General features: G+C 40.4%; 1 protein-coding gene and 1 pseudogene across 4 annotated transcripts; both read left to right on the top strand.

The window, feature by feature from the left end:
- Nucleotides 1-2,159: 2,159 nt before the first annotated feature.
- LOC147324591 (zinc finger MYM-type protein 1-like) lies at nucleotides 2,160-4,360 on the top strand (annotated as a pseudogene).
- Nucleotides 4,361-16,692: 12,332 nt separating this feature from the next.
- Nucleotides 16,693-60,667, top strand: grm3 (glutamate receptor, metabotropic 3). Of its 4 annotated transcripts, XM_086298501.1 has the most exons (15): nucleotides 16,704-16,829; nucleotides 19,141-19,231; nucleotides 20,317-20,387; nucleotides 26,397-26,456; nucleotides 35,590-36,141; nucleotides 37,223-37,366; nucleotides 44,673-44,942; nucleotides 45,433-46,036; nucleotides 54,045-54,287; nucleotides 54,392-54,581; nucleotides 54,861-55,170; nucleotides 55,282-55,475; nucleotides 55,615-55,747; nucleotides 57,424-57,601; nucleotides 58,562-60,667. In XM_086298501.1, the coding sequence occupies exons 5-15, from the start codon at nucleotides 35,830-35,832 to the stop codon at nucleotides 58,636-58,638; spliced, it is 2,655 nt and encodes an 884-aa protein (XP_086154627.1). In that variant the 5' UTR covers nucleotides 16,704-16,829; nucleotides 19,141-19,231; nucleotides 20,317-20,387; nucleotides 26,397-26,456; nucleotides 35,590-35,829; the 3' UTR covers nucleotides 58,639-60,667. The 4 variants fall into 4 exon arrangements, with proteins under 4 accessions (XP_086154626.1, XP_086154628.1, XP_086154627.1 ...); XM_086298500.1 differs by lacking the exon at nucleotides 19,141-19,231 and having other exon boundaries at nucleotides 16,693-16,829; XM_086298503.1 differs by lacking the exon at nucleotides 26,397-26,456.
- The last annotated feature ends 2,918 nt before the right edge of the window (nucleotides 60,668-63,585 follow it).

Raw genomic sequence — 63,585 nt, forward strand, 5'->3', positions numbered from 1 at the left:
CGCAGATCCACTGAGCGCTCAACACAGACAGCATCGTCAGAAGGAAGAGTGCAGGGCAAGCTAGCGCAGTTGAGAAGAGGGCTACTGGAACTAGAGGGCATAAGTGGGTAGGAAACAGAGCTGGGGGCTGTTGGAATGCTACTATGCAAGTAACCCTGGAGGATGAGGGATCTCTTGAATCTTTGATGCCCAGCATCCAGACTGACGACGAACAACTAAACAAAGTGCTCAATGCAGTAACCACCAAATTAGGCGAGAGGCTCCAAGGACAACATCGGAGATCTTTGTCCAGAAGACTGCAGTCCTACGAACATACGTATTTCATTTTGGTAAAAATCGAATTAAGATCAAGGTCAAACGGAATGTGAAAATGTGTCTAAATTTTATATTACCCACAATTTTTATATTGCTAGGAGTATATTTATCACAACAATATTAGAGATGGCACGATACCACTTTTTTATGTCCGATACCGATACCGATATCATAAATTTGGATATCTGCCGATACCGATATGAATCCGATATAGTGTTTTTTAATCAACACAACTGTTTTTTAAATATCTTGCTGCATTTTGTATAAGTTCATACTCAAGTTTAAAACAACAACTACACTAAAGCTATTCTGTTATACCTGTATGCAAAAAAAATATTTCATAGTTCAGCAATACTGATCAATCTAATAAACTTAAACCTGCACCATCCTCCCTATTCTGGTATTTTAAAGAGTACTTAGCAGAAATATTAAGCAACCTAACTAATAGGGTTCCAACTCCCAGCAACAACAAAAATAAATAAATAAAAAATAGGGAACCACCCCTCACGCGCCACCTCATGATGCTTAATCGACGTAATCAACCTTAATTTGATGCAGTGTGAAAAAAAATGCACAGAAATCAATTATTTTTCAAGAAATATTAAATAGATTCAACATCTTTCTTCAACAAAATTGCAGACTGCACAGATGGTACCAGTGGCGTCGTTAGGCCTATTTTAGGGGTGCTGAAGCCTCCCTAAAATATTCTTAAGCCCCCCTAAATAATTTGGCGGGGTTTTTTTTTTTTTTTTTTTTAACTTATTCGATTTTTGTTTTTTTACAGAACTTGCAGACAAATTCAATATAAAGATGCAGGAATATGAGTCTAAAGAAATAATAATATAAACCTGTCGCTATTCACACAAATATGATCATAACTCGGTTGGTCCCTTTCGCTTTACATTGTTAAGGTAGCGTCAGTGCTTCGTTATCCAATCCGTTCCAGTTGTTCACAGGGGACATCCACATGACTGAAAATCCAGTCCTCGTTTTCACTGCTACTTTACACTCCGCTCGTATACACCTGCGGACACACTAGCGTACATGTGGCAAACGGCAAGAAATCATGGATATACGCAAGTTTTTCAAGAAAGTAAGTCTTCATCACTGGCTGGTAGTAACAATTAGTTAGCTCCAGCTAACAGCGGAGTCCCATGTAAATAATGAACCAGGTGCTCCCCATTTTGATAAATAAAAACCTGGCTAGCGCACTAAGTTAAATTCTTAGCATAATGTTAATTTCTGTCACTCGTTTTAGCTCTGAAAAATCGAGCTGTGGTATGGTTATCATCAGTGGAAATAATAATAATCACTCCATCCCCATTAACCTGTAGGAGTCAGGGCAGAGGAGCACAGAGAGGCAGAGGGGAGAGACGTCTGCTGGAGAGGTGAGTCAAAGGATGGAGTCATTTGTGATGCAGACAGTCTGATTAGAATTTTATGGGACTCAATATGGATATGAAATATGAAACATTTCAGTCACGGTACAACATATAAGACCTGTTTAACTTGAGCTTTTATTTAGGAGAGTCAAGGTTAGAAAGTGGAGAGAGCAAAGAGAGATATATATATATATATAAGTCAAATTAGCCTGACTCACATATTTTTGAGAGTTCTATTTTAATATTACTTCAATTCAAGTAATTTAGTAATATTTTTCAGGGCTTTAAATTGCAACCATTTTAGTCACATGCGTGCTCAAAATATAATGTTTGTAACTTCAAAATATTTGGAAGCAACAGAAGTCATGATATTAGCAATTTAAATTACAATTCAGTATGTTTTAATGTATCTTGAAGGGTGAGGCAGAAGGGGAGGCTGAGGGAGAAAAAGGTCAACAGGCAAGTTCAAGTCAGAGAGAGCAAGGAGAGACAGAGGAGCTGCAGCAAATGGATCGAGAGGCAGAGGAAGATCAAGTTATTACAGAGAGAGGAGAGCAAACAGGCCAAGAGAGGGAAAATGATGAAGCAGCTGCAGCAACTCATTCTACTACAGGGTTTGATTTAGGTGACAAAGACACAAGGCCCAGACAGGTGAAGCTGAAGAGCTATCCAGCTGATACTTTTGGTACACAGAAGCGGGCATTTAACCACAGCTGGTTTGAAAAGCACAACTGGTTAGAATATTCAGTCAACCAGAATGCAGCTTTCTGCTTCCCATGTAGAGTGTTTGGCAAAAACATCAAACATGATAGTTTGGTCAGTAGCGGTTGCAAGAACTGGAAGAAAGCTTTAGTCATCTTTGGCAAGCATGAGATGGCACAAACACATAAGGACAGTGTTGTTACATGGAAAAGCTACCAGGGAACTAGCAAACAGGGAAACGTTGCACAGGTGATAGCAACTGCAAATGTGAGTGAGATAGTCGAAAGAAGAGAGTATCTCAGACGAATTGTTGCAGTCACCTCTATGTTAGGGAGACAGGGACTCCCTTTTCGTGGCCATGATGAAGGTGAAGACAGCCCAAACAGAGGGAATTTTCTTGCGTGCATGGAGCTTTTGAAGGAGTTTGATGCTTTTCTTCAAAAACATAATCCCCCATCAAATGCACAGTATATCTCACCAACATCCCAGAATGACATGATTGGAGGTGTACAAGCACATTTTAGAAGGCTTCATCCTGAGGCTATCTATGTGCATTGTTATGCTCATCAACTCAACCTGGTTTTGTGCAATACTTGCAAGGCTGTCCCAGAGGCTGTGGAGCTTTTCAGCTTGTTGGAGTGTGTGTATTCTTTCTTCAGCACCTCCCTAGTCAATCATCATAAGTTCATGGAGACTCAGGCAAAGCTTGGATTGACAAAAACTGAGCTTGTGCAACTTTCAAACACTCGCTGGGCATGTCAGTTGCGATCAATCAGTGCAGTTCTTGAGACATTGCCTGCCATTTTGGAGTGCCTATCTGCAATTGGATCCCCCATAGCTGTTGGTCTCAGAGCAAAGCTCTACAAGTTCTCAGCAGTCTATGCACTACTGATGTTTTAGTCGATTCTGTCTGTAACCGAAGGACTCCACAAATTCCTGCAGAAAGAGACTTTAGACCTGGCAGAAGCGTTTATCTGCAAACAAGCTGTGTGTGACACAATTAAGGGAAAACACTCAGATGCATTTGCTACAGAGCTGTATGAGAAAACCAAGGCCCTGTGTAACACCCACAGTATCCCTGAACCAGGTGCCAAGACAAGGCACAAACAGAGGAAAATGGAGGATTTTGTCCTGGAGGCAACTGTGGGTTCACGCACTGAATTGAACAACTCAGACACATTGAAAAGAGAGTTACTTTTCCCTTGTGTGGATCGGATGGTTGGCGAGCTTGATCAAAGATTTTGCAGTGTAGATGCAGGGCTGCTAAAAGGTGTCCAGGCATGCAGTCCTGAATCTGAGAACTTCTTGAGTGAACCACACTTGAATGAACTTGCAAAGCACTACAGACTTGACCTGAAAAAAGAGGAGGTTCTGGTGGCCAGAAACTTTCTTACCCGGAAAACAGAGGCTGGATGTCCACCCAAAAATATGTTGTCTGTGTACAACCTCCTTGATTCAGACATGTTTCCCTCTCTGAAGGCAACCATCCAAGTTGCCCTAACAGTGCCTGTCAGCAGCTGCTCGTGCGAACGGTCCTTTAGTGCACTGCGTCGGCTGCACTCCTGGCTGCGTCAAACAATGGCTCAGAAAAGACTTCACAGTCTTGCAGTCATGTCTATTGAAAAAGACACGATTCAGCATCTGAGTCACAACAGAGTGATTGACCGATTTGCCACTCTTAAAAACAGACGTCATTCTTTGATGCTTCCACCCACCAAGTAACTGGTGATTGCAGCCAGAAAAATGTACTTTTTTATTTTCAGTTTTTTTTCTTGTTATTGATGCGGCAAACACATTTCCTCTGTTTTTTTGTTGTACTGTATTATAAAGCAGACTGAAATAAAACAATAGATCTATTGGTGGCCTAGGATGTTTAATCTGTCCAAAAAAGTAGGAAAACAATTTCTCAGTCTTTGTTTTCTGTTTGTGAAATTTTGTGCTCATTCACTACGTTCGTTCATGTCGTGTACATCTCTTGGGGGTTAAGCCCCCCCTGTCCTTGAAACCTAGTGACGCCCCTGGATGGTACCTTCCCAAAGGAAAAAGTACTATAGCTTACTAGGGTATATATATTAGACTTAATAGTCACTATATACAGTAATGGACTTCTATTCATTTTACATCAGATTAAAACTTTGGGTGTCAGATAATTATTTATTAAAAGCTCGACATTTTAAATGAGAATAAGAAAGAAAAGTATGTCTTTGTGCCCCCTTTTCCCTGTTAATGCCCTATCGGCCCCCCTGGCTAAACTTTGCTAGATCCGCCCCTGCACAGTTACCAGCCGTCAGCTAGAAAAAGATCCTCGAGTAGAAAGTAATATTAAATACATTCTAACAACAGCTGATCAAGCTTAAACGTGCTGCTGTTGTTCAGCCGCTGGTTTCCTCTTTCTGGTGCAAAGTGGGCCAAAAACAAACTAGAGAAACGGACTCGCGACAGAAAAGCCGATCAGCTGATCGTTAAGCAGTTTCATGATTGAAGTAGCAGCAGGAGAGGCAGTCGCTCCATATATCGCTTGTTAAGCTTAACGCAGGAATGCTTTACAAACATTCAGAGATGGACTTACACACTTGCTTTACTTCTCTCGGGGATAACTTTGTCGGAGATGAAATGCCGGGTTGCTAGCGAAGCTCCACATGCTATCCAGACCACCGACAGGTCCCGCATGCCACAGCCGCTCTATCACGTGATGCATACTGCTCCGACGTGCTAACGTTCTGAGGTGAGTTACGGCGTGTTGCAAGTTTTGTGAGGTGCTTTCGTGATATTTAATGGATCGATTACATTTTTTATTTTTCTCTGATATCCGATCCAGTAATTTAGGTCAGTATCGGACCGATACCGATACGTAATATCGGATCGGTCCATCTCTAAACAATATACTAAGCCTTGGGGGACATGCACAATTAAGTTGGCTAAGCATTTGACCTTCATTGTTAGCACCCAAGATCAAAGTTGACCTGGAAATTTTTTTAAAGAAACTATAAAGAGTAATATATCATATGTAATGGCATAGAGAGAGCTGTACAACACACATTTTATTTTTTTTTACAGGAAGCCCTACAACATCCCAGTGATGTCATTAAAGACTTTCATCATTATATTGTAATAAAAACTGGCTGACTTCAGCATGCTGTAATAAAAAACACCCAAGTTTTTGTGTAGCCCTTCCCCTTCGAGGGGAGCTGCGCTCTCTGGGTGCTCTTATTAGTAGGTGTGCGTATTTACATTTACTCTTGTATATTTGTCTGCTGTTGTTGTATATCACTGAATGCATAGGATTTGTATTTTGTTTGTTTTTTTAGGATTGACACAAATGTTGGACAAAGCTTTTCACAAGATGCATAGGAAATCACAAATACTGTAGCGTTAAAGAAATCAAAGCACATGTAGAATTTATTTATTCATCAAAATGTTACCAAGATATACAAAGTATATCTTTTGGAATTAACATTTAGTGCATTGTGGTGGTACCTGTAAGGTTCTGTCAAGAGATGCGTTAAGTTTTCTCTGCATCATCATTGCCTCTCCTCAGCATCTTTGAATAGAACAGCACACCAAATTGGACACACATAATTACACATATACACACACTGGAACATATGGTCTCATATGGTCTGTAGCCTGGTTATGTTTCCGCTGATTAGGAAAGGGAGCTGAAATTAAAGGAAGATGAGAAGAAAGGTGGAGAGAAGAACTAAAGTCCAGAGAGAAAAATTAAACAGAGTGCTTAATTCTTTTTTTTTTATTATATTTTTTTAAGATTTGAAATGGTACCAAGGGAAAGTTTCATGCCAGACTAATTGTCTTCCTCTTTTGTTAGTCCAACTTGCTATTTTAATATGTGAACAACTAAGCGTGTGTATGAGTAAGTGTCTGCTTGTAAGAGTGTGTGCACATCCTTTGTGCACATGCAGAGAAAGCTGTAAATGGAGTTCTTGGGCATGTGTCCGTGTATGTGATTTTTGTGTGGCTAGGAGTATTATCCATAACACTGCAGGGCAATTTGAGTCCCTGAAGGGCACTCTGTGTTGTGAAAGAGCAGAAAAGCTCTGCCTTTGCCAAGCTCTCACCTGGACAGCTCTTCAAAGCACTCCTCTCAGAGCAGCCATCCTGGAGCGACTGGCATGGGCAGAAATAGCAGTGTGATGGAAGGAGATATGTGACCAGTTCCAACCAAGGCAACCACTTAAAAAAAAGTGTGTGTGTGTGTGGGGGGGGGGGGGGGGGGAATAATAGCAAAGCTAGAAATTCATTCAGTGTCACTATCTGCGCTGTACTTAAGATCACCTGAAATGAGAGCATGCTACATGATGTCTTAATCATTTCATTATAGCTCTAGTTGCAGCTTATTAAAAGTTTTCTCATTGACAGCCTGTGCTGCAATGTTGTGACACAGAAAATAGTGGAGAAGGAATGAGAGGAAGAATAAGGGAAGAACCAGGCAGAGGAAGTCTACTTCAGTTGAGAGGTTTGTAATTAGTGAAAGTGATAATTAACCAAATGGGAGATTAATGGACAAGGATAAAATGATTTCTGCGCTATTTAAAGCATGCATGCACAAGCGTATATCAAAATCGCATGCTACATAATACTCACTAGGAGATAAACTATAAATACATGTGGAAAAGACAGAACAACATGCCTTACCTCAGAGTAAACCAAAGATGAGAAGAAGTTTTGATATCGCAGAGCTGCCCTGGTTTAGATGACTCTTGATAGCCAGGGATGGATCACCTCATTAAAGAATCATCCTTTTTTTTTTTTATCAAATCTCAAAATTAAATATTAAAACATGTGATAATGAACTGGTCTGCCTGCCTTACTGCTGTCAGAAGACAAGACAGATAAGACACACTTCTATGAGTACAGGCATACAAGCACCATTAGTTGATTTAAAGGAGTAAGTCTGCCTCTTATTCATTATAGAGCACCTTTGCCACCTTCGGTTCCTGCCAAGTGCTAGTGAGTTTTATCAGCACTCACTGTGGGCATATCTCACTCTATTCTCTCTCAGCCTGACATCCTTAAGGAAGCAGCCTTTTATAATTTTGGATGCTAGAACCCTGTTATTATCCTAATGTTCATTCTGTGATTTTCAGCACTTACGTGTGTGAGTCTATAATTTTATAATTTGGTGGGGACGTACATCTGTTTAGACAGTCACATAATGGAGACTCGCCTTCCTTTTGGGAACAAATAATAAATCCTCATTATGTAAATCACCAAACAGAGGTGAGGCACAGGTTAGTCTCTAAGAAATAAATGTAAGTTCAGATAATACTCTCTTAAGTGATAATAAATAGAGTAAACACACAAGTGAATGTGTAGCTACGTTCTTATCTTCTACTTTGGGTACTGACAGAAAGAACAAGACTGGAAATACAAGTGGTTCCTCTCCTTTGGTCTCAAAGCACAGATACCTCAGATATGTCACCTACGGTTATGCATGTGCTGAAAGAATTAAATCATTGATGCAAGTTAAAGAGGTAGAGGGAGTTGCTTGGTCATCTTTAAGGATCTCAGAGCTGCTGCTCCTCCAGAACTAAAGGAGCCAGTTGAGGTGGTTTGGGCATTTTACTAGGACACCTATTAGATGAGGTGTTTCTGGCATGTCTTACTGAGAGCAGCCCAGGAGGCCAGATCCATTATACACTGGACACATGATGTGACAGTGGTGGACTGGGAATAACTTGGCATCTCCAGAAATAATGGGAGGAGGTGGCTGGGGAAACATAGACTTGGGCATCTCTGCAAAAGCTACTGCTCCTGCAGCCCAGACCCAGAAACACAGAAGATGATGGATAGATGGATGAGTCCTCTTAATTTTACGGTGTATCTAAGATTCAGATTTCTGCCTCAGATATATCAGTGCAAGTGCTTCTCTGCTGTTTTAACCTCTCCAACATCCAACCCATACAACTGTATGCTCTGAGAGGCACAATTACTTATCAACTCTCAGTTTGTGTTTATTCATTTTAAAAAGCATATATTTTTCTATCTTCAAACTCTATGTTTAGGACCACCAAAATGAAAATGTTGAATTTCAAGAATTGCTTATTTTTAGTGAGGAAAGCCAGAAAGTAAGACTCTCTGGATGATGCAAGCACCAAACTTCAATTACTAATTGTATGGTATCAGTAGCGTTGAAACTTCCAAAGGAAACCCCTAGTGTAATCCCCTCCGTGATTTTTTGTAACACACTAATGTAATGAATTGCTATAATAAATCCAGTAATCACATTAGATTTACTAATCTGTTATTACTTGCATTAGTCTGCAGAAATCTGCATGTGGGGTTGATATTTAAACAAATCATCAATCATGTTCTTTCACTAATTTTAAGCTCCTTATTGCATAATATTTAGATGCTGTACCACAGGGGTTTCTCAACTTTTGGGATAAGCAAAGCATTTTTCCTAGTCCTTCTTTCAGGGTGGCTGTAGTTCAGGAGATAGGTGGTCTATCAATTGGAAAGTCAGCAGTGCGATTTCTGACTATTCTGCATGTGGAAGTATTGGGCAAGTTACTGAATCCCGAGTTGCCATCGATGCAGCCACTGAAATTGTGAGTGTGCATATGAAAAAGCACTTGTATGAGTGTTTCTATGTGTGGGTGAATGGCTTGTACTAAAAAGTGCTTTGAGTGTTCATTTAGAGTAGAAAAGCCCTGTACAAGTACCTGTCCATTTACTATTCTTCTTCCTCTGTTCCTGTCAACTCACTTGGAGGGAGAAGAAAAATAGAATAGCAATCTGCATCTTTTGAGGAATAGAGATATTCTTTTTATATTTGTTGCATGAAAGGGAAAAAACTGTAGTGGAAAACTGCAAACTCCACTCACACCTACAACAAGTCCTAGCAAAGTAACTAAATTAAGTAGCAGATCGGGTTATTAATTAGTTTCAGCTACTTTGTTGTCAATTGAATTAATAACAGGTGCACTAGAGAAGCAACAATGAAACAAAGCAGGAATCATTTTTCACTCTATTTTTTCCTGATTGTTTTTTTCCCACTAGTTTTACATTTGGCAAGGGTCAGTGTCACTACTAGTAGCATGAGGCAATACCTGGACATTTCCGAGGTTGCACAGGTGGTCTAACTCCTACTGGCACATCAATACCTGCCGTTGCCAGAAGGTTTTTGTGTCTCCTAGCACAGCCTCAAAGCATGGAAGAGATTCCAGGAGACAGGCAGTTCATCTAGGACAGCTGGACAGGGCTATAGAAGTCCTTCACCTATTGATTGCTATGTCAGTCGAACTGAATTGAATTGATTCAAGCTGAATTTTGTTAATGCTTGAACACTAAGTAGAGGATGCATGTAGCCTAAAATTTTATACAGTTACCTGTGACAGTGCATCTTCAGCCATTATGTTGACTAGCCCAAAGGTAATCTAACAGGTAGTGTAACAAATTCTTTTCTGTAAGTAGTAAGCGATTAATAAAATTAATACAATTCTTTTTTGAGTAGCACTACCAAGCCTTATAGAAAATATTGTCCTACCTTAATTTTTTACACTGTTTTATGCTCCAAGTCACCTTTTTTATTAAGAAAACAGAGACATGAAGTTTTGTTCTTATCATGACAGACTTAAAGTATTTATAGAAGCTCTTATGCCACATTCATGCTACATACAGCTTACAAAAACAGTACAATAATTTTGTATTTAAGTATCTTAGCTACTGTCTGAGGCAAAGCTATGTATTTGTGTCCCACTTCAAATTTGCAGCTGGGATATAGTGTGAGAAAAATTAGAAAGAGTGCCAAGAAACAGAGGGTAAAATGTGTGGGAAAGTGGTAGAAGACAGGTGTAGCGGCATGATTTTTTTTTAAAGTGGAGCCTTGTGCGGGAAAAATAAAAGGAGAAAGACAAAATACTCACGCATGCAATCACACACATACAAATAAACACACCCCTCTTCAGAACAGACAGAAGGGCACACAAGTCCAGTGGTCCACATAAATTGCATAATATCTTATCTTTTAGTATACACTAAAAATGTCCCACAGACTTGAATACCACGTAAGGGTCAATGCAACCCAAGTCATTTTTTGTACCTAAAACTAACAAGAAGTGTCAGACAGAAATTACTTTATCTTTAAAGCATATATTATATTAGCAGTTTTGGACATAAGTGGCAAGTTTTATCTTCCATACAAAAAGAACAGCATATCAGAAAACACAGACTGTAATTCTAAATAAAAAAATCAGATTGTTTTTTAATCTGGAGGATTTACAACAAACTGTGAATCAGTCCTGCAGTCTTTCAATTTTAAAGACAAGATGGCCAGACTCTCCAAAAGATATACTAAAAAATACTGCAGACTGCAATATCCCGACCACAATATTAATAAAAAACTGCACCAGTTGAGGGCTGTCAGAGTTCAAAGTGTTTGCTCTACAAAATTAGGATTCAAAAATGAAGATCTAAAAAAATTCTGTAACACTGGCTTTAGCTTTAAAACTACGACTGTGCTAACACTTCTTTGATCACCAGTTAAGACAGTTAAAAAAAGGAAAAGTCCGTTTGTTTCCAACTGCATCCAAAATGCTGTTAAAATGTGCATGCACTACATGTTTGTTTATATGGGGGAAAGAAACGATCTAAATTGTAGTTGAATCATGAGTTAATTGAATTATAAGTAATTGAATAAGTAGGTAATTGAACATATCTGCATCCTGTGTCAGAGTCTTTGACTTACATTGATTTGGCCTCTTCTTCTATCATCTATGCACTCTTATTGTCAGAATGTTGCTGCAGATCGCCTCATATCATTAATCAATTATTCACCAGTAGCCTGTTAATGTTTAATGAGTGAGGCTGCTGCGGTCAATTACTAATGAATTGTGGTCATGGTGAGAAAGCTCAGAGGATAGGCCAGATCAGATACTATACAGACTGTGTGTGTGTTTGTATACATATACCTGAAAACACTCATTGCTTGCATTGGTATTTGTATATGTAAATTACATTTTTGTAAGTTACACGATAACAATACTAAAATTAACAGTAATTAAGGGTCATTATTTATTTTGTATTTTGTTTGTTTTGTTTTTGTTTATTCCCCTTTGTGTATGTTTGTTTATTTATAGGTTGTTTTTTTTTTTTCTTATATTGATTTCTTTGATTATATATATTCTTCACTATATGATTTATTTGGTTTTTTTTTAGAAAAACAGATGCTTTTTGGCAGTTTGTTCATTTATTTGTTTTTATGAATTGTCATAAGGCTGTGATTGCACCAGGCTGAGAAAGTAATTACAGACACCATTCTCCCCAACATTTTCCAATCCCTCCCGAGGCATTCCCAGGCTATATATCAACTCCTTTTGACACAAAGAAGCAGCAGGTATACCCCAGAGGTTGAGCCGTGTCACACTGTTCTGCAATCTAAATATTTTGGTCAACACTCAGAGCTCCTGACCAGAGGTGAGGTTTGTGACTTCCAGCTAAGCTCCCACTTCATCACAAGAGTCCTTTTGTTGCCTGGAGTGAACAATCCACTCTGCTTCAGCAGGAAACCATGCCTCAGACTTGGAGGTGCTAACTCTCATGAAACTCAACTTCAAACAATCCCAAATGGGAAGTGAAACCTGTGATCTAACAAAACTAAAAGAAGCATATCAACTGCAAAAAGCAGAGGCTGGACTGTACACACTTCTCATCCCAACTTTGCCTTGAGATTCTGTTCATAAATCTATGCGTATATGAAATATGAATGAAAATAGGATCTCAACAAGGGGTCCTCATACTCCATTATCCTGTTGAACCCAGTGTACAATTGCTTAGAGGACATGGCCATAAGCCAACTCAAATCATTAAAACAATTTAGATTGGAAATGATTCATATTGCCCATCCAAGTGACAGCCTCCTTTTCAGCACCCTGGAATAAAGTTTTTTGGGAGGAGGCTGAACAGTATGATACTCTGTTAGTAAACCCTCAGTCCACTAACTGTTTCTACACAGAAACTATCCCCAGCCTCCATGTGACAGTGAAAAGGTGTGGCAGTATGTAGGGATGTAGTGATTCCAATCCCATTATCAACATCACTTATCAGTTCTCTTATCTATCCTCATTGGGTTCTCTTTGGCTCTGCTTTGAGAGTCACCACCATCGCTAAGCAACATATCAAAGACATTACATTTTTGCAAATTAACTACATGCTGTGTGGTCAAATGTTTGTGCATGTTGTGTGGGCAAACATACTTTTCTTAAAAGTACTGCAGTATGTTACGCCCTGTAGAAAGAAATGTGTTACACTACTCTTCACAGTACTTTCACATGAAATGCTCATAGTTACCATTTCATAATATAAACCTATTGGCTACAGTCCCACAGACCAACACAAATCCTAATGAGGACTCTTGGTATTTACGTATGAACACCAGAAACAGCACATATGGAAACCAGCACAGAGACTTCAGAGTGAACAGCACAGTGATTCTACTTTATAAACATGAATAGGTGGAAAAAGAGGCTGCAACCTGATTGCTCATCTCTGCTTTTGTTACCTGTTGAAGTTCAGGATCTGGCTGCAGGGCTGGGTTCTGGATTCTAGCTTAGCATTAGCATGCAATCTGTGCAGGTGCTTGCAATGAGCGAAAGTTTATAATGCAGTTGTTTCTGCCCTGGATGCAGTTTCTACTTCACTCTTGTCTTTTTGTGCAGTAAAAATAAAAAATAAATCCACACTGTAACCTGCGCCACTAATTTCCTCGCCTGCACAAAAACTGAAATCAGCTGATTGTAGCGCAAGTTCAGCGGATAAGTGGAACTGATAGGCAAGCAAACGAAGTATTACAAGTGATTCAACTAACAGGAACCAGTTCCCTATAAAAGCCAGTTCTCGGTTCAATCCCCAATTATATTGATCACCATGGATGCCAGGATGGGCTCTGGGGTAGGTTGTACTGTAAACCTGGCAACCAGCAAACCAGGGGACCTTGGTATTCTAATAGCATTAGAAAGCAATAAACCATAAAACACAATGAGAATGAGAAAAACAGTGGGAAATAGAAACACAGATTAGAATTCTTGTTTTTGCTCTTCACTCTTTTTTTTCTCTACTAGAAATTTGCATATTTGCATAGCAGCAAATAATGTTTAGATGTAAAACATGGCAGACTGAGGCTGTGCCAGGTGAGTCACTGTTCAGTGACAAAGTATTCAGTACAAAGTTTTTTTGCGTGTATGTGTGTGTGAAGGGGGGTGACTGATGAGCAGACGAACACGAGACAGGTCAGTGCACGTCCTGTGAAGTGTTTTTGGCCCACAGTCTGTTGGCCATGCCTCTGTAACCAGGATAATTAGAGCCCAACCCCCTGTTAGGAGCCATAAACAGCCAAAAACAACATTAACCATTTGATACACAATCCCAAACACACACATTATTATCTATTCATCTAAACCAAATTTAGGGCAAATTTGATATGCGTCTTAATTTCCAAATATGAACATTGTGTTCGTATGCCAGCTACACACTGGCAGACTTTTGTGGAGTAGCGACTGTGACAGCATCTACGCTATTCTGAACAGACCATTCCAGTCTTTTGAATGGGGCCTTAGCAAGAGAAGAGAATGTTATCAAGGAAGTATTCAAACCGAACAAAAAACCTGGGTTACAGGGTTTTGGTTGTTTTTTTTGCAATGCATGTTTACAAAAAATGTGAACTGTAGTCATGTGTAAAAGAATGTCTACATTTTTAGGGTTTCATATATGAGAACTTACCAGGTCCTAAAATTGCAACATCAGGTACAGACAACCTCAGCTGAACAATATCATGTCATTGTTTATTAATACAATCTAAGCCAACATGTGTAAAGGTGTAATGTGTGAAAAACTAAGTTGCCTATCAAGCTGGGAACTGTTATGAGGCCTCCAAACAAATTGAACTCCATCACTCTACATTAACAGAGATTATTTACTTTTTCTTATTATTATATTGTTCATTTATAATTACTCACAATTATTCATGTTTTTCAAGCAGAAAACATTTTAGACAGCTGCCTATCTTCCCGAGAGTGGACATCGCGGCATGTTAAATGATACAGTCAGTATTTGTACAGTTAGCCTTGTTTGAAGCCTCTTCTCTCTACAAAGAACATGGCAACATGCTTAGGTTTGCAGCGACACATCTGAATAAACAACAGCACTTAACAACACTAACCATAAGACTCAATTTAAAAAATATACTTCTTTTATGTCAGACAGAAATTTCCCTAATCGCCTCAAGCTTTATGTTTCTATGAGTTCTTTTGTCCACTTGGCAACATCACATCTCATTCACTGACCAAAGCAAATGGACGCTTGTGGTTATAACTAGACCGGTTGTCTGACCAACACTGGGCACACTTCTAAGCACACTCGCTCCTCTGTGTGAAGCTCCATCCATCACGAGGCCAAGAAAGGACAGAAGACCATGGGAAATGAAGCATGGTTAATTCTATTAGCGCATGGACACAAACAATCTGTGGGGAATCAAAGAAGAAGGAAACATAATCCCAGCAGAGCCATTTCCTGCTGCATGAGCTGGAGCAATTCACCATGATAAGGCAAAACGTTAAATTCCTCTACAAATACACATAACAGTATGAGGTAGTTTCATACAGTGACGTTCAGGATGTCCACATTTGCCATCTATCTCATTCATTTCTCTCTCTCTCTCTCTCTCTCTCTCTCTCTCTCTCTCTCTCTCTCTCTCTCTCTCTCTGTGTTGCTCTCTTCCTCTCTCTATTTCTTTCTTTCTTTTTTCTTTCTTTTTTCATTCTTTCTTTCTTTTTGACTCTGCTGTCTGTGGGGAAAGGCCTGGCACAAAGCTCTCAAGCTGAGTGACCCTTATGGGACAAAGCTGGCTTTCTAGGCTTTTTGCATATATGCATGCCATCCAGACAATGAGGCCTTTATTAGAGTAGCCAGCATCTCCGAGCTGGAACGACAGGGATGAGGAATGGAAGTCCGAGAAAGCTGTGACTGACACTGGGCACAAGTGAGAGTGTGTGCATTTCCCACCTCTTTCCCATGCATGTGTGTTTCACAGAGGTGTGAAGTGGATGCTCTTACCCTTTCTTCTTCAGTTAACTAAGAAATCTCTTCTCAACCAAAGCTTAATCTCACAGTTTTCTGATGCCAGGTAGCATCATGCATTGCATGTATGGAAAAACGGCCAAGCTAGTTAGAAACTTTCATGTCATAAATCTCCATATAAAACAGGCAAAACAACATGCTGTGGCCTTTAGCTGCAATCACAAACAGCTCTGAGCAAGCCCTCAGACAGGCTATCTCTATGCACTTGACTAACTTTACAATACAAAATCAAGCTTTAGTCGAATGAGTGCTTGTGTTCGAGTGTGTGTCTGTGTGCATTGTACTACGTATTTCTGTGTGTATTGGTGTTGAGTAGAGAAAGAGGACGCTGTGTTACTCAATCATGCGTGAAGAGTATGTTCTGTTCAATAGGGGCTGCGCACTTGCATATTTGCATTCTAATGACTCCATATGCATAATCGTACTAGTACAGATACTCAGATGCGTACCTGTGTACACATAAGCACACACCTATACCTACGCACACACTACTGAATGCCACCTTCTGTTGTTCTCCTGATGGGAAATACACAGGTAAGAGAGACTGACACCTAACTTGTGAAAAATATCATGCATCCTGTTAGTGTGACGCATGATGTAAACTTCTAGTCACATCTCCGGGGCTGGATGCCCTTCTCTTCTAATATGCCTGAGCTGAAGCATGGGCTGCATGTTTAGTGCTGTTCTTCATGCTGACAAAATTGACTGTAATAATGTGTTTTAAACATAATAGAGCCTCCATAAAATTAAAAAAAGGGGTAAGGATTTTTATATATACACCACTGCTCATGTGTTTTGAGCCGGGCTACAAGGACAGATGAATGCGAACAAATTCTGTGTCACTCTGCACCTTTATACACATAAAACATCTATTTTGGAGCAGCACACACACATACACACACCTCTCTTCTCACTCTCTCACTCTCTATCTTCACTCACTGAAGCTGGAGTTGTTGTTCTGAGTGGTAAACATGTGCTAAAGGGGGGGGGGGGGGGGGGGGGTGAGTGGCTAAGTTTTCTTTTTATCCAATAAAAATGTCTCCTTGCCAGATCGATTGTTGTTGCTAGGAGACTGAAGCATCCTTTGGCAAGGGGCTTCAGCTCTGCTCGTCTGTTGTTTCTCTCTCGCTCTCTCTCTCTCTCTCACTTACTCTCTCCTCACTCGTGCACGCGCGCTCACGGGCACACACACACACACAGCCACGGAGCTGGCGCGCAGAGCAGTGGCGCCCATCCTCTCTCTCAGTGCGACTCCTCCGAGGGATCAGGAGTAGACTAAGTCAAACTTCCAGCAGCTTGAGATTTGTGCGCAACCTTTCAAGGATCGAAGCCGTCAAGGTAGGTCAAATCTCACACATTCCTGACTGGTAGGCAGTGGTTGTCAGAGTGCAGTGAAAGAATTGACAGTCCGGGAGCGTTCAAGCGCGCGTCAGCCAATCCTACTGTAGGGAGCAATTTGCTTTGAACTTTGCGCAGGATTTAAAAAGCCAGTTGTACTGCATAAACGTGCTTGTTGTTTCCTTTCAGTCACGTTCAGTAATTCTGGGTTGTGTCAGCGGGGGAAAAATGGTTGCTAATCTCTGCAGCAGATGCACGATAAAGATACAGAAGGTGAAACAAAGACTATCTGCAGTTGCGTATTTCACTCCGCGCGGAGAAGTTATTTGGGTTCAGACAAACCGCACTGAGGCATGTCCCTTGGCTTTAGGCTTCCCGGGGAAGGGTGGGCGGGTAGTCTTTGAAAAGAGGCATACAGGTGGATCCGATATCTGGATCTGGTTATTGTTTATCAATGTTACTTTCCGTTTGCATCTAAGGATCCACTTCACACCTTGCGCTAGAGGAAAGGCAAGTGGACCTGCACTGAAGGTAGAACAAGCAAAATGGGAATGTCCACATTAGTTGCTGTCTATGAGCTATACTGGCTTTAACTAGCAATGTTATATTTCTCACTAACAAGCGTAGAGGGGTAACAGAACTTAGAGGATAACTGGATAAACATATTGATTCATATAGCCAAACCCACATGTTATTACTGGCCTTTAAAAAAAAAAAAAATCTTCTGCACTCTACTAGAAAAACAACTGCAAATTACAGTTTTATAAACAGTGAAAAATCATGGCCCGTGTCAGAATTCATGTAGAGCAGGTGCATTTTTATAAGCCCCGAGAGAGAGGTTGTAATTAGCTTTAATATATTAAGGGTCTATAATGTGCTGTCTTTTAAAAACAAACATAAAAACAAAAACAATGCATTTTAGGTGTGTGTATTTTTGTGTTTAATTCTTACTGGTGTGCATTTTGGACACACTTCAGAACAGATATCATTCCTGCCCCACACGACCCATGCTGAAACATGCATCAATGTGTTGAATAGTCAGTGAAAGACTTTTGATTATTCTTAATCAATTTTAACCAAAATTGTCATATTTTACTAGAATGATATGCAGCAGATAAGGATAAAATAATGTTTCTGTTATACTGGAGTTACTGTATTGAATTGGGAACTACTAGGTGATATATAATTTTACCAAACCATGATAAAATGTCCATCTGTGATAATCATATACTGTGTTTTTTTTTTTTTAGCTCTATTAGGAATGCGATATCAAAATGATTAGGTTACTAAATAATAAGCAATGAGAATTTTTAAATTAACTATGTTGCTCAGTTAGATAAGAGTGTATTTGCTCAATGTGAACATGTTATCATTGCTTGTGTAAAATGACAGCTACATGCTTTTTCAGAATAATATATATGAATATAAAATATTCATGTTTCTATGATTATGGTTTTTATGTATATTGTAAAGATGTAATGTTTGATTAACTAGGCTGGGATGTCCTTATTGATATAAAGCAACATCAGTGTAAATTCTTTGTGAAACTTGTTGCATAACTAAGTTTAATTTAACAATTGTACAGAGAGTTTGCACATCATTAACTCTCTGCATGTGCGTGCAAGGATGACAACTATAGGTGGGGATGTAGTGACATGTTAAGACTTTAACTTGTGTTTACATGCTTATGTGTAAATGTATTTATGTGCGTTCTTCAGTGTCAGGAGATGTTAATCTGTGGGTAAGGCAGCTGAAAATTTCTCCTGCTGAATGGATGTATTTTGTTATCAGATATGCTTACAAGCTTCTGATTGTGATTTCGATTTGTTTGTATGTACTATATATGTCGAAATGGTCATGTACATTCCACACACTACACCTAACTGAACTGGATGTACTACAGAACCTCATCATTAGCTGCTGTAGAGCAGTGCAAAGTGTGTGTATGTGCATGCTTGTGTTGTATCATAGATTCTGACTTTAGAAGAAACGCTGAACACTACATATTATGGGATGATGTTTTCTGTGATGCGATGACAAAATGACTTTATTAGTTTATATATTTTTCTTATAAATCAGACGTATTAGCCAAAGTCCCTTTTCTAGAGCCATAAATGAGAGATTATGGTGAGAATTTATGTTGTAGTCAGTTCTTTAAGCTTTTATAGGACATTTAAAAAGTTTTATTATTCATGGGCACAGTGGCAGTTAATAGCAGTTAAATCCAAAAGCGACTTGTGTATTAGAAATATAACAAAGTACTCATAGAAATTTTTAGAACGTCACCTTTATCATGACCTCTTTTCTGCAGCTATAGCCATATGTGCTGTGGGGAGCTCTAACATCCTGAAATGCACCTGCTCAACAGCTTGACAGGATTGTGCATGACAGCTGAGATGGAGGTGTGTTTAATCATAAGTTGGTGTCTATATGTTACCAATAGTAGGATGTACATTAACTGCTGAGAAAAAAAGGAGAGAGGAAAAGGGGGATTTTGCTGCAAGAGTGTTTTTAAGACATTATCTATATTTTTGTTATATTCAATTAAAAGTCGCCCTCTGCTAACAAGGGCCAAACTTCTTCTTTTTTTTTACAGAAACCTCTAATAGGAGGTGATTTCAGTACATTTTTATTATTTTGGATGAAGTTTACTAAATCTTATCAAGGCATACAGTACATATTGTACAGAACATCTGTTAAGCAGTGGCTTTGGGACTGTGGGATTTTAGAAAGCAATATGGATATTCCATATAGTGTTATTTATTTCTTTATTTATCTATGTGACTAATGTCCTAGCCAGTTAAAAATGGAACATAATTTTACTGAATATAAAAGGATGAGGACATTTAAAGAACTATCAAAACTGAGCAAAATTTAATAGACAAGGATGAAAATATACAAATATTTTTTGCATGATTTAGAACTATTTGAAACAATCACATTATATAATTATCATTTGAAATTTTGCTGAGATGTGTGGCGCTCCAGTGAAGAGGATTAAGTGTGACTAACTGGAATATAAATAATTTAAAATAATTTCTTTATTTAATCGTTTGTGCGTATGTTAAAAATATCGTTTGTATGCTACATTTTTTAGAAGGATATTTTCCTGTTAAAATGTTTGATGAAGCATACGTCACTAAAACTCAAGCATAGAAAAAGCTGCCACTGACAGTCAATTACCAGCTTTTGCTCCTGCTTTACAGTAATATTCATTTAAACTGGTCAACAGTGTCTCCATACTTTTGACGCTCAGGTGTTTCTGAGGACAGCAGAGTGCTTTTTTATGCCGCTGTCCTTGGTGCTGAATTCATTTTCTTCCTGACTCGAAGTCTTTATAGGCAGTCTCATACCTACAAGGCATAAATGAAATTAACATCACACGAGATTGTATTTTCACAATTGTTATACTGATGTGAAATCATGACTTTTCCTCTTTTGTTCTGTTCTTTCTCTTTCTGGTTTCTTGTGTTCATCAACACTGAAGATGAGGGGATGAAAACATGGAATCTAATCTCAGTGTAAAGCCAAGACGAGTCTAACACAGTAAGCAGACAGGTAGGTTAAAAATGACAGTGACTTGTTTCATGCAAAAAACAAATGAACCACTTTGATGAACAAATATGGACATGAACTATGTTCTGCTTCTGCTTGTCAGTCTGCTCCATGTGTGTTATCCTGCATGGACATGTAGGTTAACAGCTGCCTCTAAGTTGCTATAAGTATGAATGGCTATTTGTCCCTATGGGATGAATTTATGACCAACCAGTGGCATCACCACGCATTAAAAGAATAAGCGAGTGTCTGTTGAAGTAATTAAATGCAATAATTTGCTGCTCACCATCAGCCCGATATTTTGTTAAAGTAGGTATCATTCCATGAAGCCATATTTGCATTCAGCTTTATGTACTATACCATCATAATAAGACAGCACTATCACTTTCATGGCAGCTTCATCACAGAAACAAACAAACAAAAACACACATGGAAGTTTGTTCCAAATGAATAGATCTCTAGTTTCCCCACTTTTAAATCTGCACATTGCCAACTTGCCACATCGACGTCTGGCTTCACCTACTTGATTGTCTTGTTGTTGTTGTTTAAACATGATATTTAGGAGTTTGGCTGTACCAAGGACTGATAATTTGAATATCACTCCTACACTGACTTCCAAAAGCTAGCATGTCGAAATTTTACAAAATATTTATTTGGCATATTTTTTGTCTGTAAGACGGTTATTGACCAATAAAAGTGATGGGACATAATGCTTATAACAGTGACCTAAATTAAGGAATCCTAGAAAGCAGGAGAAGGCATCATAGAGAAAAAGTTACACTGGCATATTTGTATAAAGATTCTGGTTTTCTAGCATGTATCATTTTGGGGTTTTGTTTTTGTTTTTTTGTTAAATGGTTTCATTTTGAGGATAATTGCTGTTTTTAGTGATTCCATGTAGGGAGTAGTCATTAACACAAAAAATAGGTCCTTCATCCATTCTCGGAGGCCTCCTGAAGTTCTTTCCAGTTTTATCATTTTTTTCTTTATAGAAACACTGTTGCTGTGCTCAACATGATCCTTTCACTGTTATGCTCCAGTGAGGAAACAGGGAAGTGTTTGGAAATCACTCCTGCTTCCCACAGCTCACCACTCATCATTAACTACAGTCACAGCATACACTGAGCTGCGCACACACTTACCAGCATCCACGTGTATACACTGCGTGCACTGACATCCCTTTTTCACTACATGCACACATGCATACATACGCGCAGGGGATGAGGCAGTGAGCGAAAGGGCAGTGGGATGTACAGCTGTGATGGTGTGTCTCAGAGAGAGATCAGAGTTGTTAATAAATTATGATCTTGAGCAGGGAAACTGTGTGTGTGAGAGAATGTGTGAAATGCATAGTGAGGGGTGGCTTCCTGGTCATGCAATAGCGGCTATCGATACAAAACAAAAGTTACATGGTGCAGATGTCGTGACATTTCCAGATGTTTTATTGCTGGATTACAACCTTTTTCATCTGATGCCAATTAAAGGTTGTTTTAACTGATAGCTGATAATACACAGCGTAATAACAAGATGAAGATCCAGAACTGGGTTAGTGTTTGGAATGGGCAATTTGAAAATGGAAAAACAGCAGTACAAGTCATTATGTATGTTAATGTTAGTGTTTTATATTCCCTTTGGTAGTGTGATAGTGGCATGCAACTGAGTTTTTTATTACTTCTGTCTGTGAATATGTGATTTAAAATGGAGGGCATTCAGCTAACGGCTTTATCCCTGTTTTAACTAAACCTGTGAGGAGCACACACAGTGTCAGTTTTCTTCTTTATCTCATGTCACTGGTCAGCAGTGTTTTATAAACTGGGATAGGTAAATGACTACTGCGTGAAATACCAAGTGGTTCTGCTTTCATTTTTTATGTCATAACCAGGCAAAACTTCCTGTCACACACAGAATTGTCCAGTACTGTAAAGCGTCTCAGGTCTTGGTCACATTACAGCCATAGTAACCTTTCCTCCCCTGTTGCATCAGGTATAGTAACTACATCGTTCATACAGTATTCACCCATATTGCTCAAGTCAAACTCTCTCTATCCGACCACTCAGCGTTTCCTTGCTCACTGCTGTGCGGGCATCTGGCACACACCTGGGAACTGCATGAGAGCTGTGAATGTCATTGTGAAGTTATCAATAAATAATAGTAGGTACAGCATAGTGCCATAAGTTGAAAATGTCCTTTGGACAATTGTGAATTTAGATTTAATTTTAAATGTATTAGATAAATGTCTTCTGCAAAGCACAACGACTGAAAACAAGTATTACAACAGTGGCAGCCACTTCATTAGGTACACCTCTTCAGCCACTCGTGAATGCAGACACAATATCCAATCAGGCAATAACATGGCAGCAATGCAAAGCATTTAGGCATGTGGGCTTAGTCAAGATGACATAGTGAAGTTCAAACCAAGCGTCAGCATGGGAAAGAAAAGTGAGTTAAGTGAGTTGAATGAGGCATGGTTGTTGGTGCCAGATCGGAGTATTTCAGAAAATGCTGATCTACTGGGATTTTCCCACATAACCATCTCTAGGTTTTACAAAGAAAAGAAAAACTATCCAGTGAGCAGCAGTTCTCGTGATGAAAATGCCTTGTTGATGCTAGAGGTCAGAGGAGAATGGCCAGACTGTGCTGAGCTGATAGGACAGCAACAGCAACTCATATAACTTCTAACTGAAACCAAGCTACACAGAAATGCCTCTCTGACCACACAACGTATCGATCCTTAAAGCAGATGAGCTACAGCAGCAGAAGACTTCACCGGATACCGCTCCTGTCAGCTAAGAACTGAGGCTTTAATTTGCATGGGCGCACCAAAATTAAATAAAAAATGTTGCCTGATATGATGAGTCTTGATCTCTGCTGGATGAAAATCTCAGAGGAATGTTTCCAGCACCAAATTAAGGCTGTTTTGCAAGCCAAAGGGGATCCAAGACCACAAGGAGCAAGGTGTACCTAAAGTGGTCTGTGTGCGTATGCTTTATGGTTGTTGCCTAAAAGTCAGCTTGTTTTATAGCTTTTATAATTTCTCACATATGACCCAATAAACTTAATGTTGCACTAAGTACTTAAAAATTCTCACTTCAGGTCTTATTTATATACATTTGTGCATATACGCTTTTAGTGGGTATGCATTTGTTTTGGGGGTTTTTTTTGTCTTGTTTGATATTGATAGTCACTCATAGTAAAAAAGTAAAAATAAAATCCTCCCTTGCTTTAAAACATAAACATTATTATAATATTCACAAGTCAGAAAGACGAAACTGAGCTTTTTAATATAGTTAAATAAAGACTTCCTGTTTAAATTCAGTCGACTGAACTTTTTGTGCTGATGTGGGAACAATGAATTTTACAATTACAGTGATGAGGATTCCAGGGCTAATGTGGGAGGGCAAATCATAAACTTAGTACATAATTTAAATTCTAATAATTAGTGAGGAATGTCAGCGGTAATTGGTTTTTGCACATAACCACCTAACCGAAATCAAGCAAAGCCAACCAACATTTGGTCCTATCTGAAAGGCTTTTGTCTCTGTCCAACTCAATTAAATGTACTCTTCTAACAGCCTCAGATAGCTTATACTGTGGTCAACACTCCATTACTCTCTACCTGTCTATTAAAGCTCTGTGCACCTCATGTATCGACCATGCTGAGGACAGAGTTGCAAGCTGTGTGAACATGAATTAAGTAGGGTACCACAAGATCTGTGCCATGGTGAGTTAGACTGATGCGTCATGATGTCTCACAGGGTCATTACATGACAGTTAAGTTGATAGATGCAATCCACTGAGGAGTAATTCTACTTCTGACAGGTCCACTGCCTTCTATAGTGATAAACTGCAGGTCTGATGGATGCTTTCACACATTTCGCCACCCTTTTCTGTTTTTAGGTTGAACAGACATTCTTTAATGTTTAAATCATGCAGTCAGACGTGCTGGAGATCACAAAACCCAGGGAATGCACACATGCAGAGACATCTGACTGAAACTTAGTGGGAAAGGATAAAATATTAATCGATTTTCAACACAATGTAGAATAATTTCTAAATTGTTTTTGTGTTATTTTTGTCAATTAAATGTAAAAGTTTCTCAGATGTTGGGTGACGTTGCTCTTTCTTTGCCATCAGCTGTCAACAACTCAAACATGTTGGAGTTACGGTGATAAAACAGAGGAAAAACAGAGACAAATGTGCATATTTTATATGTTTGAACACCTTGTTTAACATTGTAACTTGACACGAGACTCGAACGAAGCGGAGTTGAAATGAAATTAAAACTATTAATACAATTTCTGTCACTTAATGCATTTTCATGGTTAAGTTCAAACCATTTTGGAGGTCTCGCTGTACCGCAACTTACAAAAAACAGAGCGCTAAGTACTCCCACTGCAGACTTTTTGTGGTGCTCGAAGGTTAAAAGCTCTTTTAGTAGAGGATCCTTTTGGAGTACCCACTGCACATGAGAGCAGAGTCTAGCCTGTGTAGCTCTAAACGTGCTCTATACGGGTTAAACCTATTTTCATTTCAAATTTACTTTCAAGTATGTAACAGAAGGAGGATCATTCTATTATGAGAAACCAGAGTTCAGAGGGTGTGTGGTTAATATTTGCAATTCTCTAAGGTCCATTTCTATGTCATGTCTAACATGATACCACCTTTAACCTTGGACCCTAATGGAGGTCAGAAATATACCGATTGATCAATACAGGAAAGGCCGAGTTCAGTACCTGATTATTGATTTTAACTGGTAAATGGTAATAAAAGATGGCATAATAAGCAGAGCTATAAAATGCAAGTAAAAATTTTTAAGAACTTATTTATAAGACTTTTTTTTAAAAAACCATGTAGATTTATGCGTTAATATGCGTTGGAGGGTTGTGCATCATGTCTTGCTCGTTGTTTGGTTGTTGTATTTTGTGAGATGTTTCTGTCCTATTTATGGATCATCAGTCTTTCCTGCCTAAAACGCACTTTGTAAATAATTAATGGTCACAGCCCATTGCACCCGTTACACTGTCAGAAGTCTAGGACACCAGTTCTACACTCATATGTACACGCACGCACGCATGCGCGCGCACACACACACACACGCAGGTCATTGTTTTGTGAGTGGGAAAATAAAAAGTACACTTTTCACACAATTTGAAAAGGCTACACCGCACTCCGTCTTTAACAATTCATATACCTTGAATTCACATTCACTTAACAGTTGTAAGTACCACTGTTCTTACTTGGCCTTAAAAGATAAGAATGAGAAAGGAGAAAGAGATGGAAGGAGGCTGAAACACACAAAGCCACTGATGAATTAACTGATAAAGCTCTGACAGTGTGCACCGTCTTTAAAGGGGTCTGTTGTTCAGCACACAGCAGCAAAGCTTCTGATGCTACATCCATTCTCTTTCTCTTAAAAAGGAAAGAAAGAAAGACCTCACACACACACACACACACATACATACAGTGTCTTCTCATACTGTGAGATTCATGTCATTGGAGCAGCTTTCAGTTCTGTCAGATCTGTAATAGTCAGATAAACAGGCACATACACACACACACACACAGTCAGTGGAAACACACAGGTTGTGGGGCTATCTCTCCTCTCAGCGTACCATGGTCCATCGACCCTGCATGGCTGCTCTCAGCTGGATACGTGTCATCCACAGCAGCCCTGCCTGTTAGGGAGAGAGTGAGGGCTGTGGTGGGTGTAAGGGAGGTGGAAATAAATAGGAAGAGTGGAGCACTAGCAAAGGAGGGGGGTGGAGGAAGGGATGCAGGGAAGCTGCTTTGGAGCAACCAGAGGATGTAACATGAGAAGCAAAAGAGGAGTGTGGTTTGACTTGAGCAGGGTCAGAGGTGAAATAGGGTTGTCTGTCAGATGTTACTCTGCATCATAGCTCCCAAGGAGAAGGGTCAGTAGTCTTCCTGCTCTCTCTTTTTAGTCAACAGTGCTGTTATTTTCTGCCTGTTCTTTACTCATCTCAAGTATCCCCCCCCATATCTCTCTAATAGGGCTCTTTGATGATGTTGCTATGTGCCAGCTGGTGTCTTCTCCCATCCTTTTCAATTCAGGTAAGGCAGTTAATAGCTGTGTGTGCCTATCTAATGCAAAGGTAGATGTCTGCATGTCAGTCTGTGAATTAACTGTAAAAAAGAGGTCGTGGTTTTACAGGAAGCAGACATCCTGTTTATTTTTGTTTGTTTGTTTGTTTGTTTGGGCAGATTCTCCCTTGCTTAAAGTCACAGCACATAGCAGCACATAGTGCACATAGCAACAAACCACAACAAACCAAAAAAATGTTTGCTTTAAATTTTGTGCGGGTGCATCTTATTTCTCAAGAATAAACAAGTAAAATGTGTGTTGATAGTAGTTTGGTAAGTTTGTTACCTTGGACTTAGTTTGGTGTCAAATGATACTTTTGTTTGTTTGTTTTGTTTGGTCATGCTTAAATATGGAGCAGATGGGATAGACAGCATTTTGATGTGCACTTTCATGGGCCTAATTAGGGGTTTAATCATTCAGAAACAAAAATTTAATCAACAGTCTTCGTCACATTTCGATGTGCCAATTTCATGACATTCCATCCAGGCGAAGGGCACACTGGATGTACAATGCAACTGATTGGATTTCACTTTTACTTTACAATCAATCCTCAAATGTCAAAGTATGTCTTTGGAGAAATGTTACATTCCCAAAGAATGGCACCATGCAGTACAGAAGAAAGAAAGGAAAAAAGCTGTTAACCACTAATGTGGCAAAGGGTGTGTTTTGTGATGTAGCAGTAGTGAGAGTTATTTCATTCTCTATAAAGATTAGTACCAGTTTGTTTTCCTGCCACACCAAAAAAACAAGCTGGGGTCAAAACTACTCAGCGTTTTAAATAAGTATTTTTAATACAGCCTCTGTCACTGCTCTGCATGAAAAACCCAAGGCTTATTGTCCTGTACTTTAACCTCCTTGGAAACATTTTCAGTAATGGAAAAGGGGACAAAAAGATTTTCTGTTACACAGTGTGTGTTCCACTTGCACAGTTGCTCTTGAGAAAGGAAGCTGGGTTTGGGAACTTTCCAAGAGGTTATAATGAAGCAAACATTCAATTTCAGCGGACACCATGAGATAGTGTAAAAGTGCTGGGAGATATTGTTTGACACATTTCTGGGAAGTTGACCTCAAGAGCTGCCAATTATAACAAAGCATGGTTTCAAAGGAGTGCATTGGAGGAACTCTTAGAGTTCTAGCTCCATAAATATACAATTTTAAACTCAACAACACACATCCATAAGCATGCGTTTACACCAAGACACCCTCAAAACAAACACATAGCCAGATCTGCAGCCTTCTTGCAGTGTTGTACTCAAAACTAATCTCATGACAGTGTTCTCTTTTTTTTAGACTCAATAATATAATTACTAATAATGATATTATTATTATTATTATTATTATTATTATCATCATCAACTTTAATTTTTGGAGGCTATATTTATAGGGACTCCAGCTTTTTCAGGGGAATACTGGAAATCATTCAAGGAGGATCTTTTTTTTTCTCCACTACAGACAAACATCAAGGATGTGTGACGGTTTTGAGAATTGATATAAATCTTTCATTGACACCATCAATGTCATCCCCCATGTCCCTCCAAAATATAGAAATTACGTGGAATTAAATATCCATGTCAGGTAATCTCCTGTCAGAATTTGACAGGAACATCACAGTTATATAAATAATATATGCCCATATAAATGATATAAATTTTACAGTTCAAATTATGTATTAGTACTCCTGCCTTGCCTACAGTAAGAATTTATTATGTATCATATAACCTGATTTTGTGTGTCCTTTACGTGCTTCCTGACCACACTCATTCAGATCTCTGTTGGTTGATGCACAAGGAAGCTAAGACATAGAAATAGTCTGCTTTTAGGTCAACCCCTCAGAGAAGCAGAGGTGTGTGTTTGTGCATGTGTGTGTGCACGTGTGTGGGCGGGTGTTTGTCTGGGTGTGTGCGTTCGTCTGTATGTGTGTGATATTACAGAGCAGAGTAGTAAAGGTATGGCAGCCGCCTGAAGAAAAATTTGAGCTGCCTGCATCTAAGAGAAGCTTTCATCCTCCTACCTGCCCACTAAAGAGGGGAGACTTACTCTTTCACTTTCTCTTACACATGTGCGCGTGCACACACACGCACACATAAACACACACAGATAAAGTAGGAATCAAGAGAAGTTTTACCATGAGCTTGCTCCTTGGTCTAGATTGATTTTTCTAGTCACAACGTCAACCTCCAGCTTCTGTCTTATCTCTCCCGAGGATTGCAGGAGAGGCACAAGTGGCAGAATTCAAAAGAAGTGAGCTATGTCTTACTCAAGCCTTGTGAGTGACTTTTTAGTAGCCAAACGCAAACTCAACAACACAGAGAGAATGAGGGAGGCTAACGGGATTGCTTCTTGGGGTTGACAACATTTCTGGCTAAGATCAGACATCCTGGTGATGGGGTCAAGGTGTGTGTGCACACAAAATTCTGTTTGTTTGCTTGCATTTATTAATTTACTGATGGGTAATTTCACTGCATTTGAAGGGGAAAAAACATTAGATCTTATATATCTTTTAATTATACCTTCAAAACAATTGCTGTGGACTAAATAGACATCAGCAATATAATCTGGCACTTTGACAAGTCAGCAAAGCAACAGCCTGGTGAGTGTATAAGTTGAACAAATAAACAAGTGCTCTACACTCATGGCCACTGCATTAGGTACACCTGTCCCACTGCTTGTTACCATAAATAGCTTATTAATCAGTGGCAGCAACCCAGTGCATTAAAATCATGAGGACCTCCTGAAGTTCAATCCAAGTATTAAAATGGGGAAGTAAGGTAATTTTAGTGACTTTAAACATGACATGGTCTTGGTACTTCAAAAACTAGTGATTTAGGGATTCTTCCATGCAAGCATCTCCAAGCTTTACAAAGAATTATTAGAAGAAGAGAAAATATCCATTAAGCAGCAGTTCTCAGGTTAAAAATGCCTTGTTGTACCAGAGGTCAGAGGACAATGGCCAGACTGCCCTGTTAGGTAACCAACAGCACCAGATGACCACACCGGGTGCCACTTCTGTTAGCTAACAACAGGAATATGAGGGTATAATTTGCACCTGCAAATGTAATGGTGCAGGGGATATTGTCTTGACACGCTTTGCGACCTTTACTACCCACTGAGTTTGATTTAAATGACACAGTCCACTTGATCGTTGCCAACCAATGTTCATTATGACCTTTATGACCACAGTGTTATCCTAATGGCTGTTTCCAGCAGGACAACCTCCCATGTGACAAAGCTCAGACCATCTCAGACTGGTTTCCTAAACAAGACAGTGAGATACTCAAAGGGCCTCTACGGTCACCAGATCTCAAACCAACAGAGCACCTTTGGATGCTGTAGAGCAGGCGATTCACATCACTGATGTGTGGCTGACAAATATACTGCAACTTCATAAAGCGGTCAGGTCAATATGGACCTAAAAATGTTTCCAGCACCTTGCTGAATCTATGCCAAAAAGACTTAGGACAGTTCTGAATGCAAAAGGGGGTCCAACCTGCTAGTAGCACGTACCACCTCATAAGGTGTACCTAATAAAGTGGCAGGTGAGTGTAATTTATTTAAGGCATGTAAGGTTTTTTTGACAGTCTTGTATTTCCAAATTGTGCTACCAACACATCAAGAATCCTGTAACCTGTATCCTGTTGATACCTTTATGTGTCCATGAGCAAATTATCTGTTACTTTAAACACTTTACACATTTTTAAGTGAACAAATCGGTCTTTTTGTTCAATTGAAGAATTCCAGGGAAGTCTTCTTGAGGTCGTACCTTCTGCAACACTTTCATTATGCAATCATAAACTGCCAGCTTGTTCTGGGACAATGTATGCTTTTTAAGATTCTTCACAAGGATCTAGGTTTGTTGAAATAACTTTCTAAGTATTTTTTTAGGTGTTTTAGCCATAAATCATCATAAAAAGCATACATTGATTATCCCTTCAAAGTAATTTGCATTTAGCTAGTAAGTAAGTAAGTAACCAAGTAAGCATAATTTCTTTTTACTGATGTGTAGTATTGTTTCACATGGGTCTTGGGAAGATTAAAGTGCTCTGATGCAAAATATAAATTCAAGCCCCTCTCAAATGAAGTTAAAAAAATATCTGATATAAAACACAAGCCGCTAGACCAGCCTCCTAAAAGCAGGACAAGTTTTGTCTCATTAGCCTACTCTTGCATGCATTATTGCTAACTTACACATGCTAGGTCTTAATAAATAGAGCAGCTAACATTTGCAGTGACCTTGTTCCCATGTGCCTATACTGTTAGAACCTATCAGAATGCACCAGCATTAGTCAATAAACCAGCGGACCTCAAATATACAGGCGCTTACACTAGCACAGATTTGTAATATCCCCCAAGACTGGATATTAGAAAAAAATGCAGACTTCAGACCCAGAAGCTACCTCCATCATTTAAATAAAGCCTAAATTTGCTAGCGTCATTTTGTAAACACCTTCGCTGTAATCCTTTGCTGTTCTTGCTGCCATGACAGTCTGACAGCTGAAGACTTACTAAACACGATGCCCGTAGAATGCATGCTATCCATGCAAAAAGAAGGCCGCAGTGGAGCGACTATGCTTGGATCGTACGGCGCTACACAAACCTATACCCACTCCCAGGGTATGCTTGATCATCTAAATAAAACTGGTTTGTGAATTAATCATGTTTCTTGTTCATGATGTTTAAGGATTGGCCGAAAGATTTGGCAGTAGCAAAAAACTATTCATCTTACAGATGATACTTGGAATACTGGGACGACTAAATAACATCGTTGCGAGATAGCGAAACAGTATCATTTCAATCTGTTAGAAAGTTCAAGGTCAACATTATTTTCATTCAAATTAGTCACACAATCACATTTTTATGGCCTGACTGCCTTAAGACAAAGGACACAGGCAATGGGCAAGATAGTACAAAAACATAAAATGCACTGCTGGTGGTAAGGTTTGGGTCTGTTTGTTTGGTCTAATCATTATGAAGTTAGACCAAACCATTCTTGCTACTAACTTTGTGGTTCTTTCAGGCAGCCATCCTAAGCTGTCAGTTTGCCAAACCACACTACGAATAAGCCTGTCAAGACACTCCCGATGGCACTCCATTAAAAGTACACAAGATACTCATGCCAAAATTCTTGAAACCCTCGGAATACAATCTCTGCTGTGCCTTATTGAATGCAGTTAATGTGGAGCAACAATGTGAGGGTGTCTGTGATGTGTAAACCTAGAAATCTAAAACTGTCCACAAGAGATGACCAACTGATGGAAATAAGAATATGATTTTCTTTGATCTTTCTAAATGATTTCTTTTGTTTTATTGATATTTGGGGAGAGGTTTTTCTCTTTACGCTATATGGTTAGGTCTTCCACTTGCTCTCTATAGTGCCTCTCACCACTGTTGCTTATTAGTCTCATCTCTGTGGCGTCATCTGCAAATTTTATGATTCTGTTGTTGTCATATTTGGCAACACATTTCTGTGTAAACAGACTGTACTCTAGGGGACTCAGAAAGCAGCCCTAAGGCATGCATTGTAGATGAGAATGGTTTACCTATTCTCACAGTCTAGGAACTGCTTCCCAGAAAATTGTATTGAAAGCAAATCTGTAATCAATAAACAGAAATGTAATTTATGTATTTTTGATTTCAAGGTGTACTAAAGCAGTGTGCAAGGAAATGATATAGCATCACCTGGAACAGTAGGTAAATAACATAATAAATAATGTGTGGAGGATAGCAGCAATGCAAGAAAATCTGAGTCCTAATCCTTAGAGAAGTTTTAAGATCTGTTTCTGTCACCTGTAGACCAGCCCCATTGGGTGGGCTCTGGGGTGCTTGTTGTGAGCGTTAAAATTAGTATAAAAATTGCTCAACTCATCTGGGAGAGAGGCACAGATGTTGATAGCTACACTAGGTTTTGATAGACCTGGATATTTGGTAATGTTTCTTGTTTCTTGATTTAAAATTAGTGGTAAATTCTGTCCAAATACACACACACACATACATTTGCACACGTATCAAATGCTGTTGTTGGGTAAGAACGAGTAGCACTGGAATATGGATATTCACAAAGAATTTAAGATAGTCACTGACCATTCCACTAACTTTGAAAAAATTGTAGCCCTGGGGCCCATGCTGCTTTAATGTGGCCTTGGCATTGTCCTCACAGTCGGCTGCAAGCATTTCACTTTCTGCTTGCAGGCATGAAGCAAGAGCACTGACAGGTAGTTGGATTTCCCAAAGTAAGGCGAGGTTTTTGCCTCTGGTTATGCAGGTGAAATGCAGAAAAAGTTCTGGTAGCACAGATTTTAAGTTACAGAAGTCAGAATATCTCCTGTGTGACAATGGCTCCATACAGATCATTCAGTGCCTCTGCAGCAACATCTCACAATGGGGATTATCTTAGAGGTAGAATAACATGCGCCTTTTTCTTAAGCTGTTTCAGAAGTGGAAGGCCATAGTACAAGACTAGTTAAATTAAGCAGACAGTGACCTGTCAGTAAAGAACCCTGAACAGAACAGAACACACAAAGGCTCTTTGTATCCTTTGAGAACTGGTTCAGATGTGAGGTTCAGTCCCCTTTTTCCTTGAGCACTGCATGTTGGCATGAAATCAGCCATTCGTTTTGTGGAATAGCAGTGACATATGAAATGAAAACAAGTGAGTGAGAGCATCCCACAACCTCCTCCCACCCTGTTGGATTCCTCCAGCAGCATGGCTGTGTGTTGTTATTTTAAAACCAGCATGCTGATGTTTAGGAGTTCTATACCATACTAAACAAGTTACTTTTGAGTGTTTGTCATATGAACATTTGTTAAGTAGATTAAATACTAATCAAAGGTATCATAGTGCTTCCTCTGGAAAAAATAAAAAAAGAACATTACATTGTGAAATTTTATATCAATTAATCCACTAGTTCAGACTATTCATTTTCCAAAAATGTCAACCTCAAAGGGAGAAGCACTAGTTAATTTCTACTAGCACTAGGGAAATCCATCCAATAATTGTAAAGGCCTTTCAGTGTTGATAGAATTCAGTGTTCTCTATACTTCTGATATCATACATTATTTTGTACTGGTGACATGTGACAACATCTGCCATAAAGATTTAGAAACAAAAGCAATTCATCAGCAACTTAATGTGTTTTGTTGTGGTTAAAAGAAACAACACTGACTATTAACTAACTGTAAACTGTGGTAAAGGTTTTGCTGACCTACCAAGTCAGTGCCACCTGCCGTTTTTCCTATCACAATGGCTACTGTATGAGCTTTTTCACTTGATCTTGAAACATAAAATATGTTGTTTTGGACATTTGCTGGAAAAAAATTGCTTTCCCACACACCCGAGGGAGGTTGGTAAGCAAAAATTGATGATGAGTTACAAACAGTGTTTTTTATTGTGGAACGAACAGTTCCTTAATTGTCAGCTCCCTAACTCCATATATTCTGATAAGATAAGATAAGATAACCTTTATTAGTCCCACACGTGGGAAATTTGTTTTGTCACAGCAGGAAGTGGACAGTGCAAAAGTTATGAGGCAAAAATTAGAATACAATAAGAATAAATACAGTACACAACTGTACAGAATAGAATAAAATAAAATACTATATACAGTAGAATAAAATAAAATAAATATACAATAAGATAAAAAATAGAATACAAATACAAATACTATATACAACTGAGTAAAAATACAACGATGACAGAAAGGATTATTGCACTTAGTATTATTGCATATGTATGGATGTGTGTGCTTGATCAGTTAAAGTCTTTATTATGGAGTCTGACAGCAGTGGGGAGGAAAGACCTGCGAAATCTCTCCGTCCCACACCGTGGGTGCCGCAGTCTCCCACTGAAGGAGCTGCTCAGTGCTGTCACAGTCTGCTGCATGGGGTGGGATCCCTAAAAATGATCCCTAAAAAAGCTAGAGACATTGCCTAGCTGTAGGGAAGTTGATTTGCTCTATTACAGCACACTTGGCATACATTATTACATACTAAGATTTAAGATGACAAGATACCTTATCAATACCTGTTCTAAATGCAAAGGGCATAGTGATGCATTGTAATAGTACACATAATATATCTAGGTGCCGTTTCTTTACTTGTTAAAATACTGATCTCAGTACACTAACCTTAATGACTCCCAACAGATTATTTGCCTTGCAAATTCCCACAGCTCTGCACTTCAGCTTGCAATGCATGGATGCTGCTAAAGCTAAAGTATTTTTACAGGACAAAACCCCTCCAGAGCTACAGAAGCTCTTGTATATTTCTTACCTTTATACTCACATGGGTTGTACTGTCCAAACATGTAAACTGCAAAATCTGTAGAGTACCGTCTTTAACATTTAGCTGATATATTTCATATATTTTAGGCCGGCTTTGACAAAAATGGAGGTGGAGCACATTAGTGAAGAAAACAGTCAAAACACAGCTTTAATTGAGTCGTAAGCTGAGTAAGTAGCATCAGCTGTTGTTGGCCTCATTGTTGTCAGACAGCTTCTTTCATGGTAAAATGCATTCAGCCCTCACTCTGTAATTATGCAAGGGAGAGGGGGAGCAATAAATCTGATAACACACACACGCACACACATGCACACATATACTTAGGGGTATAAACTCATGGACAAGCGGAGAATTGCTGGAACAGAGATGAGATTAGAGAAGCTTTTCTGATCTGTGGCATGAGAAGACTTGGCTCGTGTATCAACCAGCCATCTAAGCTGGCTTATCCTGATACAACCAGGGGCAGACACCCCACACACACACACATACGCGCGCGCACACATGTGCACACTTACAATAAGAAAGTTTACCGGGTGATGTAAGGGAGGAGGAGGTTGGAGAAGAGTGGGGTAAAATCTCCAAACAATTCCATATCCCTGTTAGTCATGGCCTTGCTTTGCCTGTAAAGCAGAAATGACTGAGCCCTTGTTAGCAGTGTCCCCAAACTCCACTAAAATGTCTACTTTGCTGTCTTTCTACTTCATTGTACCACAAAAAGTATTTCAGCTTTTAGATTTGCCCTGTGGCATGTGGACTGACAAACTTATATCCCACTCTTCTTCCCTCCTCTCTTTTCTCCTCCTCTCTTCTCCCTTCTTCTGCAAGCAGAACTGATGCCCAGATGGTGTGCCCCTCCATGTGTGGTCCAGTTCAGTTCTCCCTGACCGTTTCATGGGCCACAAAACAACCCAAGAATCCACGGCCGCTGCCTGACTCAACCCCACTGAGCACTGTCCACTTCACTTGTAACCCCTCACCCCTAACCTTAACCCTTAGCCCTTCGCTTCCCTCTGTCTCGCTCTCTGTCACGCCTGTTCTTGCGTTCTGACAATCCTCTCTGAGCACAACATGGTGGCCCGCATTCCCTTTCTTGTTTTGGTCATGATGTGTCAAGGCGTTTTGCTCTCAGACCCACCCCAGTCACGTCGGGAGATCCGCATCGAGGGTGACCTGGTGCTCGGCGGCCTGTTTCCAGTGCATGAAAAAGGAGCTGGCATGGAGGAATGTGGCCGTGTTAATGAGGACAGAGGGATCCAGAGGCTGGAGGCCATGCTGTTTGCCATAGACAGAATCAACTCGGACAAAGCTTTGCTACCAGGGGTCTCCCTAGGGGTCCACATTCTTGATACCTGCTCCAGAGATACCTATGCACTTGAACAGGTGGGTGAAGATTGCCATTGTGCATCAATGGCAGATGATGAATCTAGACAGTGTACAAATGTAATTTTCTGCCATATGGTAGTTTTCCCACACACCTAAAATTTAGTCTCACTACCACAAAATTAGGTCGCATCATAATCATATCTTACATATGTAAGTCAAAGTCAGTTTAAAGGACATTAAAGGTAAACACATGACAGCACTGAAAGTAATCAAATCCCCACAAAAGCATATTGGTGAAATATCGGGATAATCCATGTGAATGCTGATGTAACGTTTTAGGTACAGCACAGTTAAAATCTAATTAGTTGTTTTGTGCTCCTGGGCGACTTGAACTTTTGCTATATTTTGTCTTTAAAAAGTTGCTCATCTAAGTAATTTTTGGCCTCAGAAGTTAAATGTGCAACGTTTCCATTTTAAATCGAGTAAAACTATAGGCTCTCATTAAAAGGTAATATTCAGGTGAAGTAAATGTACCTCAAAATTCTATTTTATTCACAAAGGAAAAAGGATATTGCCTTGAATGATAACAGCAAATCCGTGATGAGAAAGATAGATTGAAGCTATTTTCGATGGGGGAAATGAGCCAGATAAAAAGAAAGGATGGCACTTTCCCCTCAAGGATTGTTATCTTCAAAAAAATCTTCTTATTGCTGAGCTATTTAGGTATGATGCATCTAGTGATCTTACGCAATGAGCTCTGTGACTGATTGCATAAACCTTGAATTGTTGACATCTGGTTTCTCTAAACAGGTTGTGGATTTATAACTTGTTTCCCACAGCAGTTTAAATACAGTATAATCTGCCTTGGTCTCGTATGAGTTAATTTACAATTTGGACCCTGTACTGAAATGAATCAACCTCATGTGTGAAGCAATAGATTTTCATTGTCCTTAGAGAAGAGAGAAACTTTGCATTAAAAAATAACCTCAACGTATTCAACTTTTATTTATGTAGCACATTCATTACAGCAAAAATACTTCAAAGGCTGATTAAGAATTAATAGAAAACATAGACCATATTGTACCCTACATGATCCATTACACTTGTTCTAAAATATCTGTGTCTCTGTGTTGCCCAGGCTCTGGAGTTCGTAAGAGCCTCTCTCACCAAGGTGGACGACACAGAGTTCATCTGTCCCGATGGATCATATGCTTTGCAGGACGACAGCCCGCTTGCAATCGCAGGAGTCATAGGAGGATCTTTTAGCAGTGTCTCTATACAGGTAACAAAAGTACAGAAGTAGTTATACAAACAACAATCACTGTGATCATCTACTTTTAACTTTCTCATTAAGTTTTTGCTTATTCTCCCGTGGCCAAGGGTTAAAGTGACATTTTCCATTTCTGCTGTTTTCATATTTATGTGACTGTGTATGTATGTGTATGTCTATTTCTTAGAATCAAGCTACATCGGTGTGCTCTTGTGTGTTTTCCCAGCCCGTGTAGCTCTTGTCATAGAACTATGTAATTTGCATAGTTTAGCATAAAACCTCCTTCTCCCTTACTCCTCTGTGACTGCACAAAAGCCTCCTCCTATCAGTCCTTAAATCCCTAATCTCTGAAACTGTCTCTCTGTCTTTTCTTTCTCACCCTGCCCTGTCTTTTTCTCTCTCTTCCGTTTTATATATTGCTTTTTTTTCTCCTCTAAATCTTTGCTCTCTCACTTCTCATAACTTCCTGCTTCCCTTTTTTTCCCTCCATATTTATATGCATTCTGAGGCATCCCTCCCGGCTATTTGGGGAGATCTCAGTGTATGCTGACCTCAGCCCCCTTCTTTTCCTCCTCCTCCTTCCTGGGGCAGCCATTGTTAACACATCTGCACTGCCTCTTGTCCTTCATCAGACATAATTATGCTTTGTTTTCTTGCGGCTCGTTTTTTTGGCCTTTGTTGCTGGGTTTTTTTTATCGTTTTGTTTTGGGGTTTTTTTTATCTAAACAGCAACCGTGTTTACAAGACCTGAACTGTGTGCTGTTTTGTGATCTAATGCCAGTGAAGCTAATCTAGCTACTCCTTCATGCCTTTGTACTTGGCCAGTCTGTCTGTGGCTTCCAAATGAAGTAATAGGGAATTATTTTATGTTTAACCATGCACAACTAAACTCCAGTGCCTTGAAGGCATTTACTTAGCGAGCATGATTCCTCCCCTCTACTCATTCATGTCTCTGTGTATATGTCTCTGTGTGTGCATGTGTGTGACTTGCATTCCGAGGAGAAAACCCACAGAACCCCTCCTCTGCACCATTTTTTCCGTCCTTTACTTTCATTTCTTTCCATATCCACATCCAGCCCATTCCTATGCATTTCTCCCTTCCCTCTCTCTCTCACAAGGGAAGAAGGCAGCTTTCGCTAACAGAGTAAACTCCCCGTGTCCCTACACACAGCCCTCTTAGGTAGCTGGTCATTGTTCAGTGGCAGGTAATGGAGCAATGCGGTTACATTTTGCAGCGTGACCTTCCGTGACATTTAAGTCTAGTGCCATCTTAAACCCATAAAACCTGCCTGCAGAACTATAAGCAGCCATCAGTGCGTGCGTGCTTGTGTATGTCAGCGCAGGTGTTGGCGTAAGTGTCGGCCTGTTCTGGCGCACATCGGTGTATGTATGTGAGCGTGTGCTCTAATCTTCTGCATTATTAGTCTAATGAGATTCTGACATGTTGTCAAAACAGCTCATCAGCTGAGCTATGAATGAAATATAGAAAAGCACAGACTGATGCACTCTAACAGGATTAAACTGAGGCGGGAACAGAATGGCTGTGTAGTTTGTGTTTATTTGTGGGTGCCTGTGCATGTTTGATTGTGTATGTTTACATGCCTTTGTGAGCGCGAGGATGTCTTCCAGTCGTATCTCTACTGTTTGTGTGACACCTGTGATTGAAACTGCAATAAACAGAACATGACCATAGCCCAATCAATAGTAAAAGGGAATGCAATATAGACGCTACTAGAGCTCAGGCACCCGTCACTAATAAATGATTCACCATGTGCATATGTACTTGCTGTGTTTTCTTTTATTTTCATGTTACGCAAGAAGCAACTTCTACAAGCAGAGATCTTCAATATATGTTGCCATTTTCCATATGGAAAAAAAAAATCTTTTCTCAGCTTTTATTAAAAATATTTGATTAAGTGCCTTGCAGTCAAAGGTTAAAGATCACTTGAAACAGATAAACACTTACACCAACTTTAAATAACTAAGCGCAAGAAGCTTTAGCAGTTTCAAACTGATGCTATTGTTTTTATATATTTCAACCCCATAAACATTCCTTGTGCTGATTCTCAGTTCCACTTTGTTTTAACTTTACCATTCCCTTTCTTCTGCCAAGCCTTGGTACAGCCCTTCATTTTATCCGCTGTTTGTCCTGTGAAAAGCAAAACACACCTTCCTGTGGAAGTTCTGCTTCCATACGAATTAAACGTGTAAGTAGCAGCCAAGTGGTGCTTATCAAATACACCTGATTAACTGAGCACCATCAAATGTAACCACATCTTTAATCTATACCTCTGCTTTCTAAAATGGCTATGGCAACACAGCTTAAGTTTGCTAAATGGAAAAAACAAACACAGCACATCAGCATAAACGCCTCATACCAACTGTCAAGCACGGTGGTGGAGGAGTGATGATTTGGGCTTTTTTTTACAGCCACAGGACCTGGACACCTCATAGTCATGGAGTAAAACATGCGGTCCTCTGTGTACCATTTCATTTTAGAAATATATATTTTAACTCAGAAGTACAATTTTTAAATTTAACCCTAACCCTTGTGCGTGTTTTTTATTTTGACAGCGAATGCGCACCTGCGGACCACTTATGTGCACCCCTGGTTATTTAGCTCATCATATTGCAGCCACAGAAATTATTTTGTCCATGAAACCATAAAGCTGCACTTTCTTTTTGCCTTATAGCCTGATTTGTCATAACTTTTCCGTTTTGTGGTAAGCTTTTCTTTGGCTGTCACTTCTTCACCCTGACCTGTCTTATTTGGCTCAGCAGAATTGAAATATAAATCCTGCTGCTTTTACACACGCACTCACATAAGCTCAGCGATTCTCTGCGCGATCAACCTCTCACATGTTTAAGCTTGCTGCGGGAGATTTCACTTGTCATGTTTGCGTAGTAAGCTAACGATTAATAAGACGATGTCAGAGGAATTGGTGCACAAATTATCATCACTCACCAATCAGTGCTGTCGCTCTCTATACACAGTTCACGCGATTGCAAAGTGAAAGCAAAAAACAAGCGCAAATTCGAACGCGATTTCAATATGTCACATATTGACAGTGGCTCACCGATGCCAATGACATAATTACCCAGCTACATTTCCGAAAGAATGCAAAAGCATTGACATATATTTTTCCTTCCTACGATAGGCCGACGGGCAGGGCAGAGATAGATTTTGGTAGCCCGACTGGAAAAATCTCTAGCCCCAGGACGTCGGGCTAGCGATTTTGCGAGCCCTGTATCTGATTGAGGAATCACTCATCTTTGGAAAAGAGAGTTTATTACAGAGAAATGGCTCTTTCCAAAATAAAAGCTATACTATACGCTTCTTCTGGGCTATATTCTCAGCAGCATATTAAACATATCAGGTCCCCATAAGGCGAATCCTGTGCTAACGGCTGTCTAAATGACTCGGGTAAAGTTTGTAACATGCATGCTTGTTGTTTTTGTCTTTGCACTAGGATGATGTTGGCGTAAATGTGCAGTCATATTCGTTGTGTTCCCACTAGTGCTTTCAGGTTAACCTTGTTAAAATGACCTTAACGCCACAACACGGCAAATCTCCGTTAGACGGCCAACACTTAACGAGCTAACTGCGCTAACACACTAGCTCCCACCCATGTAATTGAGCATTGCGTGGCACATCCAACATACTGTTTTACTTTAGTCCATGAGCGCTTACCTTCAGGGTCATACGTCACATGAAAACCAAAATAATTCCAAACGCCAGATCTGAATGAGGGTGGGGGAGGTTCAATTTGCCATATATATATATATATATATATATATATATATATATATATATATATATATATATATATATATATATATATACACACACATATACATATATATGTATATATATATATATATATATATATATATATATATATATATATATATATATATATATATATATATATATATATATATTTAGGGGTGCAACAATACACCAAATTCACGGTTCGGTTCGATACTTTGGTGTCACGGTTTGATATTTTTTCGGTACAAAAAAAATTTTCATGCCTTTTTAATTTGTCATTTATTAAATTTTCACGGCACATTCCGCACCACATCTCTGTGCGTTCATCATTTGTTTGAAGCCAGCTCACCTCCTGCAACTACTTTTCCGAGGATACGTGCTTCTTTTGTGGTTCGGACTCCTTCTGACATTTCTTTGGAGGTGGAGGAACATCACAGTAATTACTTAAAGGAGCTTCTTCGACATCTTTAAGAGTTCTAAACAAATGTCTGTCCTCCTCCTGAAAATCTTATGTATGCAAACACGCATTGCAACTTCTTATCTTGTGCCCGTTTTTTATTTTGACAGCGAATGCGCACCTGCGGACCACTTATGTGCAGCCCTGGTTATTATTTAGCTCGTCATATTGCAGCCACAGAAATTCTTTTGTCCATGAAACCATAAAGTTGCACTTTCTTTTTGCCTTATAGCCTGATTTGTCATAACTTTTCCGTTTTGTGGTAAGCTTTTCTTTGGCTGTCACTTCTTCACCCTGACCTGTCTTATTTGGCTCAGCAGAACTAAAATATATATCCTGCTGCTTTTACACACGCACTCACATAACCCTAACCCTTGTGCGTGTTTTTTATTTTGACAGCGAATGCGCACCTGCGGACCACTTATGTGCAGCCCTGGTTATTTCGCTTGTCATATTGCAGCCACAGTCCATGAAACCATAAAGCTGCACTTTATTTTTGCCTTATAGTCTGATTTGTCATAACTTTTCCGTTTTGTGGTAAGCTTTTCTTTGGCTGTCACTTCTTCACCCTGACCTGTCTTATTTGGCTCAGCAGAACCAAAATATTGTGGCGAGCTCAGACAAGGAGGAGACAGAGGTGTCGTTTGGTCTTGCTTCCCGTGAGCTAGCCAGGGAGCACAGCCGTTTATTGACATCTGCAGAAGAACACTGCCGCTAGCTAACTGCTCAGCGCGGCAACCGCACAGCAACAACAACAACAACACACAGGACGCCCTCTGACCCCGGAAGGACACACCGTCGCAGCGAGAGGGCGTCACCCGTCACTATGGCAACATAAACAAAACATAACTGTACAAACAGAACCCCGAACAGCCCTGACCCGCTACATAGCCCCCACCTAAGGGGTCAGTCGTCCCCAACGACCCCATTACCCCACACAAAGTCCTGCAAATGTCCAGGTGCCTTCTTTTGGCACACCGGCCGGTCACGACTGGCGGGGGAAAAGTCACTCGGGTCAGAACATGGGGTGCCACCATCATCCCACTTCTGACACTAATGTGGCGAGCTCAGACAAGGAGGAGACAGAGGTGTCGTTTGGTCTTGCTTCCCGTGAGCTAGCCAGGGAGCACAGCCGTTTATTGACATCTGCAGAAGATCACTGCCGCTAGCTAACTGCTCAGCGCGGCAACCGCACAGCAACAACAACAACAACAACACATAGGGCGCCCTCTGACCCCGGAAGGACACACCGTCGCAGCGAGAGTGCATCACCCGTCACTATGGCAACATAAACAAAACATAACTGTACAAACAGAACCCCGAACAGCCCTGACCCGCTACAATATGCTGCTGAGAATATAGCCCAGAAGAAGCGTATAGTATAGCTTTTATTTTGGAAAGAGCCATTTCTCTGTAATAAACTCTCTTTTCCAAAGATGAGTGATTCCTCAATAAGATACAGGGCTTGCAAAATCGCCTGCTGGGGCTAGCGATTTTTCCAGTCGCGCTACCAAAATCTATCTCTGCCCTGCCCGTCGGGCTATTGTAGGAAGGAAAATATATGTCAATGCTTTTGCATTCTTTCAGAAATGTAGCTGGGTAATTATGTCATTGGCATCGGTGAGCCACTGTCAATATGTGACATATTGAAATCGCGTTTGAATTTGCACTTGTTTTTTGCTTTCACTTTGCAATCGCGCAAACTGTGTATAGAGAGCGACAGCACTGATTGGTGAGTGATGATAATTTGCGCACCAATTCCTCTGACATCGTCTTATCAATCGTTAGCTTACTATGCAAACATGACAAGTGAAATCTCCCGCAGCAAGCTTAAACATGTGAGAGGTTGATCGCGCAGAGAATCGCTGAGCTTATGTGAGTGCGTGTGTAAAAGCAGCAGGATATATATTTTAGTTCTGCTGAGCCAAATAAGACAGGTCAGGGTGAAGAAGTGACAGCCAAAGAAAAGCTTACCACAAAACGGAAAAGTTATGACAAATCAGGCTATAAGGCAAAAAGAAAGTGCAGCTTTATGGTTTCATGGACAAAAGAATTTCTGTGGCTGCAATATGACGAGCTAAATAATAACCAGGGCTGCACATAAGTGGTCCGCAGGTGCGCATTCGCTGTCAAAATAAAAAACGGGCACAAGATAAGAAGTTGCAACGCGTGTTTGCGTACATAAGATTTTCAGGAGGAGGACAGACATTTGTTTAGAACTCTTAAAGATGTCGAAGAAGCTCCTTTAAGCAATTACTGTAATGTTCCTCCACCTCCAAAGAAATGTCAGAAGGAGTCCGAACCACAAAAGAAGCACGTATCCTCGGAAAAGTAGTTGCAGGAGGTGAGCTGGCTTCAAACAAATGATGAACGCACAGAGATGTGGTGCGGAATGTGCCGTGAAAATTTAATAAACGACAAATTAAAATGGCATGAACATTTTTTTTTGTATCAGAAAAATATCAAACCGTGACACCAAAGTATCGAACCGAACCGAACCGTGAATTTTGTGTATCGTTGCACCCCTAATATATATACATATATTCATGACAGAAACTAATAAAAGTTACTATAAATGTTAAGTTTGACATGTTTTGGCCCTTAATTTTTTTACTCTACCTTTCAGACATTGACTACATTCAGTCTAAGTGTCAAATCATTCCTAAAGAAAATACTTTTTATACTATCACCTAAAAAAATCATCAAGTTCATAGAGAATATTTTAATAAAATTCAGACTTATTAGATTGTATTCACACTGATCCATAAGAGTATAATCAGTCAATTCTAATTCAGCTCTGGATACATAACATTAAAAATATAATTTACAAAAAATTATGGGAAATCTCCTTTTGCTCCTTTATCCCTGGCTCTTCTCAATAACTTTACGGTGTTATCTGCAGCAAAATATTAAAGTTAAAATATTAAAATATATTTCATCATGTCATAGGAGCATGGGCTATGAAAATCCAGTAAAAAAAAAGATATCAATCAATCAATGTCAAGACTCTAATTTTAAAGCAGTTGCGATAACTTAATTTTACAACAGCAGGCTCAGAATTATTCCACCTGATTTATGTGTTCCCTCAGGTTGCCAATCTTCTCAGGCTCTTCCAGATCCCTCAGATAAGCTACGCTTCAACAAGTGCCAAACTCAGCGACAAGACGCGGTACGATTACTTTGCCCGCACTGTGCCCCCTGATTTCTACCAGGCCAAAGCCATGGCTGAGATCCTGCGGTTTTTCAACTGGACCTATGTGTCCACCGTCGCATCCGAGGGTGATTACGGGGAAACTGGTATCGAGGCTTTTGAACAAGAGGCACGCATGAGAAACATCTGTATTGCCACTTCAGAGAAGGTAGGAAAAAGAATTCATTTGCACATTTCTGTTGTCAAATCCACATGGCTATAAGAAGCAAACAGAAAGAAAAGCTAAACAAAACAAACAAAGCCAAAACTTCCATGTGGAATGTCACCCTGATGTATGGCCTACGGCTGCACCAGCAACAATAAGCAAAGTGCTAAATTTGTCCGCTTATAAAAGTTTGTCTTTACGTCTTATCTCGTCCTACACCAAATAGGGTTTAATATCACACTGTTGTTATCAGTCGTGAACCAGAAAATGAAAGCTTATCTCCAAGAACTCATTCTGGGTGCTTTCACAGTCACATTTTTCATCTAATTTGCTACAGAAATACATGTTGGTATGAGACTGTGAGACATATCTTTTTTTGTCACATTTCCGCCTATGATTTATGTGATAAATAATTACGAATAGGGAACATAAGGAGGAGGAGCATGTACAGTATGTCTGTCATTAAATTGCAGCATGTCTCTTCTTTGTCCAGGTGGGACGGTCTAACGCGAAGAAGTCCTATGAAGCTGTGATCCGTCAGCTCCTCCAGAAGCCAAACGCCCGTGTGGCTGTTCTTTTCCTGCGAAGTGACGATGCCAGAGAGCTGCTGGCAGCTGCTGCCAGGCTCAACACCTCCTTCATATGGGTGGCCAGCGACGGCTGGGGTGCGCAGGAAAGCATTGTCAAGGGAAATGAGGTCACAGCTGAAGGAGCCATCACGCTTGAATTGGCAGCCAATCCCATACCAGAATTCAACCGCTACTTCCTTAGTCTGAACCCTGTCAAAAATCATCGGAATCCCTGGTTCAAGGAGTTCTGGGAGCAGCGGTTTCAGTGCTCTTTTGGGGGAGGAGGCGGAGTGGGCTTGGGAGAGACGCCTCCCCCACCATGTGACAAGGACTTGTCGATGGACAAGAATAACTTTGAACCCGAGTCCAAGATCATGTTTGTGGTGAATGCCGTGTATGCAATGGCTTACGCCCTACATAACATGCAACGTAGCTTGTGCTTTAACACCACCAAGCTGTGTGACAGCATGAAGGCCTTGGATGGGCGCAGACTCTACAGGGATTACATCCTTAATGTCAGCTTTGCAGGTAAGAGAGCTATAGCACGGCAAACAGAATGAAGAGCGATAAGGTGTTGAAGTTTTATGAAGAATAAGAAGTAAATGTTGGAGGGGAAGCTGGTGGAAAGACAGTAGGACAACGATGGGAATTTTCAGTCCCTAGTTAACAGTCCTCTGTGAAACAATACAGGGATGTTGTCCTTCTCCTCAGCCAAAGCAGCCACGAACATAAAAAGTACTGAAACAAATCCACTTAATTGCTATGTATTGTCAGAGCCAGCTTGCCATTGACACCTATTACCCATGCGTAATTGATACGACACTTGAAAGTTTCTTTGAGGAATGAGAGCTTCAGTTAATCCGTCAGCCATATTCTTCTCTCTTGCACTAATGAGATTGTGTGTGTTATAATAGCTCCTATAGCAGGCTGCCTGTCTGTCTGTCAGTCTCTGTAGAGTTGGGAGTGAAGAGACAGAGGATTGGCTTGACTGACAGATGGCGTACAAAGGAAGCGTTATAAATAAACTGCTGTGTCTCAGGGACTGACACAGGTTTAGAGGTGCTTATTCCTCCACCAACCGTGACCAGGAGCAGACATCAAAACAGCCAGACAAACAACACTAACACGGCAGATTTGCCATGGGACGCTGGGGAGAGAGAGCAGCAAGGATGGATGGAGGATGAGAAAATGGCATCGCCTATGAGGGGAGGGGGGGAGGGAGCTTACAGATAAGAGTGACAGGCAGACTAAAATGAGAAAAGAGAGTTTGGGGTAAGGTAAGAGAGCGTAAGACAGAAAAAGAGATAGGGAAAGAAGGAGGGAGAGAACAAGTGAGCACCGAGGCAATTCCGGAGTGGGACGGCATGCGTCAGCAGAAGAAGAGAATTCTCTTTGAAATTCCCCATCTTCATTTCTGCTACAAATCAAAGTGGAGCATTTCTGTCTGAGAAGAAGAGCGAGTATAAGATAGAGACTGAAGAAACAGTCAAAGCAATTGCAGTTGCATCCTCCACTTGGCACCGATGATCCCACTCCATTATAGAGTACATACAGTGAGAGATAGGAAGGATATGCAGATTTACACACACGGGAAGCTGACAAATGCTCTGGAGTGGGTTTTGGGGCAGAGGAGAGAAAAGCAGGGAAAAGCAGAGGACAGCAGATGAGAAAGAAGGTGTGAATCCCTCTGTGACTTTCCTACATCTCTATGTCTGATAATACACTCCCTCTAACACCGCTTCTGCCTTCTTTTTAATACTGATGTATGTCTGCGAATTGCACGTTTTTATTCTTCAGCTGGTAAGAAAGAACAGCAAATACAAACAACCTGAGTCCTTTTACACTGACAGTGCTGACAGAATGACAAGCAGCTGTATTGGTAAAAATCCATTCAGAGAAGCTGTGCTGATAAGAGCTCAAACTACGTGGAAGACGGTACAGTTAAACTGGGAACTTGCGGCAGTGTTTGTTTTGAGGTATTGGTTCGCCCAGAATGACTCACTCTCGCTCTCTGCTGTACATATACATCCTTCCGACTACAGTATGTAAGGAAGAAGCTGAGGTGAGTTGAGGTTGAATGTGGGGTATGAATACTGCAGCATCACCATCCGCAGTGCTCTCAGTCTGAACTGTAGCAGACGGAAAACCAACACTCTTCAGTGCTCTCTGTCTCCCTCCTTTCGCCTTCTCTTATACACACATGCAGGTTTATTGCACAGTCTTTGCATTGCATCAAAATCGGAGCTTCCTTATAGCTTCCAAATGTCCCCTAGGACTGTGATTCTTAAATGTAATAAGACTGTTGTTTTATTAGCTTTTACTGACATTGTATGTGGTGCCCTAATGCACTATTCTGCATTAAAAGCAGTGTTTTCATATGCGGCTCTCTTCATCTAATCTCGTCTTGCTCGTTGCTATGGTAATTGCCAATTGTTGAAGTGATCCGGTAGATCATGGGAACTGCTCCTTACCAACTAGTAACAGACACAGAGGCGTTTTTTTACACATTTTTATGAGGCCTTACAACATGCTTCATACGCAAAACGTAGACATACATACACACAAGAGGCACATAAACGCCTTCCTAACAGTTTTTTTTACAATGAGGTGGCTTGAAATGCTTGTTTTTTTACCAGCATGAAATTGCAGACACCCCCAACCCACACACTTCTCAAAGCCATCATTCAACTCCCACCCACCCACCTCCCCGATCTGCAGCAAACAGATCAGTATATACACACATGCATGCAGTCTTCTGTTCAAATAGTGGTGATAGATGTGATATTCCCCCTTCTCTCTTTCTCTCTCTCTGTGTGTGTGTGTGTGTGTGTGTGTGTGTGTGTGTGTGTGTGTGTGTGTGTGTGTGTGTGTGTGTGTGTGTGTGTGTGATATGTCTGTGTTAGCAGAGGCGGTGTGCCTTCAGGGCCACATTGAGCTTGCTGCAACGTTTAGATGCTAGAGAACAACCTTCACTCATTTTCTCTCCCTCGTTTTTCCCTCAGTCTCTTTTCCTCTGTCTCTCTGTCTTTGTCGCTGTCTGTCTTTCCGTCACTCTTTCTCTCCCACCTCATCACTCCGTCTTTTCTAGATGCTTGTCCCCCTTTTTTTCTCACCCGGAAAGTGTCCTACTCTCTCCTACATTCAAAAACAGCACATCCCACTCAGACTTCACAAGGTTGCTCTCCTGCCTCCACTGCCTCTCTGCGCCAGTCTGCTTCTCCACTCCTCTCCCTCACTTTGCTCATCTGTCCATCCAGCCTTCACCTATTCTCTGTTGATTCCTCTCTCTAAAGGCTCTCCTTTCCATCCACCTGTATCTCAGCTACCATGACATCAGTTTCTTGCTTTTCACTTTTGCTATCTCCTTTCTCTTTCTCTTGTATTCTTCTCCCTCTACTCGCTTGTCACTTCCCTCCTTTCTTTGCCCTTATCTTGTCTCTTGGCTCATTCTCCATCCCAGCACCTTCTGTTTTTCTCTTGCCATTTCTTTCTTTTGTCTCCTCTATCTCACCACCTTTCTTTCAGTCAAGCCTCAGCTCTCTTCCGCTACATTTTACCTCCTATACATTTCTGTCCCTTACTCTAGACTTCCTTTTCTCTACCCTATCTGTCCTCTGTTCCCCTGTGGCCTGTTGTTCTGTGACCCAGTCAGCGCCTCCATCCCCTTGGACCAAATCCACAGGGAGAACAAATATAACTAATGTGATCCCTCTGTGTGTGAATTTGTGACATGTGAGTGAATACCTGCATATATGCACTGAGGGGACATGAGTGCATGTATGTGTGAAGTCACGTAAGCAAAAACAAAAAAAGATTTACCCTCTCCACGTAAATCTGTGCACTTCACTTTCACCGCTTTTAGATGACTTATTCCTACTTATTCATCCCAAGCCGCCTTTGCCTCCTCTCGCTCTTTCCCCCTGCCTTTAATACCCACAATCCCCCTTGGGCTTTGCTTTAGCCCGACATGGCCGATAACATAATTAATTTCTCAGCTTCTGAATGAAATCCTGTTTTCACCATGCTTCTAATTAAGCTAGAATAATAAGGTGTTTCTCAAGTTAGTGGGAATGCTAAGTGTTTCGCAAAAATTAGGGTTCTGGTTAGGCTGCTTTATAACTACAGTTTGTCTTGCTTAAGTTGATTTGCTTTTTCTTTCTTTTCCCTCTTTTTTTGTATTTTTTGCTGTTTAATTTTCATTTCTCCCAGTTGTCTAATCAAGTGCCATTACAGAAATGAAAGAGTTTGTTGCCATTGCAGTAAGATAGTTGTATATTTAGATTTGATTGGGACAAAGCAAACCCTATGTTTCACCCAGCCTGTGAGACACCGTTTCTACTCTACTTCTAGTGTACCACATGGCAGATGAATTGGCTGACAGTATTGCTGGATGTCAGTGAGTGAGGCTTGGTCTTTTGTTTGCTGATGACACTTCACGGGCATAAAAAGTCACCCGGAGCAGTAGGGAAGTATTGTGTGGATGAGGTGACACAGAATCATCTATAACACTGTATTAGGTTGCGTTAAAAGATCTGTTACACATGGAAACCTAAGAGCCGCCGTTAGGAAGCATCGCTACAAATCATTCCGTCAGTTTATTGTTCAGCGTGTTGTTGTAACAGAAACATGTTGTAGAAAAGTAGCTGACAGATCAAGGCTTTTGTGCACATTGGAAATAATATGAACAGGCTTTTTAAAAATCATTTTTTAAGCAACACTGTTTCGGAAACACTGCAGGTCGGTCGAAAAAGACAGTTTGCATATTTGAGATGCCGGACTTGAACACAAAGACCTGTCACAGTGCTTCAGCTTTGCTATAAAGATCCTGAGGCTTTATTGAGGTTTCCAGCTGGTTAAATGAGTCTAACTTTATTTGATATTAGAGATTTCAATTTTCTTTGTCAATTCTGATTTTTTTCCTAAAAGTGACTTGCCTATGCTGATTTTCCCAGTTCTGATTTTCTTTCTAAGAACCAAAACCAACACCAAATAAAATTATACAGAAATTACCAAATTAAACTTTACAATTCCCCCAAAACTGCAGTAAGTTACAGCACATTGTCTATTAAATATCTGAAAAATAAGTGTTCTCCTACCTGAAAAAGATACTGTACACCCATCATCAGCTGACATTTAGGTGTAACAGGTTTATACAACAATGTTAATTTAAGGTGTTTACATTATTTTCCAGTATGTTTATAACTTTAACAGATAACAGGACACCAACCACTTTTTCATTTGTCTCCATAACTTTCCTCTTAAGTGCTTTGATCTGTTGCTCATACCGAGGCTCATATAGAGCCTGCAGGCGTGTGGCTGACTCTGTGCACTGGATAGCTTTAGCTTTAGCCACTTTGTCTTTGTTAGTTTCTTTAAAATGTCTGTATTCAGCTGGGTGAGGGTGATTTAAGTGCCTGATTAGGTCTGTTGTTACAAATGTTTTCGCACTCGTCCACACATGGTTTACTTTGGCAAACTTTGAAGACAAAGAGACAACTGCTTTCCGAAGAGCTTCCATGCTAACAATATATTAATGTGTGGTTATGAGTGTGCACTATTTGTCTGCCCCGCTGTGCGTGTAGCATGTGTTGCGCATGCATGAAACAGACCGGCTCATAATTGGACATATGGGCAGACTGGTTCCCTGTTCGGTCCATCGGTGGAACTGAATTTAATACGTGCATTTTCATAAGATAAATGGATCTCGATGAGTATCGCTGACATTAGAGTTGCATCTGTTGATGTTTACCAAGACTATATTTAAAGGACATGGCCACTATAATCACTTTTAGTTGGTATAATATGGCCACAGCTAACCTGTTGATAGTAAAAGCACATTTGTGGTGCCCTAACTTGCTGTAATTGGAGATAAAGTATCTGAATTTCAGGTGCAGGACCACATCTCCAAACACGCTCTTCCGGTTCTCATCTCTATAAGTTCCCCCAGTTCTACAAGCTGTTCATTCTCGTTTACACGCCCCACCATCCCTCCCCTTTTCAATTCTTTAACTTCTTCACTTCTATTTAGTACATGGGGATCTGCCAGGCTCGGGAGCCGCCACCAGTCCACTTCGAGGCCTTGCCTAAACTGCACCTCAATTCATGTCCAAGCCATTCATCTTTATTTACTAAACCGCTGTCAAACCTCAAATAAGGACGTGCGCCCAGCAAGTGAATTACATGATCAGTATATATATATATATATATATATATATATATATATATATATAGAGAGAGAGAGAGAGAGAGAGAGAGAGAGATTTGTAACTATTTGGGAAATCAGGAAATCCTAAATGTATATATTTTTTAATTCAACAAAACAGGCTGGAGATGTGGACTGACAAATATTTATTAACTGTTTTAGCTATTATTTAAATGGCCAGTCTCAAAATTTCAACATGCTCAGAAGTTTGATTCAGTGAGTCTACGGCCATAGATGCTTAGTCCTGTCAAAACAAAAACCTTTGTTGTTGTTGTTTTAGTTTTATTTTTTTTTAGTTCAGTCCAGGACAGTGATGAAGAGAGAGAATTTTGTCCATCAGTCAATAACCTGGGCTACGTGTCTCCGCTCTCTGCAGTCAGTTGAATCTTGGTGGCCTTCGCTAGCTCTGACTTGCACCCTCATCCACTTTCTTGATAAGCCATTCTGTCATGTCAGCGAGGTCACTGATGTTGGAAATAAGGAGGAATCACCGGTCCTCTGAGTCTATTGCTGCCTGAATGCGATGTGTTAGCGGGAAGTCAAGGACAAAAACAGTGCCTTCAAATGGCTCTGTAGGCCAATACTCTTATCTCTTTTGTCTGTATTACACGTAATTACCACATGCAGCTAATTAGGCCTCAGCACATATCTAAGGTCCTAATAAGGTGCAGTTATGATAATTAGCCACTGGTAACGTCTTCTGTCAGTGTGTTTAAAAGGAGGAGGTCCCAGCTTGCCTTATTGCTTGCTGATATTAGCAGACTTTATTATCTGGCGACGTGCAGCATAATGGATTCATATATCTCCTTTATCTCAAGATATTATCAGCACCTTCTTATTGAAATCATTTTCATTTAGCTGTCACCTAAACATTTAGCTGCAAAATCCAAAGAAGACTTGACAGTTAGAATTTCCTGTGACAGAGGGAGATGAGAGAGGAGAAAGATAGAGAGTTGTGCTGTCTCTGTGATTTATGGATTTCATAAACCCTAACCCCCTCTGCTGCCATCTGACACGCCATTCTTTTCTGAGCACACTGAACTATCACAACAATAGCACAGCTTTAGCCCCTGTCAGTGCTGCGTGCACATACGTACACATTCGCACACACACACAGCTAACAGCAGGGTCAGAGCTTTGGTTCTGTCAGCACTGCCTCCCACAGCGCTCAGAGCAATACCTTAGCCATCAAACTGTAAAGCAAAACCTAATCGAGCTTCAATCTTGTGTGCACATCCTTACACGTACACACATGCAAACTTTTCAGCCCAACAGCTTATTCGCAATCTGTATCCTGATTCACTCTACTGATCCCAGGCTGTATGTATGGAGAATGAATTCAGCCCACGATTTATTCAGTTACCCAAAGACAAAGAGATATGAGGAAGGCGGCATAGCATCATCAAAGCAAGCTGCACGGTGAGGACCGAGAGCCTTGTTACAAATTGAAGAACGGTGCTTTATAAACCCAGCATACACTGTGATTTCTCTAGTCACATCATCTTTCGACAAGGCACCACCGTATAACACGCAAGCCTGTGTGTCAGCAATACAGAGCTGACTGCTCTGCTGTAAAGGACAGCGATGGCACAATAGGAGTGGCATACACTTTGTCTGTGTCAAAACAACCAACTTTCAGCACTGTCAGGTCCAGCACTGCCTGCAAAGCATCAATAACTTACTGTTTTCCCAGTCCATAGCCCTTTTCTATTTGTTTTTTTAATGGTGACCGCACATCCTGCCAATTTTACAATCTCTTCTGTTCCCACATCCTCAGGGTAGATGGTAATCCTTTCATAACAACATGTATACAAACCAATTTGGCAGTTTCAGCAGTGCACCTCACTCACAGAAGAGACCCAGAGGCTAAATCTATCATTGTGTGGGTAGCTATAGCATTACCAAGGGATTCAATTCTCTGCTTCCATGCCTATATGGCTTTATGGGCAGCTTGTTAATGATGCATCTGGTAATAAACTTTATCAGATCTGATTTTAGAACAGCAATTTTGTCCCTAGGTGACCTTATGGACAGGTGGGAGGCCAGTGACACACACATCACCAATTATACTGGGCATTTATAGCCTTTTAGAAAACACTTTTGTGACTGGCTGGTCTTCAGTAATGAAAACACTTTTGTAGTGCCTTTCACTATCTGTTTTGGACTCCTAAGGCTTACTGACCATTGCTTATTGTCCCTCTCTTCACTGCTGCTTTTAAAAGACATCAATGAGACCTCAATAAGGTGATTGTTTGTGATTGTTAAGCTTTGATCTCCTTTCCCACTGGGTTTATCGCCTTTTTTCCACTCTTTGTCTCTGTGTTCTCTCTTCAGCCCCATTTTCTCCTCCAGGCAGCGAGACAGTAGTGAAGTTTGACACCCAGGGGGATGGCGTAGGCCGATACAACATCTTCAGCTACCAGCACTCTGGTGATCGTTATGGTTACGTGCCAGTAGGTGAATGGGCAGAGAGTTTAAGTCTGAGCAGTGATTTAATTCGCTGGCCCAGAGAAGTAGTGCCCACGTCGCAGTGCAGCGACCCCTGTGAGCGCAATGAGATGAAGAAAATGCAGGCAGGTAGGACGGTGAATTTCATTAATTTCGTCTTTGTTGTAGTGACATTCAAGGTAGCAGCACCTTTGGAAAATCTGCCACAAACTGTTCATATTCTTGTTTCCCAGGTGAGTACTGCTGCTGGATTTGTACAGCCTGTGAGCCTCATGAATACCTGGCTGATGAGTTTACCTGCTCACCTTGCGCTCCTGGCCAGTGGCCCACTGACGACCTGACGTCCTGTTATGACCTTCCCGAGGACTATATTATGTGGGAAGATGCCTGGGCTATTGGCCCAATTACCATTGCATGTGTAGGGTAAGTGACAGGGAAACTGAACAGAAGTAGCTCACAACAATAAGTAAGTGAGGAAAAACTTAGCATGTGGTCAGCCGAGGCTCAGCGTCATACAGATACAGAAATTTTCATAGCTATGCACAGACAATGACATGAGCATATACTGATTTCAGAATATTTTGTTGATTGTTTAAGTCAATTTTGCTATTTATAACCATGCTTTATGTGTGTGACAGCATATAAGCAGTGACTTCATGACACTGATTGTATGTCTGGCTGCAACTTCCTCCCTGTCCCCAGATTCATGTGCACCGGCCTGGTGATTTGGGTGTTCGTCAGACACAACAACACACCACTGGTGAAAGCATCAGGTAGAGAACTGTGTTATATCCTCCTCTTAGGAGTCTTCATGTCCTACGCCATGACTTTCCTCTTTTTGGCCAAACCCTCTCCTGCCATCTGTGCCCTGCGCCGCCTTGGCCTGGGCACATCATTTGCTGTCTGCTACTCCGCCCTTCTCACCAAAACCAACAGAATCGCCAGGATTTTCAATGGTGTGAAAGACGGAGCGGGAGCCGTGAGGCCACGCTTCATTAGCCCATCCTCTCAGGTGAGTGATTGCAGCATCATGTCTATCCATCTGCATCAGTCAGATGGATGGATGGATGGACAAACAGTAGATCTCGATGACCTTACTTCCTCTTTTCCCTTTTTTTTCCAGGTGTTCATCTGTCTGAGTCTAATCTCTGTCCAGTTAGTAATGGTGTCAGTATGGCTGCTGCTGGAAGTCCCCGGCACGCGTCGCTTTACATTGCCGGAGCGACGACAGACTGTCATCTTGAAGTGTAATGTACGTGACTCCAGCATGCTGCTGTCACTGGGATATGATGTGCTCCTGGTCATCTTGTGTACTGTGTAAGTGTGTCACAACTAAACTCACAACTACCCAAAATGTACTATATAAAGTAGTTTATGTTCTACAGATCAAATCAGGAACTGCTGAAATGAAAAGGGTATTTTGTCAACTTAAAAATGTGATTCTCTTCTCCACTAGGTATGCCTTTAAGACCAGGAAGTGCCCTGAGAACTTCAATGAGGCCAAATTTATTGGATTCACTATGTACACCACCTGTATAATTTGGCTGGCCTTTCTTCCTATCTTCTATGTTACATCCAGTGACTACAGGGTATGGTTTTGAACATACACATGCATGCACGAGTGCGTGTTTCTGTATTTAAGGAGGACACTGATCTGACTCTAGCTCAACAAGATGCAAGCCTAACCTTAAAAACTATCTAGCAGCAGCACAACTGTGATGGTATGCTTATGGTCCAAATAAAAAGCAGAATTAAATACTCTGGGCTGTTTGTGGTAAAAATTAACTATTGGCAGTTTCACATTTACTGTTTTTTCCCATAGACTGCAAAAGTTATATGTAGACATTTTGATGTTGGATGTTGTATAAAGCGTTTTGAGTGCTCAGTTAGAATAGAAAGCTGTTTCATGTTCCACCTTAAAAGTTTTTTATTTCTGTGATAAAGATGAGCGTTTTTTCAATGGGACTCTATGGCAACTGACTCGCTTTGGTGTTTCAAGTATGTAATGCGGTTATTTGAGCAGTTTTTATCTTCTCAACATGATTTTTTTTTTTAAAGATGCACAGCTAACAAAGCAGAAATCACATAGGTGTAGTCACAACTTCAACAATTCCTAATCCTATTGGCAAATGTCCCAGCTGTGCAGTACTGGGAGTGACACTTGAACAAGCTCTGTCAAACTGCTGACACATGTTCAGATTTAACAGCAACGGGGAGTGAATGTTCACCTGACCATACAAATCTTAGGCATACACACACACACCTTATATACACACTCCACAAATGCACACGTTGTATCAAAGGGCGCAAGAGAGGAGTGCTGATAGAGTGCTGATGCCAGGGCTGCTCATTTGATCCCCGTAAAATGTCAAATAAATGACCCTCTTTCGCTCACTCTCATACTCTCTCTAGCTCTCCTCTCCACCCCTCTAAATATGCATTTTTTGACGTAATGTTACTGTAAGATTAGACAGATATGGGAAAAACATCGCCAATATGCATACCCGCCCACTCACATACTCTATGTACATACGTACTCAGAGGAGACGTTGAAGGGTTTATTGCTGATATGCTCAAATGTACTGTGATCTCACTGGGAATTGCTGTTATTCAAACATTTGTAACACTTGTGATAACGATTATGGCGGGATACAGCAACATATAGTGCGCACTGCTGCGTGCTGGAGATCAGGAATCAAGAGAGAATAAGAGTGTACTTAATTGGCATTGATTTCACAGAGAATAAAATTAAAGCTTCCCTCCAGTGAGAGACTTTGGCCACTGTGGTCTCTGTTGATTAAGTCTTTTATTGATAGATTCTAGTAAGTGTTATAAGCTAACAAAGTATGCTAACAAAGACTTGTGCTCTCACTTTACATGCATGATTATCTGCAGCGTGTGCAGACACAGAGATTCATTTCTTTAGTGTCTTTAGCAGCATTTGCTTTCATTTCTAATTCTATTCAAAGCACTTTGTCATAAGCACTCAAATGTTCCTTTGAAGTATTTTCATTATTATAGATTGTTATCATTAAATTAGTTTGTAATAGCAGCTGAAACAGTACAAAAGTATGCATGTCAGGATTACTGGCAAGTCTCAGCTGACCGTAGATGCAAATGTTAGCAAAAACGATTTAGTCCATGTGACAGTGATAGACTTGCAAACTGCTCACAATGTGGCTGATAGCTAGATCGATGGATGCATGGATGGATGTCTTGTGCTAACCTGGCTACTAATTACTGTCTTCTTATGTTTCCTCTGCAGGTTCAGACAACTACCATGTGTATCTCAGTCAGCTTGAGTGGCTTTGTGGTGCTGGGTTGCATGTTTGCCCCCAAGGTCCACATCATCATGTTTCAGCCCCAAAAGAATGTAACCAGCCACAGGCTTAACCTTAATCGCTTCAGTGTCAGCGGGGCTGCCACCTCATATGCATCTCATGGTAGGTTATTTGGTTATATGCTCAACATTCTGTACTCAACAAAAAGTCCAATATTTCCCTGTCTATTACTATTTATAATATTCCCAACCTCCTTACTTACTTAACAGTTGGCAGCCATTGGCATGTTTTCATGAAATAGTGCTTCTTTTTCCCCCTGGTGAAAAATCCCTGGTGATTGTGGCCAAAAAAGCTTCATCTCTGACCTATCCAGATGTTGCTCTGCATACATCAGACACTGATTTTAGTGATGAGGTCACAGGTAATGTTTTATTCCTGATGACTCTTTGATGTAGGGACCCAGTTTGTGCATTAGTGCTGCACAGTGGAACAGCGCACCACCATGCCTATTTTAGCTAAAGCTTCCAGCAACTGTTTTGTAGTGGGTGGTTTTGATTAGACTTCCTGCCCAGCAGACCTGCAGTTTTATCTGAACATTTTCTCTCAGATGCTGTCTTGATTTCCACAGTTTCTGTAAACTCACGTTGCTTAATGGTATTTTGGATAGTGGAAACTAAAACTAAAAGAACATGGGTTGTATTTATAGACTCCCCTGAATTGTAGATACCCAAACCAATTAGCTTATTTCCAGATCACTCAGTTTCTTGGAGCAGCCCGGTTGGTGAGTGTTTCCACAGGGCTTATTCAGCTGAGAATTGTTATTACCTGACAACTCCTAATGTTAGTAAGTTCCTGTGAGTAATTCAAGACTTAGTAAAAATGTAAAATATGTTAAATGTGTGTGTGTGTGGGGAAGAGGGTGGGGGGGTTATTGCTGCAGGGTCATTTCTACTGCAAAATATGAATATTTGTGTATCCTTCTATTCTGTATGACAAAGATGTTGTTGTTTTTTCTTTTACTAATTTGACACCAACAAAATTGAATATTTAACTATGCTTTTTTTTCTGTCTGTGTAGTTGTATTTTCCCTTTTAACCCCCTTGCTCCTTTTTCCTTTCCTAGCTTCTGTCAGCGCCCACTATGTTCCCACTGTGTGCAACGGGAGAGAGATTGTAGACTCCACTACTTCCTCTCTGTGACCACATCCAGTCTACTCTCCAAATCTGCCCCCTGTGACTGTTAGCCAGTTGATGAACATTATCCTCTTCTTTGCCCGCCTCACACACACACAACGCTCACAGATAAACAGTCACATATGTGCACATACACGCACAAACAAGCAGACACCTTCCTTGTGGACTAGAACTGTATCGTTTCACATATGTAGAAAGTGTGTAACTATATGGAAATTATTTTCTAGGGATGTATATACATGGAAATCAAAACTTGTTGTATGTAGAGAAACAAAAGAACAAAAAAAGTTTTTAGGAGGAATTTTTGGAGCCTTTGTTTTTGATAGCTTTGTTATGATGCAGTGTAAATAGACATGCGCTTACTCATGGTAGGAGGGGCTGTGTCCCTCAGTCTGGATGCACATTTGTGGCTCTGCTTGCCTCACCTGCAATACCCCACAGACTTTTTATTCTCATGCTTTTTTGTAGGTCTCATTGTAATAACAAATGATGTATGTATTTCTATTGTGTATCTGTACATTTGTATATTATGCTACTGATGGTTCAAACAGCACAATGTTGATGGTCTTACAACCCTAGAGTGAATGTGGACTAAAGCATAACCTGGACTGGTTAGAACAGCTGGAATGGACATGTATAAAAAACAAAATCTCTCAAATTCATCAACTTTCAGTTTGAGAATTCATCCGTTCACATCTTGATAGATGTGCTTTGCATCCTAGATCTATTTAAGAACCTAATGTGGTTGTTTTTTGCGGGAAGGTATGTTTTGCTTTTGATACAAATGTTCATTTTTCTATTTCTAATCATGGAATCCCTTTATCTTAATGGCCATAGTTCCAGACATGTGTTCACCAAAGCAACAGAATTTTACTCCCACTCTTAAACTGCTGTTTCTATGGAGGATTTCTGTAATGGATTGCTAATAATAACTAATAGCAGGGCTGAAAAGATACAGTACAACAAACACCTTTTTTTCTGCCTCAAAACTGTCAACACAGACAGTGCAGCAATAGTTGTGTCGACAAAAGCAAACTGGTGTCTTACCCTGTAATTATGAACTTTATGTACTCAAATGACTCAAACGCTAATGGAGGAAAATGGTCTGCTTTCATGAATACATGCTGAATTTCTCCAGCTAGAGGGGAATGGTAGCTGATGTTTCTGTGCCCCATAGATACAGTATGTGGTGATGTTTTGAATATGGCTATGTGCCTTAATGTAATGTTTGATAGTTCTCCAGGTAGAAGTTGTAAAAGATCAATTTTACATTACCAGCTGCAAATCCCTGTTTGGTAAATGGAAAAGTGGGCTAACTATAGAGAACATGCAGATAGTTTTATTTCCTAACGAGCCTTCTGCCATTGATTGTTTACCTGAATTACTGAAACGGCGACTCGGAGGAATCCCTGGGTTAAAATGCCTTTCCCTACCACCCATATCTTTTCCAGTCTGTTATTAAAAGGGAAAGGGTATTTCTGATATATATGCCCATATATTTTTACAGCATAGCATCTCCAATAAAATGAGGGAGGGGAAGAGGAGCTCATATACCATTAAGATTGAGTCTTTGACTCACTGAGTTATTGAAGTGTGCAGTTTACATATCTGTGTTAAATGTGTTGATGTTGAGAGGCACAGAGGAGCAGCTGGCTTTGGCAGTCCCAGAGAGGCTCACGAAAGGAAGCAGAGCACACAATGTCAGCTGCTGGCTGATCCCAGCTAACAAAAGGATGTTAGAGAAAAACTCATATCCATAAAGTACATCCAATTTATCAAAACATCCACACACATCAAACTGTCTGTTTCAAGCTGGAAATGTTGCAGACTCGCTGCTGGGTGACAGTTCTGAGGTGGTGGAATAAATGAATGTTGCGAGAAAATCTAAATATTAGCAGAGTAATTTAGCATATTTTCTTTTTAAACAAGTGACTCATGCAATAATTTATTGCATTTAAGGTGGTAGTAAATTATTAATAAATTGATCTTAAATGTTTACATATAATATGCTGTCTGGAATAAAGTGTGACTGTTATATTTGATGTTTCCAGCAAAATATGTGATCGGAATCACTCATTTTCTTCCCCCCCCCCGGTCGAGCCTTTTCAAACTATTCTCTCAAATTTCATACAGCAGATGTGGGTAGAACTGTTGAACATTCATCTCATGACTGGTCTACACCTTTATGCTGCCTGTCTCCAAGAGCACCCTGTGATTATCACACTGAATGATAGATTGAAAGAATTTTAGAGGATGCGCCAAGATGAGCCGACCTACATTGGGGCGTGTGTGTTAGGTGCAGAGAGCAGCAGGAGAGAGCGCTGTGGCAGAGCAGAGGGAAGCTGCTGCTGGATTATGTAAAGCACTCCCACAGCCCAGAAGTCACAGTGCTTCTATGGAAGCTCAAAGCATCTCAGAGATTCGCAGGCTTTGTTAGAAGAAGGCTTAGCCATTCACTCAGTGGTCCTGCTCCCACAAGATACACCCAGCATGGCACGTTGCTATGGACAACCACCATCACATCCGCTGCTGGAATGTCTGTTTGTCCGCATGAAGAGGAGGGGTGAGGAGTTGCCGAAAAAGGAGGAAAAGAAAAACGAGTTGCTGGTTCTGATTCAAATTGGCAGTGACTGATGAGATTTGGCTCTGCGAGTCCCTGTACCCTACTCCCAGCTTTTAATAGTTGCACAAATAGAGCACTTAACCCTGTTCTCCACTCATTTAGTCCGGGGACCAGTCTCTGACAACAATCTCACACTCTTCTTTTGACCCCGTCTCTCACAGTCTGCCTCACCCCTTCAACCATTCCCTCGCCACATTTGTCCACCTCATCTCCACTCGATGTGTGAAACTTGCTACACAGTGGGTCTCAGCCAAGACCACCTAAGCAAGACCAGCAGGCTGCTAGGCCATACTTGAACTGAAGCATTTAGATCTGGGAGCCCACTGCAGGCATGCTGTCGAGGCATAAGGAGGTTTGAAAAGGGTTTAACGGGTGTATGGGAAAATCTGTTGGAACTGAGACGTAGAGGAAACGCTTTACTTTGAAATGCCTCACCTTTCCGAGTTTTACCATGTCATGCACCAAGTAACTCACTCTGGAAGCGTCCTTAATTGGCTTTACTCATGAATATCCTTTACAAGCAGCCATTCATTATAAACATTGTTCCTCTATTCAGCCTCGGCCAACTGCTGTGTGCTCCACAAAGATCTCTGTGCTATAGCCCCCGCCGTATAGCAGAATGTGTCCTTGGCCTCTTTGAAACAAGATGAGATCTCTGCAGGCAAAATGAAGCTGAGGTTTAAGGGACTCTGGAACTGATCAACCACAAAAGCAATAGTTCCGTGTTTATGGTATGTGCAATAATAAGGCTGTGATGACATCATAATAAAATAACAAGGAAAAAAACCTGGTTTTGTCCACTCATCCTTCTCTCTGTTCATCTCAGAAAAATATCAATAAATGCAGCTAAAATGTGTGTCGAAGTGCAGATACATTCGTCTCTCCAGCAACACTAACAGCCTCTCAACATCACTTTCATATCCACATGGGCTCTATTCAACGTGTGTGTTGCCAAATGTTGAAAGATGGCTCTAACACCCTGCCTCATCTGTTCCCCAATGAAGGCATTCTTGTTAAACCATCTACCGGAGAGCCCAGTGTTTTTGCTAAATGCAGTGTGAAGGTTCAGTCTCTGAAAGTAAGACGTTAAAAGTGTGTATTAAAAAAAGATAAAGATGAAGCAGTCTTTTGGTAATTTTCCATTCTACACTGCAGTCAGTAGCTTGTAGTTTGACACAACGTACGTTAGAGAAGCTATTTTGTTTTGCTTTTAGAAAAGTCGGGGACATGTCAAACTGTTGAAATGAAAATCTTATCATATTTATTCATTTTATCTCATTTTACTTTATTATTTTTACAAGATTACATTATCGTTATCTGTTCTGTAAAACAGGATTTGGACTCTTCTTTTGTATACTAGTGAATGTCGCCCTCCAGTGGTTAGTTTCAGTAATTACACTTCTGACCACCATACTGTGCTGCGGTTTACAGCAAGGAGTTCTCCAGCGGCATTAAACACTCGGAAATCGTGTACAGGTAAATTTTCAGAAACTTGTACTGAAAAATGATGTTCTGTAGGGAAGCAAAAACCAGGGAAAAATCAGAGAGGACGTTAAATTAAACGACATGAGTTTACCTTTTAAAATCTTAATGTTTGACTGACCTCTGCAGGACGATATGGCGAATGCCAGTGAAGACCAGGGTGAGTTGCTAAGGAAAAAGGTGGGGGAAAAGTGGCTCATCAAATGTATCATTTCTAACCGCGAGAGGGATTTTTTTTTCTGCTTCAGCTGTAGAATATGTGTATACACACACACACACACACACGTAGAAAAACATTTAGTATACACATCCAGAGTTTTTTTTTTAAATTTTTATTTTTTTTGCATATACTATTATATATTGTACATATATTTATTAGTTTCAGATTTAGCCATTCGTATATTTTGCCTGTTTATGTTGTTGTATTTTGCACAACTCTGTTGCTTGTGAAGCTCGCACACAAGAATTTCACTCGCATGTGCTGTACCAATGTACCTGCACATGTGATGTGACAATAAAAAGTGATTTGATTTGATTTGTAATTTTCGCATCCTGTATATCAGTAAGTCAAAGGTAGCCACTTCTGAGCCAGCATGATGATTTGCGCAATGGTAACTTTAAAAAGTAATATATCATTTTAAGGTAATATTGTGCCCTCCGTTGCTAGGATATTATATTACTGTTGAAGCCAAGTGCCAGAGGGGTTTGGAAATACTGAATGCTTTCAGGCCACGATATAAATCTTCTGACTGATGAATGCCATTCATTCCACTATAACAACCAAAACCAGGAAAAGAAGTTCTGCCTTATTTGTAAACTTGTTGTGCGATGACTAGTTGGGCAGTTTG

The sequence above is a fragment of the Aulonocara sp. 'chitande type north' Nkhata Bay genome, linkage group LG7, assembly GCF_057382095.1.
Source record: "Aulonocara sp. 'chitande type north' Nkhata Bay isolate Kocher_YH1m ecotype deep benthic linkage group LG7, A_spYH_male_GT1.1, whole genome shotgun sequence".
Lineage (NCBI taxonomy): Eukaryota > Metazoa > Chordata > Actinopteri > Cichliformes > Cichlidae > Aulonocara > Aulonocara sp. 'chitande type north' Nkhata Bay.

Coding starts and splice junctions, on each gene's coding strand:
- grm3 (XM_086298500.1), top strand. CDS start 35,830: ATGGTGGCCCGCATTCCCTTTCTTGTTTTGGTCATGATGTGTCAAGGC. Junction 36,142..37,222: donor ATACCTATGCACTTGAACAG/GTGGGTGAAGAT, acceptor TGTGTTGCCCAG/GCTCTGGAGTTCGTAAGAGC. Junction 57,602..58,561: donor CACCTCATATGCATCTCATG/GTAGGTTATTTG, acceptor TTCCTTTCCTAG/CTTCTGTCAGCGCCCACTAT.